The 72089-nt window shown below is 34.0% G+C and overlaps 1 protein-coding gene and 4 long non-coding RNA genes across 6 annotated transcripts; 3 read left to right on the top strand and 2 right to left on the bottom strand.

Annotated features, from left to right (window-relative positions):
• The first annotated feature begins 27286 nt into the window (after positions 1-27286).
• On the top strand, positions 27287-28364 carry LOC138126004 (uncharacterized). The gene is made up of 2 exons (XR_011157564.1): positions 27287-27894; positions 27960-28364. It is a non-coding gene; the product is annotated as an uncharacterized lncRNA (long non-coding RNA).
• On the bottom strand, positions 27928-30503 carry LOC138126005 (uncharacterized). The gene is made up of 2 exons (XR_011157565.1): positions 28598-30503; positions 27928-28540 (listed from the first exon to the last, which is right to left on the bottom strand). It is a non-coding gene; the product is annotated as an uncharacterized lncRNA (long non-coding RNA).
• A 5806-nt stretch (positions 30504-36309) lies between these two features.
• On the top strand, positions 36310-36805 carry LOC138126463 (uncharacterized). Its single transcript, XR_011157834.1, has 2 exons — positions 36310-36438; positions 36622-36805. It is a non-coding gene; the product is annotated as an uncharacterized lncRNA (long non-coding RNA).
• A 7114-nt stretch (positions 36806-43919) lies between these two features.
• On the bottom strand, positions 43920-47446 carry LOC138126753 (uncharacterized). Of its 2 annotated transcripts, none has more exons than XR_011157944.1 (2): positions 44433-47446; positions 43920-44234 (listed from the first exon to the last, which is right to left on the bottom strand). It is a non-coding gene; the product is annotated as an uncharacterized lncRNA (long non-coding RNA). The 2 variants fall into 2 exon arrangements; XR_011157945.1 differs by having other exon boundaries at positions 45119-47446.
• Positions 47447-48167: 721 nt separating this feature from the next.
• Positions 48168-48698, top strand: LOC138125879 (uncharacterized). The gene has a single exon (XM_069041438.1). It carries the CDS (start codon positions 48168-48170, stop codon positions 48696-48698), a length of 531 nt encoding a protein of 176 aa, XP_068897539.1.
• Positions 48699-72089: the final 23391 nt, after the last annotated feature.

The following is a 72089-nucleotide window of genomic DNA, read 5'->3' as shown; positions in this document are numbered from 1 at the left end:
ATAAAAAAATCTTTTTTTTTTTTTGTCGAGAGAAAAGATTTATATTAATAACATAATTACATAACATTTTTGTTTTATAATAAAAAAAAATCCGATAATGCGGAATCTGGAAAAATGCCCCGAATTCTTGCAGCGTTTCCACGTTGAATGGCAAGGGAAGTCCTCTCGAAAAGGAATTTCTTTGATTTTGAATCGCCTGATTCCGCGATAAGGGTGGCTTCTTTGCACCAAGGGCCTAAGGTTTCAAATGCTAAACCTTTAAACACGTAGTTTGACGAAATGATTGAACTATATTTGCTATGTTTGCGTTTGCAAGCCATTTCAGCGACAAAACCTGAGACTTCAGATGATTTCAATACGTAACTGTCTGCAAGTGTATCTACAACAGTAACGTCCCAAACTAAAGGTTGACCTTTAATCCACAATACTAAAGTCATTCCATCTGGGCGTTTTCCGTCATCCCGTTTGGTTTTAAAGTTGAATTCACATGAATAGAAGTTAAAGACCGGTTGATAATGGAATTAATTTCAATGTGTCTTGAAAATCTACCACTGCTTTTGAAACAACTTAGACCGTGGGTGCCAATTTCGTCAACTTTCGCATTGCATTTCGCATTTGCAAATATGAGGTGTACAAAGATTACAACCCAATCTTAAACCAATACAAACTTGGAAGGAAGTGTTATCTAAAAGAGTACCAATATTAGGAGAAGGTATTGCATGTAACCAAGATCCTGATTCTCTGCATTGCAAAGCCTTAAAACGAGCCAAGCCTCAATTCTTCTGAAATTGTGGGATTGTTGGTTTTTCGTTCTCATTTTCTACATCCCAGACTGCTAAAGCTTCATCATAATGGTGAATAATAAGCTCATTATCCTTTGAATGTATTAATAAAGAAACAAGCTTTTTAACCCCATTAATTTAAGATAGGAAAGCAGGGAGGCAAATATCGGAAATGCGACGAATTCCCAGACCACCAAATATAATCGGAAAACTGGACTGACGCCATTGTAAATCAGTTAAACGTAAATTAAGTATTCTCTCTAAACAAGACTTTAAAGAAGAATCAATTGAATTAACATAATTAGAAAATTTCCAAAATGGAGTTGTTCTTAATAAAAAATTAAATTTTGGTATTAAAAGACAGTTTTTGATTAAAGTATAAGCCACGTGACTGTTAACGAGTTCAGCTTTGTTTAAAAGATTTTCAACTGTAATTATAGTTTTTTCGACAGTGTTTTTGAAACCTTGGTCTAAGATTGGAGAGCCTTCTCGGTCACAGATTTTAATGCCTGGTGCTAATTTTGAAATTCCTTTATGACTTTTAAATCTGTGTCTCCAGAATGCATTTGTTAAAGTTTAATTCCAGGCCAATTTCCTGAGATAAATTGATAACTTTCTTAAAGTCGGATAAAACTGCTTCTGGGTAATCAGCTAAGGTTCCATCATCTAAATACCATATATTCAGTTGAGAATCCAAAGATGAAACAATTGCTTGAATGGCAAGACTAAAAATCATGGGACCGCAGGGATCTCCTTGCTGGGCTCCAACAAAAAAAGAAATTAAATGATTACCGAAAAATAAAGTTGAAGGATTTCTATAGCATTGATAAAGATAAAGGTACAAAAGTGGGGTATGACATTGGACTTCTTTTAGAATACAATCTCGTTCGACTGAGTTAAAGGCGTTTTTGAAATCTAATTTAAGGAGAACTTTGCCACGGTTTTGATCGTTATTAACAAAGGTTCGTGTGGTATGAATTGCTGCTTCGCATCCTAGTTTAGTTGCCACTCCAAGTTGGTGTGGAGATAAATACGAATTTACAATATTACGACTTTGAAAACAGGCTAGCTTTGAGGTCAATCTTCGCAAACAGTTTCCGATAGCGATCGGTCTAATTCCTCTATCTTTCTTGTGAAAGGCATATAAAGACGCACCATACAATAAATGGCAGATTTCTGAAGGAAGTTGCCCAGATAATAAAAAATTGCACAGTTTTGTTAAAGCTCTTAGTGCCTTCTGACCTGCTTCACTCGCTGACAAAGATATAATATCTTTCAAGTATTGTGGTCTCATGCCATCTAAACCTGGTGCTTCTCGAACGTTTTGCTCATTGACTATTAAACTCATGTCTCCTGGTTTGTAAGAGTCTGGGAAAAAAAGTTCGCGAGATGGTGAAGGATGTTTTTTTTTAAGTTTTTCAGCAACATCTTCGTTGAATGAAGCTAATGAGTCATCCGAGGACAATAATTTAACAGCTCCTCTTTCGCTTCCACTTTCTTCGCTAATGATAAATTTGTACGTTTCTTAGAACCAGTTCGTATTTGAGGTACTTACTTCAAGATTAGAAAGATTTTCTTTTATATGCTTATTCAACGACTTATCAGATTTCTGTGCTACATTGAAAGCTTTATAGGAAAAAAGCAAAAGATTCTCAAAGGAAGATATTGATTTGGTCGAAAGACAATTATTAATAATGGAACTTAATTTATCTGAAGCTAAATGTCTACAAGCTTTTGGTAATCTTCTAATAGTTGGTAACTGAAATTTCAAATTAATTAGCAATTTTGTTATTGAATCAGTTGAAGAAGAAGTAGTAGAAGTTGATAGATTATTATCGACATGATACTTATCTACGTAAATTTTCAATCTGTTATTATCCTTAAATGATTTTCCAGGACGTAATCGTTGAGATCCATCAGGCTGACTATCTTCTGATCCGAATTGTTTCTCATAATCCATGGAAGTAGATTGAGTTTGATTTATTGTTTCATTTTTCTTTCTTTTTATTAACGGCAATACAATGTAAACAAAGATATATTCGTACATCATTACCTTGCAATGTTACCGTAGTGGACTTAAAATATTTTTTTCGATTTCCAAAGCTTCTAAATTCTCTATTATGCAAGATTAGATATTGGTAGTGAGTGATCTTGTACTTTGTGATAATATGAATATAATTTTATGTCAATAATAGTTATTTATGTATTAAGGGCATAATTAGGAGATTATGGCACGAGGGAATGTTTAAAGCCCGAGGAACGAGGGCTTTTAAATTCCCGAGGGCCATAATCGACAATTATGCCCGTGGTACATACAACGTTTTATTCTATTTTATAATTTCTAGAAGATTCAAACAAATATTTAGTATTCCTTAAAGGAAATCAACTAAAAGTTGTGTCCATGCAAATTTAGTTAGCTATTTTGATGTTGTTAGGGTTACTGTGTACATAATCTATGATTTTCTTTAATCAAATAATGTTTGATACTATTATTTGAATAATTAAACCGACCGTTACTTGGCAGATTTTTGACAAATCCGGGCCATAAAGGCCAATTTATGCCCTCATTTGGGGGCGTATAAAGACGATTATTGAAAAAAATAAGATAAAAAATAGAACGTGGAAAAAATAGTAGATTATACAGGGTTATTCTAAATGATTGTAGTCGAAGTAGACGTGAAAACTGAATGTAAAATTTATGGTTGCCACTCCACATAAAAAACATCATAATGATGTGAATAAGTGAGTACACTCCGTTCACACACGGGAGTTAAATTGGGTGCAAAACAACTCAATGTTTCTGGATTCAATCGTTAATTTAACAAAAATAAATAAAATTCTCATCACCGCACTTTTAACCTAAAAAAGAACAGTGACAGCGACAAAAATTGACAGTTCACATGAAGGCGGCAAAAATGTAATAACAAGGGCATTGCCTACTTCGACTACAATCATTTAGAATCACCCTGTATTTTGTTTAATTCGAAAAAAGTTAGCAATCCAAGTAGTTTGATGAATTAGATTAATCATTACACTTTCTCTTTATTGAGGTTATGAGCAAAAGTTTTTACAACATGCTATTTCGGACACGGAATCTTGGCCATCATTTTTTAGACATTTCTAAACCAATCATTAGTGTCATGAATAAATGACAATTATTAAAAATCACTTTGAAGTCTTTCTTGTGACATCAAAAAAGCAGGGAAATGATATTATCGAGTCAAAAGTTGGGTTATATTCAATAAAGGCCAGTTCACACATAGTCAGTTAATTGTCAGTTGTGGCCAAGATTCCGTGTCCGGAATCGTACATGTATGTTGCCTATTTGGAAATCGCCGTCTGTAAATAAGTGCAGTTTGCGCACCATTTTTCCAAATTTCTGTCAGTTTTGAAAAATTCGATGTAGTTCAAGCTTTATTGTCATTTTTTTTTACACTATTCGAGCTGACAGTTTAAAAATTTATTTCATACTCCTATTTTCCTTTTCCAAATGCTCTCTTATTTTGATAAAGGTAGATTTTGATTGGAACTTTGCATTAAATAAATGTTCACTACGTACTTACTTACAAACATTCCCTACAACCTACAATACTTAATGACAACGCCAATCAATTCAAAGTTGACGTTGATGTCCCACTTTTTTTAAGGTACTATATCTTTAGAAGGTAGCGCCATTCCGTTCCACAATTTTTCGCCTCGAAATTAAAAGTGATCCGTGAGTGTAACAAATTAGAAGTACACAATTTCTGTTTTGACACGATACAAAAATCCCGTAAAATTGTGTACTTCTATCTTTGTCACACTCATGGGATTTATCGATAATGTCCTCTCTTTTAATTTTGAGGCGAAAAATTGTGGAGCGGAATGGCGCTACCTTCTAAAGATATAGTACCTTAACTTTTTTTGCCCGTAATAGTACAGCCGCCCGCAAAAGAATCGAGCCTACCCGGCTGCAAGGGAATAATCACCTCTCATAAACTCGTAAATCTAGCCTGCAACTATTTCGGACAGTTTGGTATACGAGGGTTGTTTCATTAATTTTTGGTCACGACTTAGACGCTTCTGAATTAAAAATGTTTCTTTTCTTAGATATCCCTAGAGTTTGTCTGTCTCTATATTTAAAAATTATTAATATAATTCGATTGCAATAAATGTGATTTGTAACGGCCGACGTTTAGTAAAACTATAAAAATATGTGTATTAGCCCTGCTAAAATTTAAAAACTACCACCTGTTGAATTAAGTTGGTAAAATTAAAATTACACTAAGGCCCAGTTTATTCACCTTCAAGTAACTTTATTTGATAATTACCGTGGATCTACCAATAGCAGATTCTAAATCATAGCAACTACTGGCCAGATAAATTTACTTGAAGGTGAATAAACCGGGCCTAAATGTCCAAATGATAACTTTTATATTACTAGGATGCCAGCTAGACCTTTTGATCGATCTCTTTATTATATAGTTTTCATAAAGTATCATTGACATCACCGTAACCAAACATTTCCATTTCCCTTATGTCAAAAATCAACTATAGGTAAGCATACAACGTTGTCGGTTGTATTTTCTAGGTAGAATCCAGTGTTGGTGGTTTTTTTTAAGTTTTGTAACGGATAATAGAAACCATGTCTCCAAAAAAATTGAATTATAGAGCTAATAAAATAAAATAATTATCAGTAAGTAGTAATACCTAGATATAACAATTGACTTGAACATCGCATTGATTTGCAAAGGTGATGCCATTCCCAATCCCGATTTATGCATTTTTACAACAAACTGACACAATTTGCATGATTTTAAAAAATGTGAAACGTATTTATTAGTTACTATAAAGAGTTTGCTTTCAAAAATAATCACCAATTTATTTTAGAGAAAGAGTTACAGTGATGGATAGACGTTAACGAAATTTTTGATTTTAATATGATGAGTTGAATCTTCAATAAAATGATACACAATCGAAATAACCGGTGTGCTTAATAGAAAAAATAAATATGTAACTAAAATCAAAATGATTGTAATAATGAACGTAATAAAATAGATCGTTACAATAGGTAAGAAAATTCTGGGTAAATTTGCAGAGGTAAAGTATCTTTATTAAACAAAACTAAAACAACACTGGGGCGGGGAGGTTAAAATGGCCAAACATATTTTAAATAAAATTTTCAGCCGTAAATAAGAATCTCAATAATCGTGAAATAATCGTCAGGTATAATAAATTAATCAGGGCTTATGTTTCTTTTACTGTTTGAACAAGTTCTAGCTGTTAGGTGCCGTAAACGGAGAGTCTTGCTTTCATACCATCGAGGGTTTTATGACAGAGTTGTAAATTTTGGTATACCGATTACAAAATAGTGAATGTCTGCTTTTATCTAAGTCTTATTTATTTTTTAACTACGAGTATTTTATCCCATGTAATGATAATTCATGTGTAACGATCGAAAATTGATTAAGATCAATATTAAAGAAACGCAACAGAAATAGTGAACAATTGTGCCATTTAATTTTTAATGAAACTTATTTGTATCTTACACTACTTGTGTTCTTATTAGCGAAAATAAAAGCACCAAAAGCGGATTTTAAAACATAATTTTATTCAACAAAGCAAACCACACTGAACTGAGCTAAAATTACTACAAGAAACAATTTGTAAATATCTAGGTAACTAAACCCTTCCCCGAACTACCTGTGACAAGTTGTTTTATAATGGAATTCCCAGGCAGAAAAATTTTCCTTACCGAAAATCATCGATTTGCCCTTTAGGGCGGGCCTGGACTCTAGGTATTTTTTTATAAATTACTAGCACCGGGCAATGCTTCGCTATTGCTAAATTTGGTTATGTATGAATGAAATAAATATAAAGGCAGTTAGATAACAAATCATTTATTCAATTGAAATCACATGGATTTAATTGTGTGATGATTCTTTTTTTTTTGTTTTTGATATTGTTTGTTTTCTTGTTCTTCAGCTGAAAGGTGTGGTTGTTAAGTTGTTCGAATAAAATAAATAGAAATCAATTAGTCCTCTCGGTTTCTATTCTCTATGTTACATCCCATCGTTTATTTTAAATATTAAAAAAGATTCCGACTATTTGTTTTTTACTAGCAAGTGGCATAACAATTCTGAACGACTGTAATCAGGTTTACAATTATTTTCTTTATTGTTTCCAGCATTTACAAGTATGTAGTAATTTTTTGTTCGTTTTACCTCAAATAACGTATGGAAACATGGCTTTCATTTTTCTCTCTCATAGCCATGGATACAACATAAATGAAATATTTGCAGACTATTGGGATACATAGAATTTTTTTGTTTGTTTGAGAATTATTTTCTCCTGTGTGAACGGATTTTGATAAATGTCACAACTTTTCAATTGTGGGCCCACTCATACCAAAAAAAGCCCAATTTACACACGAACTCGTTAAATAAACTACATACTACATATTAAAAAATATTGCCACATTTACTGTAACGAATAGGTCCATTTCTTCTTGGAAAAAGAAGATTGTTTTTTTTTTAACATTTCTACCTGATATGTATTTTAATGACTACTTAACAACGTACTGCTAAGCTGTTCCGTGAATTTTGGGGCACCCGGTATAATGTAAAATAGTATATAGTTTAATACAACGTTTTTTTGTTCGACGAGCCCCTTAAAGGCTCAAAATCGCTTAAAATCTTTAAAATTAGCATGACATTTCGTTTTGACAAGTTGTGACCTTTATCAAAATCCGCTCGCACAAGAGAAATTTCTCAAATTCTGACAATATCGAACAAAAAATTTAAATTTTTGAAAATCGAGATTTTTAGAATACAGAATACAGGTAATTTTAACAAGACAACCATTATTTGTCCCTAACGGGAATCCCCGGTTCAGCCAGGCAAGATTTTACAGTCTTGGGTAAAATGGATATTTGTATTAGATTTCACCAGGAAGAATGTTTAGTTTGCTATTAATATCTACTATGTATTACTGTTTATTTTGGTGGTAATCTAATTTAATTTTTACTTTTTTGTACATAGGTTTATTTATAGCAAATTTCTCTATTACTTTAAAAAAAAACTCAAATTTAATGTCATAGTTTGCAATCTAACTAAAGTTTCTTTATTTTAAAATTTCAATAGAAAATCGCACGGCACTCAAAATCAGCCAATGAATGAATTAGAACTTTTAATAACTGCCTAGCAACTCAAAAATTTTCTGATATTTTGCATGTTACATACTCAAGCAAAATTAATAAGCGCTAATTTTTTGATAATTTTTCTTTTAACAGTTTCGGTGTGGATTTCCACATTAGTTTTATAACAGCTTCTTCATAATTGTCCCCATTTTTGCGTTTCATGTTTCCAGTCCACCCCTTCAACAGCATAGTAGAATCAAGGAACTATCCAACTTGACGTTGCGCTCTTTTAAGAACTGTTGAAAGTTGAAACTGGCACCACACATTGGCCTTGCTTCGTTTTGTATTTTTTGTTTGAATTTCATCTATCTTCATTTAAATTTCCTGTCAAATTTGTCGTAGAAGAGTCGATTGTGAACGCACTACGGAGTACGGATCACAAATCAGTTGTTTAAATCTTACCGTTATTTGTGTTTTTATACCAATGGTGCGTTCACAATCAATTCTTCACGCCAACTTTGATCGGAAATTTAAATGAACACCCGATAATTTTTAAACACTGTATTTCTCCAAAACCTGAATGACACATTTTATAATTTATTATTTATGCGGTTGACAGAACACATTCCAAAGACGACTATAGAAAATTTGGGATTTTGATATAAGGAAAATTATATGGTTTTTGTTTAAATTTTTCTTTGTGTCGTGCAATTTTTTTATCGAATCAACCCTTGTGAGTAGATTAATAACTGGATTTTTTTTTCGATAATAAATCTACTCACTTGGGAGATTATAAGTGAAAATCTTTTTAGCGTATTAATTTTTGTTTATTTGTTATTCGTAATCATACGATTTTTTAACCAATAAACGTCATTGTATAACAATTTTAAAAAAATGCAACCGAATTATATTCGTCATTAAACGTTGAAATGCACAATAAAAACTCTACAGTTTTTCATTTGTCAGTCAACACCGTTTAAATAAAGGACAAAAACTAATGGTACTGTCCTCGTATATCGAAATGCCTGAAAATGTTGCAGATTAGATTTATGAGTTTACGACAGTGGTCAGGTCCCTTTGTCGAAATATGGATTGGTGATTATTTCCTTGCAGAGGGTCGGCTCGATTCTTTTGCGGGCGGCTGTACAGTGGCCAGCAAAAAAAGTGAGCCATCATTTAAATGTCAGTGTCATTAAAGCATTAATTACACATTTGGATTTTGAAAGAAAAGCGATGGCTAGTTTTTATTGCCGGCCATTGTACTATGGCGGACAATAAATTTAGGCCGGCCTGTTATTGCCTTGACATCAAAATGTGAAGCTGGCATTATGTTCAACTAACCCCATTTTCGATTTTTGTCATTCTTGTCATCGTGACAGCGATAATCAAAATTAAAATTGGGAAAAGAAGCGTATACCAGAGAGAAGTGCTACTACAAATCAGTTATGCTAGTGCGTCATGATCTTGTAAGTTTCGAAAAGGGCGAAGGAAACGCCAAACAGCTTGAAAACTTTAAGTTTGACAAACTGACACATCAGTCATAATGACAATAAATGATCGCTTCCATTGACTTTTTTTAAATGTCAGTTTGCCGGCCTAAATTTATTGTCCGCCATAGTACTATCGAATTGTTGAAAAACTAGTACAGCAAAATTTTGTTGGAGTAAATTGGGCGGCCACAGGTAAATTGCGCACAGCGGTCAGGGATTAAGCAGGTATATTCCAAAGTGACCTTTTACACCGGTAAATTGGGCACAAATCCTCTTGGGTTGGTTCGACAGGGTTGAGGATTTAAATTCAGGTAGGTATACGTATATAAAGAAATATTTAGGCCTGTCATCACATTTAAACTTTTTACCTTTTATTTCCCTATGAATGAGTTTGGTTGGTCTAACAGCTATATCCTCTTCAGCCTTTCTTTTAACACTGTTGCTTATCTTTTGCCGATATATATCAGATGGATCATGATTATGATTGAGATTGCTCTCAATGATGTCATTCCGGCTCGTTATATAGAAGTTTGCTTTGCAATTTTTGTTACTACAACGCCAATACGTTTTTCCCGACGAGAGTGTTCTACCTTTTCTAAACTTTGCACCGTCTATAACCATTAGGCTTTTACCCCGTTCACTCAACATTGTTTCCAAGTTATAAATTGAAACAGCCACTTCTCACTTGCACTGGAATCTATTAACTGGCTATTTCTCAAATTTAAGGTAATTAGTGGATTCGAGAGGTGCTACCTGTACTTGTACTCTGGAGGGTGTCGATAATCCCTCCGCCCCAAGTACCTGGTATACTTTTCTGGATTTTTGACCGCTGTGCGCAATTTACCGTTGCCGAATTGGGCTACATGAAAATGTCAAATATCAACATCTGTCATTATGACAGTTCGAATTTAGCAATGCTCAATCCAACGTCAAACGTATTTAGGTTATCTACTTGACATGTTGGACATTAGTAACATAGAAACCAGTTAAAATAAAGTATAATACATTCATTTTTGTTTTAGACCAGGGTAGGCTTTTTTAAAAAAAAATTAAATGTTGGTATCGAGGTTATGTCAAAATAACAAAATCAAAATTGTTCGAGCTGCCAGTGTCAAATTTGACATTTTTTTTCCGTGTTTTGTGTTCCAAATGCCGAAACTTCAAATTTATAGATGTTTCAAACACTTTAAATCTGCCATGCCATGCCTAACGCCCCCCAGCATGAACTGATAGCAAGGATTAGAGATACAGGTGTCTCAAAAATGGCGCCCAATCTCCTAAGGGTCTTAAAGAATAGAAGTCTGGGAAGGTAAATCTCAATACAAACTTTGATCGGACCAACAGATTTTGTATAACTTGCTCTTAAATATGGTAATTTCAAAGAGATGTATCTCCTTTATTATCAAATTTTACAGCTGAATTATAAATTACTTTACAATGTTACTTTTTCCAAGACCCCTTTAGGTAGTGGAACAACACCGAAGTAAAGTAACGCTTAAGGTATAAGATTATATGGCCCTTTAAAAGTATTTGGCCGGAGATAAACGTTCCTTTTGTCGCAATTGCAGTAGGCGGTCAGCCCAACCATAAATCATGCTTCAAGCAATTCTGTGTTGTGAATTCCAGAGCCGGTCTCAAAACAAATGCGTACCCACGAAATTATATTTATTTATTAAATATACAATACTATTACAAATCATCTTTACTGTTTTTAAGACACAAAGTGCTAAAGGGAATTTCGTTTCAATAACAAAATTTACAATAAACATCAAAATCATGTTCTTTCACAAATTTTTAATCCCTGCCCTGAACGAAGGAAAAGGGATGCAGCTGCACGACCCCAGACAACCATCTTAACGCCAATATTGGTTTCCATTATTGGGATAATTTTAGTGCTGCCATATAATCTTATACCTTAAGTGTTACTTTAATTCTTTTTAGAGTAATGACCTACCAAAATACGCTAAAATAACAGTGGCAACATTGACCTCAAAGGAGAAGTGGTTTAGTTGATTGTGCATACCAACCGATGTTGCCAAATTTGCTTATTTTAAAATGTGTACAACTTAGAAAATAGTCAAAGGAAAAAAAATTCACAACGAAATTGAACTCAACTATTCAAATAGTTTAACCCCTCAAGAGATTGGGCGCCATTTTTGAGACACCCTGTATATTTGAAGTAAGTGCCTCACCTGTTTTATAATGATTATGTCCCAATTAATTCTTGATATACAGGGTGTTTTCGAAGTTGAGGTGTTCCTTTTAACATGTGATGGTATGCGTTGTTCTAAAGAGTTTTAGCCAAAATCACCTTAGTAAAATGTGTACGGCAATGAAGATACAATAAGTTAATTTTTTTGAAATTTTTAAAACCGGTCCTGCTCAAATTTGCGCTGATTTGTTAGAAATTAGAATTGACAAAAAAAATCAAATTAGCATGGACGTTAATCAAACATTCTGTCAGAGTTGTCACCTAATTAGTCGGAATTGCTTTATCATTACGAAAATAATGAGCCCACGGATATATTGTTAATGTATATGGGCAATGTTATCACGTTATCAAAATGCAGCTGCGGCGTCCAGAGAGTACGCAGAGCGATTTCCAGAAAGATACCATCCTGGGCCGCGTCAGTTATTAATCTAGTACCTACAGCGGAGAAATAGACAGGACCGGACTCAAAATTTTAGAAAACCATAAAAATATACAATAAATTATCTCCGTTAATAAAAACATTTTACTAAGAAGATTTAGGCTAAAATTCTTAAGAATAATGTATAGTACCTAGCGTTACAAGGAACTCCTCAACTTCGAAAACACCCTGTAGATAGACAAACCGCGTTGACTATAATATCCAAAGAATACCCCGAACTGGAAACGTCAAACTGCTGCAACCACGACAAGACAATCAGCAGGTTATTGAAGCGACAATTATACCGAGTGGAACAAAAGTATCAAATAATTGCTGTAACTTTTCAATTTGAAAAATTATGAAAAAATATTTAATATAAAAATTGTTTGGTTTATTTTATCATGCATGACGTTCAACAAAAATTGTCAACATTCTTGATGTTGCATTTTATTACTTAGTAAGTTAATTTTATGACCTTTGTTTTTTTTTAAATTTTTTTTTTAAATTTTTTTCCCCATAATGGCAAAACTGTATGTATGAATACAGAAAGATACGCTTGTTTGAAAATCACACAAAAAATGTATGGGTGCTATTTAAAAAACCAAAGTTGGTTGCCATAGCAGCGAAACAAAAGAAGATAGGAACAAACTAGAAAGACCAGATGATGCAGGATAATACACCAATCAACTTTTACATTAAACATTTTTTCATGAATTGTCAAATTAAAAAGTTACAGCCAATATTTAATACTTTTGTTCCATCCTGTATATTAATCAATTACAATAAACTTTTGAATGATTCACAAATCAGATAAGTTCCTTTTCAGTTAAAATAAATTGCCGTATTAAGGTAGGTAATTTATTTTTAAATTTGTGCAATATTTACATTTATCAATAAATACATTATTGAATCCTGGAAACTATGAAAGGGTAATCATACGGCCCTATGTAATTAATTGGAAAATTATAATTCTTGGCTACATGCTCATGAATTTTGACAAGAAAGCCTACCTCTAATATTTTACATGATGTATATTGTCATTCAGCCCCAGTCTTACCATGCAACTCGCCAAATTTCCAAAGCCTACTCTGGTCTAAAAGAAAAGTGAATGCACTGTATGTACAGTCGATGGATAAATAAAACTGGGACAAAAATGACAATCACATAAGTCAAAATTTACAAATTTGCTTCGTTTAATTACGGCTTTATCACAAATAGGTTAACTTTGGTATGACATATTATATAGACACTGACAGATATATTGACAATTCAATGGTCTGATTTACATAGATTACATTTTAAGTGTCCCAGTTTTATTTGTCCAGCGACCGTACGTAGAAACGTTACACTACAACATTTTTGAAAAGTTTACAAAACTATGACGTTTTGCTGTCTTAGTTTTTCATGAATTCGATAGTACATTATGAAAAAAGTCTTGAAAAATTATGATTAGTTAAAAATGCGAAAACTGACATGACAGACAATAAAAGCCAGCAATCGTTGATTTATGTTTTGCTTTTTATAAATCTAGGAAGTGAGAAACTGTCGGAAATTGTAGTTTCGGTTGTATACAGAAGGATCTAACATGTTCAAAAAACCCCTTTTCGTTAGGTCCAAAATAATGGGGATAAATTAACCCCTATCCACACCCATTCGACGCTGCTGACCACAAAAATACGTACCTACGCAGGGGGAGATTCACGAAACTTTGCAAATTTGCAAATCGTTAACGAAACGGCAAATACAATGCTTCAACAATGTGGGTTGTCATGGTTTTGAATTTGCAACGCCTTATCGAGCCTTACCGAGTTTCGTGAATGACCCCCTCAGGAATTAATTATTGTTGGTGTTTGTAAGGATGACAGTATCTAAGCCACATAGGTACCTGAATCGTTTATGACAAATCTCAAATCTGACAAACTAAATCAAATTAATGACATTTATTGAAAACGCTGTACACTGTGTGCGTTAATTCACCAGCTTATTTAGGTACAAAAGCTGATTTTGTAGACAGATGAGAGGTAGTGTGTGCAAAATTGTGGAAGAACTGTGTAATAAGAGTATCGTCCTAATTGTGGTTAAATAGCCGAAATAATGAATTTAATAAATTTATTTACACTTTACATATTCGTACTTTCAAGTCTAACTGAGAATATCTACTAACTAATGAAAGGTAAACTTTACTAGAAAAATTATGTTAAAATAAATGTTCTGTATGCCTTCCGTTGGCATTTAAGCACATTTGAGTACGCCGGTATCAATTTTCATAAACAGAATTCAGCATTTCTGGGATTTTACGAATGTAGTTCGCGGCGTCTGTTACGCGTTTCTAGAGTTGGCCTTTTGTATTTATTTCAACTTCGTATACCAAATCTTTCGTGTGGCCTCAAAAATTAAAATCCAGAGGGGTGGAGGATCGGTGACGCCATCCTATTGGAATCAGTCAGAACCAACCTCACATAAATGCAGATGTAGCTCCACAAAAACTTTACACAAAAGTACAACGGGACGGAAGGACTCCTTTAGGAAAACGCTCGCCGTATGATCACCTTGCCGGTCTTGAATTACCACGTGTTTCGCCAAAGAGTAAATGCAAATCGGCGTATTCTTGTTTTGTGAATTTCATAACTTTTTGAAGGATTCGCAAATTTAAAATTAAACTTGACAAATGTCATAGGTGTTACAGGTATCGTTGCTACAGAAATTGCAGCCAAGTAACCAGAATTACCTTTTTAAAACCGATTAACTCATTAGCGTACAGCAAATTTTGACCAAATTTTCAATTATTTTTATCTCGAAAACGAAAAGACTTTTATTAGAAACATTTTTTGTGTATGAGTTCTACTCATCGTCACCTATTACTGGATTTCTTCTGGCAGGTTATATCGGGACCAGCCTGTATAACGAAATTTTCATCGCAAGTCTCTCGTGAATAATCCTGTATAATAGGTATTAAACAAATAACAATTACAAAAACTAATGTCAATTATAATTTGAGCTACCTACTAATAATAATAAAGCGCTTTGAAGGTCCCGCGGAAGTCTTTTAACAATAGTTTTTAAATGACTCAATCGTGGAGGGAGAAAAGACTGGAGATGGCATTTCCTATGCTTCCCATGTTAAAAATCCGTACCCTCTAAAAGCACGTGCAACAACCTTTTATAACCCAGTCCACAATGCGCTAGATAAAGAAGCACAATGCGCCTGGAAGGAAGGCGAAGGAAGCCATTGGCCTAGCGTCTATATTCAGAAACCTTTTATGACTCTGTAGTTTTCGCGGGCCGGTACACTTATTTGAATTAGTGCCATCTCCAGTCTTTTCTCCCTCCACGGACTCAATGCACTTGTGATCTGACATCCTTGAACACGCCCATAAGGGGCGACTCGTCTTACACCACAGTGGAACCAGGTAAATATTTGGTAATAATTTCGTTATTTCCCTTTTTTAGAGACTTTTTTAAATGGGATAATTTAATTATTAAATACTTATTTCATTAAGGGCCGGTTGCACCAACGTGAGTTAAATTTAACTACCGATTAAAATTTACGAAAATATTGTTATAAGTTATAACAATAGGTAACTAAAGTAACGAAACATTTTAACCTACAGTTAACTTTAACTAACGTTGGTGAAACCGGCCCTTAATTGGTAATTGTAATTGATAAATAAATCGTAACAAATGCTTCAAATGACCTTACATTTGAGTCGGTCGAGTCGCCTGTGGACATTCTACTCCTAGGATTTGAAGTATTTCTACTGCGCTGAGAAAAAATTGCCGCTTTAACAGTTTCTATGGAGATACACAAAGACGTGATTTTCGACCACTTGAAGATAAACGTACCGTGCGATCAAATTAAAAAAAAAAATAGAGTAGGCGAATAACACAATCCAGGTAACTCGATTTTTTTTTTAATTGATCGCACGTTATTTTTTTCCTTTGATCGTCTCATAATCACATTGAGAGATGAATACTGTTTTAAATTTTGTTGGATCACAAGAAACGTTTAGGTCTATAATTTTTTACTAACAATATGTACATATGTACAATTGCGGCTACGGAATTTTGGCCGTCACTTTCATGTCAATTAAAAAAAAATTGATGTAGTCCATGCTTTATTGTCATTATGACTGACTTTAGGAATTGACATCCAAAAATTTGTCAATGTCATACTTCATTCATAGTTGCGAACATGCTACCAATACCCTATTTCAATAAAGTGCGGATAGTATCCCTGTTCCAAAATTGCACGAAATGAGGAAGCGCGTTTTCTTGCAAGTCAGTCAGCATCAAAATGACAAGTCTTGTAATAGTAGAAAGTGAGGTTACGAATAAGTAAGGGCCGCTTTACATCTCATGTCAATGAAATGACAAGTGACGGCCAAAATTGCATGGCCGTAGTTGTATTTGAATTTAAACTTTGACATTTCGGCTTTTTCAACGTATATCAAACATAAAATAAAGAAATAAATCAATAATTCTGATAATTTGTTGATAGTTAAAACAAAGATAAATAACTTTCATAAGTGCGTACATGCCTACAGCCATGTTATCAGATTTCCGGTTGGTAAAAGCATTACATGAGGGAAACAAATACATAAAATGCCAATTCAAAATCAACAGAAATTTAATTAGCCAAAGTGGCTGTTTTGTTTTTGTTGCTTATAGGAGTTGGATTTAAATTATGTAAAAATAACGTTAAAACGTTTTAAATGTCAAAAGACTTTTGATCCCACGAGTTGTTTAGAATCGATAAAGGCTTTTTCAACGTCTGCATCTGAGTTTTCATACAGAACATTTTTAAAAAACTTAATGTATCTCATTAGTCATTAAAAAGTACATAATGTAAGCTTAAATTTTTTATGTCATTTTGTAAAAGTTTAAAGTTCAAGCCACCCTAGTAATTGTAAAAATTATAAAACGAAACAAACACCAAGATACAAAATTTATCAAATATTAATTTTGGATTATTGTTTGTTGTCTTTGATTGACCTGATCCGCCCAGTTTTTGATATACAACACTATTCTTTATCTTGGTGACTGGTTTTTGGGAAATTTTCAGCTGTCAAGTTGAATTTACGGATTTGTGAAATTTCCCATGGAAAAGTGTGTTGGTAGTTAAAAAATATTCAAATATTACAATAATGTACTTACAGAGACGCTGCAAAGTCTTTCTATTTATTATTTTCTAGGTAAAATTGCTCATGATTCACATGCACCGAGACACCGAGAAAAAGTAAAACTTACAAAGCTAACCATGGCTTGCTTGATCGCATCGACCACTCACCAAGATAATGAATAGTGTATATGTGTGATGATAAAACACGTCCGTTTAAAGTAATTAGTTGATATTACAGATAAATTGCTGGTTTTCTGTTTTTTTTTTTTTTGGATGTATGTAAAATGTCTGTCTACCTACCAGTTCTTTATAGTAAACACCTTTCACGTTATTTAGGCATAATGGAAGGCCATGATTTATTTTTTTAACTTTGGACACTCTGTTTGATTTCCGTCAATAAAGTACCTGACATATGGACCTATCAAAATGAATATAATAACATGCTGCTGAATTTCCCGTTATAATCGATTCACGATGAATGTGTATAAGGGGTGGTTGTGATTTATTTTTGTCATATTGGATAAACTGATTCAATTCTATATCTTTTCCTGTCAGAAATATGACATGATTGTTCCGACACTCAAATTTGAATAATGTTTAATTTAATTTGATAAAAAAATTATGAATAGGAAACGGATGTATACAGTTTTCCACTAGTACCTATGTTATACATCTAGCATCAATAAACCTTGCATAGTTGTTTTTTATAATCATTCAAGTTCGAATTTCAGAGGCATTCATACTCAAATTATGATTCAACTCGAAATACGTTCAAGCTGGCAACAGCGTTACCGTTTCCGTCATATAATTTAACCTTAATTGAAATCAACCTAACCTAACACGAAAGCTATCAATTTCTATTAGGGAATTTTATTTGTTCTGTAGCTACTACCAACAATGTTACCAGATGCCATACCCACTCCTTATCCACATCCATCGTGAATCGATTATATGTCTGTATAGTAAAACTGACAACAATGCAATAGACATTGACGCTATTTATAACCTCAAAGAAAAACATAACCTAATTCAACAGACAGCATTACTAATAAATTAAATGCAAAATTTCCATGGCCTCCCATTATCCCAGAACAACGTGAATGCATTTTACCTACTTTTTTTCTTATCCCACCTCCACCCGGCGGCACGGCAATTTTGCCGGAGTACATACACAATTACGGATAATACTATCAAGTAATAGTGCAGTGCTTATCAACATAATTACCGGCGTCTAGCCTCCGCATTTTGACTTTTTTGTGTTTTATGTTCTGTGTAAATGTTAAGGAATTTCCTCACGATATGACATGAGTATAATAATATACCTTTTTGAATTTCAACCACCAATGTGTTCTCTAGTCCAAAATTTTTAAATTTTTAAAAAGAGATTGCGGTACTATTCCTGTTGCTGAAATTATAAATGGTAAAATCGAAATTCTTTCTAAACACCAAAGATTTCTCATAGCAACGGAGAGCTCTAAATATTTATTAATTTTTGTGTTATATGTCTGTGTTATATTATGTGAATTTGGAACAGCTATATCTAAAAGATATGCTTGCTTTTGTTGTTTATTTAAAATAATAATGTCTGTCTGGTCTGTTATGCTGAATGTGAATGTCAGTTAAAACTGTGCGATCAAAATATAATTTGTAATTGTCATTTTCTAAACAACTTTCTGGTTTATAAATGTAATGTGGTTGTGTATCCTTTAATAAATTGAATTTAACTGCTAAATTCATGTGTATAATTTTTGCGAATATATCATGACGTTTTTTATATTCGCTTTGAGCCAAAACGGTGCAAGAAGAAATTAAGTGTTCAATGGTTTCCCCTTCAGTTCCGCAAATCCTACATTTATCAATGATCGATTGTAAACCGCATATGTGTTTTTTATAATTTCTTGTATTTATAACACGATTTTGTATCGCAAATATAAAACCCTCAGTCTCAGGATGAATATTTGATTTTTTAAGCCATGCATGAGAAGCTTGAATATTAATTTCTGGCTGTTCTAGCTCTTTAAAATATCTCCCATGTAAAGACTTTTGTTTTATATTTGCTATAGTGTCAGGTATATTTGGCTCAACAATATCCGAAATTATATTATTACCTACTATAAATAATGATATAGATAACTGCAAATAATATCATTATTTGCTATTATCTGTGATTATATTTATTATGAATTTGCGGGATTATATCTATAGTAAGTACAGTTGTGTTCAAAAAGGTGTTGTACAGAATTTGTAGCGTGTGAACGTGTGTTCAAAAGGGTGTTGTACAAGCTTTGTTGTGTGTACGCTTCCTAGCAACACCTAATACTGCTTATTGAACACAAAAATAGAAAAAACAAGTTCCACATAAAGAGAAAGACACATCCATGGTGATTTTCTGATATTTTTTTTAAATCCGATATACACAACCCTAAAGTAGCTTTACAACATTTTAATGAACACAACTGTACAAGCTTATAATTCGAACATAATTGCCAACTTTACCTAAAAATATATGGGTATTTAATCATCAGCTTAAAAAAAATACCGTAAATTTCTGGTCAAGTAAGCTACGAAAAATAAAAGCATTAAAAACGTATGTCATAACTTGAATAATTCAAGCGTAAATGTGATTATCACTATAATTGTTTTGAACGTACTGTCATAAAAGATTGACAATGGTTCTTTTCCTACCATTCTATGAGAATTGGCGTTGGCGTCAACATCTAATACTGCCGGCGCGGCGTTCTATCCCGCTCGAGCAGGAACGGTGTTCGTCGTATACATAACAGGTTAAAGTTAGGTTATGTACCCAGATCAACAAGAACAAATAAATCCGCGCAATATGTGTAAAAAGTAATGTAATAACAATAAATAAATAAACAACAATTAACAATCACGTGTTTTAAGTTATTCTAAATCTAGAGAAAGGTTGATGTTCATGTTCTCAAAAACACGCACCAATGTCTAAGATGCATTCTTCCTTAATTCTGCTTTTCAAATCATCAATTGTGTGGACAGGTTGCTTGAAAATTGTGTTTTTTAAATGAGGAAACAAGTAATAATCAAGCGGCGTAAGTGCAGGCCATACATCTCGATTGATCAAGCTATCGTCAAAAAATTGCCTCAAATAACGAAGAGTCTCCCCTGATGTACCCCCGTCTTGTTGAAAACACCCCTGAGCCAATTCATCATCGTGGAGTTGATTGATGAAAACGTCAAGAATGTTGTTCCCGTATCTTTCAGCTGTTACTGAATCATCAAGATCCTTTCGAACAATTCTTTGACAAGTTGACACTGATAGCTCAGTCCGGTGCACACGAATTCCCGTCAGCATAATATTTTATATCTAGGCTTGGACGTAAGCCTGCACACGAATTCCCTTGAAGGTAAAAATGTACCCCAAATTTTAGACTAAAATTCCCGTCAAAAAAAAAATCTCTGTTACTGAAAGTATTATTACGAAAGTAAAATTCAATGATGAATCTTTTATAATCTGCGGTAAAAACCATTTTTGCGTTAAAATTTGATTCTTTATGACAGTTGTTTGACGTTTATTAGCTGAGTGAGCAAAGATACGAAAAATCTGACACTGTTAAAGTCATAGCCGCCCTTTATCTAAGTCATTGCTGATTACAGCATAACTTTCTAAAATTTTAAACATTTCTTTTGGTCCACGTAATGGTAAACAACAATGGTACCTGGCGACGGCTAGACGCATGGGTAGTAAGGGATTAAGCGCCCTTTTCCCTTGACGGGAACTTGAGTTATGGATTATATCAGTTGATAACGGAAATTCTTGTCTTACCTTATGACAAGAAATAAGTCAGACTGGAATTCGAGTGCGCCCGCTCAGTCTGCTGCGACAGTTGCCTGAGAGATAATTGAGGTTCGTCTTCCATTTGACGTTGGACAGTCTCAATATTTTCCTCAGTACGAACCTTAGGTCGACCACTTCCAGGCTTCCGCTGAATTGTGTGACCATTGCGAAAATAACATTGGATTATGAATATCTTTTGTTCAGGAGTGAAAACCATTTTCATAGCTAAAATTTTGCGAACAAAATTATTATGGCGATTAACGACGTTTTTATTGTTCAATTATTATTTGACAAGCTGAGCCATATTTAATTTTTAATGCTTTTGTTTTTCATGAGTTCATGACCTACTTGACCAGATTTTTTTTTAAACATACGGTATATCTATACAGGGTAATTCACGTAGCCCGTTCGTTAGAAACTTTCTGATTTCCCAAAATCGTATTAATACGAAAATTGGTAGCCGACTATAGTCGACCGCTCTAAGTTCAAATAAAATATTTTTCTACAACCGTCAAAAAACGTGACATTTATGCATCGTTATCAAGTCGCAAAGTATGTCATTTTTGACAAACATTTTAGCATCCAAGGAAAATTTTACAAAAATTAAAAAGTTCAATAGTTATTTATTTAACGAGTTTGTGTGTAATTTTGGCTTTTTTTGGCATGAGTGGACCAGTTTAAAACTCGAGTGAAACGAGAGTTTTAAAGGTCCACGAGTGCCAAAAAAAGCCCAAATTACACAAGAACGAGTTGAATACAACGTTTTTTTGTTCGACGAGCCCGTTAAAGGCTCCAAATCGCTAAAAATCTTTAAAATTAGCTTGACGTTTCGTTTTGACAAGTTGTCAAATTTATAAAAATCCGTTCAACACAGGAGAAAATTCTCAAATTCTGACAGTGTCGAACAAAAAAAATTTTAAAATGCGATTGTAGAAAAAATAGTGTTTGTATTTCGTGGGAAAGATGATTGTTTTGTTGGCGCATTCGAATGAGTTTGAAGTCTCGACCTGACGGTCTCGACATGCCCCAACAAAAAGCAATCATTTTGCGCACTTAATACAAAAATAACTATTTCAAAATGGAGACACTTCCGGAAATACCCCATTTGACTTCATATTTCGATTCAACGTTAAATTTTGAGTTTAGAACGTCCTTTTGTAAACACCTATCTGTCATCGTTTTTGACCTATGTCATCTTTTTCGCAAAAAAGTGGTATTGCAGGGCTTCATTAAAAAATTTATAACTCCTGAACCACTGGAAATAAGTAATTGATTTTTTTAAATTGAATTCGTAAAGGCTTGGCCCATCTGTTGAATGATTTTTTTTTATGTTTCATACGCCTACTGCTACTATGTGCCTGTATTGCTTAGGCCTTTCGATTAGAGCTTTTGTCTTTCTTTAAATAGAGAACAAACCATTTTGTGATATGTTCCTTCTTTCAACAAGATAGGTACTTCATAAAATGTGACCGTTTTAAAATAATTTAGTGATATAGTTAGTGGAAACTTTTAAAAACCAATAATGAATGGTATTAAAATGATTTTTTTTGCATATCGTAATGAAACTGGCACATTTTTTACACGAAAAATCGTAGTGAAGGTAGTACAGAGTGATCAACAAGGACTGAAGCTGTTGGCAACAATGACAACATGATAAAAATTTCAGTGAAGTTGGTAGCATTACATTTTCAGTTGTCAATTTTGACGGGCAAATTCAAACTTCAAAATCAAGTGTCAGTTTTGTATCAATTTATTAATTAAAATGGTTTTTACACTAGAGCAAGACATTTTTATTGGTATGGCGTACTTTCGGACTGGAAATTTTGATGCTGCTAACGGTTGGCAGTATTCCACGGAGCACGGACGATGCATTTTACCAATTTCAACAAATGTTCCCCGAGCCAGTTGCGTTTAGACAGCATTGCACGAGGTTGGTGCAACGTTACTTGCAAACAGGTGATGTGAAAAAGGCAAAACCTACAAGTAGAACATCTACATTCACAGAAGATGTCGTCGAGAACGTTCGAGGTAGAATGGAACAAAGCCCTCGAAATGCGAAAACTTTCACTCCAAAAGGGTGTGATTCTTATTTAAAACACACGCATCCAAAGTTCTTTGTTGGGCACGTTTAATGCAGGGCCTAATAATTTTTACCATTAAAAATCCCGTCAATCCTTTTCCTTACTTTACAGGCTTGTCATATGGAAGTTGCCTAACCATTTTAAAGAAGAAATTAAAGTTCCACCCTTACAAATTTTCCGGATCCAATCCCTGCATCCCGCAGACTTTCAGCTTGAAAATAATAATGCGGGCACGGCCTGTCGCTTTTATGAATATCGAAACAGTGGGCCATTTAATTAAGTATGGCAAATTACTTTTTATACTGTTTTTGGTCGTTTTGTACGTATCGTGTTTTAAAACTACCAACCCAAGGCACTACCAACCCGTAACACCTAAATTTTTTGACATTCACAACTTGCAGCGGGTGCCAACACTGACGCACAAAAAATTTTCATACTTTGGGAATATTTTGCTGTCATTTGCTGCCAACAGCTTCAGTCCTTGTTGATCACGCTGTACTTTTTTGCATCATTTTATTCCATCTCATATTTTTTTTTGTAATTTTTCATAAATCCTTTTAAACCAAATTTCTTAACTTACATCGATATGTAAGTTTCTTTTTTTCACTTTTCCACATTTGTCCAAAAGAACTACAAGAAAAAATGAAATGGAATTGCTGGCAACATTGTTTTTTTTACGTTAACTAAGTAACTATGCTTTAAAAAAATGTAGCTAAATATTGGTTCTAGCCGATTTTATGCTAATGATCCTGCACTCTTGTACAGCTGCTGTTCTCCCAGAGCGACCTTCTCTAGCAGGACAATACCATTTTATGATTCGCTGGTCAATATTGAAATTCATATGTAAATTTAAACTGACAGTGACATTGACAATTGTTAAAAATAGTAACAATTGTACGAAATATTGAATGCGATGTTGCCATTTATTTAATTAAAATATATTTTTGCGATAATTTTTTTTTGTTAAAACAGCGACATCTCTTGGCAATATGAAGAAAAGTGACTCCAATTTCCGTAGCCACTTTGTAATAAATAAATATTATCTACATTTTGTTTTTGTTTTTTGGTAAATACATATCATTTATTACCCGTGCTGCCTCTTCTCAATGTTCTTCAAAACTCTTCGTGTTTTTTTTTTACATTCAACAATGGGTTCAAATTTCCAAATTTAGAAGAATATCTTCCTAAAACAGATTTTGTTTCTTTATTTTTTTGTTAAGAGACATTTAAAAAACTAACTCTGTTTCCTTAGGTTTATACTATGTTCTACAAAAAGTGATTTAGCGGCATCATATACCGGGTGCCCCAAAATTCGCGGAACAACTCAGTGGGGCAATTGCATGTTAGGAAATGATGAGAAAAATAATAAAAAAATAAACGGACTGTCTCGGGATGATGGGAAACGCCCAGATAAGATGACTTCAGTACCATGGATTAAAGGTCAACCTTTAGTTTGGGACGTTACTATTGTAGATACACTTGCAGACAGTTACGTTTTGAAAACTTCTGAAGTTTCAGGTTTTGCCGCTGAAATGAGTTGTATCGATATTTTAAAACGACCTTTTGCTTCCTTCAGTGGTTTACAGCCCGCTAACAAAGATTGTCGTAAAAGTGGTGAGTAACCGATCCTCAATAATCCGCAGGTACCATCGAGAGTTTTTGTTACAGGGTAGGTAAATAATCCCCTAGTAATGAGACCCTCATAAACGACCCAAAATGTTAACTAGTGTTTAAAAAGTCGTTTCAAAATATCGATAGACGCACTTTAATTATTTCGTCAAATTACGTATTTAAAGGTTTAGCCTTTGAAACCTTAAGCTTGTTTGACACGATACTAAATTTTTGAGAAAATTTCCTAGTAAATGAGAGAGGACCAATGAACGATCAGGATCTGACAAAGACAGACTATGATCCTGATCGTTCATTGGTCCTGTCGAGGGTCTCTCTCATTTTCTAACAAATTTACTACGAAATTTAGCATCGTGTCAAACAAGCTTTAGGCTCTCGATGCAAAGAAGCCATCGATTTCATTAATGTCATCGGAAACCGACTTATTGCGGAATCAGGCGATTCAAAATCAAAGAAGCTCCTTTGTGTGCAACCGTACGCGAAATGAGCACTTCGCATATCGAGAACAGGCTGCGAAATTCAATTTGGTCTTGACAACGGCCGTAAAAGTAAGATGTGGAGTCAATATAATCGGTGTTTATTTCTAGCAAACTAACTAACTAAACACAAGTCACAAAAAGTAAGTAGTGTATCTAGGAGAGAGGTTAAAGGAGCTGAGTCCCTGCGAAAGCAAAATTTCTTGTAAATGCTGGCGACCTTTTGTAGGCGTCGGTTGGCGGTCTCTCGATGGTGTGGTGTCCGCGGGAACGGTTGACCAATGGGGGCTGTGAGAGAGGGCAGATAATGCAACTTATCATAACATAACTAACTTAACATTTACCTTCCACAGTAAATAAATTCCAGTAAGTAAGCCAATACAATGCGACACTGCACAATTTATAATATTCTTTAAATCTGGATGAGTAGGTACATGGAACTGAAACATCGTAATTTTCTTCCGAAATTTCTACAATTTTTTTCAAAATGAATTGTTTTATTTATGCCGTTTCTATAGAGACGTGGCGACATGTAAGCCGACTTTATTTTTATTGACAGCGAAGGAAATTTGTCGTGTTCATTTTATAATTACAAATTTTCGGTTGTACACAAAATGCTGTGTACACCGTGGCTGCGAAATCCTTTGACGACCTTGAGATTGTCTTGTCTCGGCCTAAACTGCCTCGGCGACAATTTTTCTCTCGGTACGTCAAAGAACGATTTCGCATCTTTGATACAAATGAGTACAAATAACTATTTTGAAAGGATTTCCCTTGCCATTCAACGTGGAAACGCTGCAAGCATTGTTATGTACAGTTAATTTCAAAATTATCGAGTACACCTCAAAAATCAAGAAGTCGATTTATTACAGATTTTTCCACGTGTAAAGATGCCTTTTTGAAATTTGAGCGTCATATTTTTTATAGGTTAGGTAAGTTTGACAACATAAAATGTCGCTGATATTTTAGAACACCATAATATTGTCTGTTTTATCCTCTGCACGGTGCTCTTCGCAATGTTTATAATACTGGGCTACCCCCCGGATCTTTTTCTAATTTGGAAAGAATGAGCACTTTCGCGTTTTCGGTTAGATTCGGAATTTGTTTGTCAAAATTGACCATTGATTATTGACAAAAAATGTAAGTGCATTTCACACTGTAGAATATTAGGTGTACTCTATAATTTTGAAATTAACTGTACTTAAGTTGATTAATTATATCTTTTTATAGATTAAAAAATTCTATATCTTTCAGATTTGAAGATATGGGAGCACAAAAGGTACAATCGCGGCCATCCAAAAGTGAACGATAGCTTGCGAAAATTTCCGTATTTTTCGTTTGATTAAATCAGGTTGTATTCATTGGCGTTCGTGCAGCAGGCGTTACTATTTTAATAATAAAAAGTTGTAATAAAAAAAATGAGACTGAGAAGTACCTAATTAATACATTATTAAAGTGAAAGTAAACTTTAGTAAAGAAACCTTTCCAACACCTATTCGCATTGGCCTCTCAAGCCTGTTTTCTTGCCAACCCCTCTTTATATTGAAGATGCAAGTCTTACTGCAATGTAATTCTCTCGCCACAGCCGCCAACGACCAATTTTCTTCTAGCTTTGCAATAGCCCTAGCTGTCTGCATCGGAGAGAGATGTGGCATTTAAAAAAAATAGTTTCAATAAATTTTTTATCGCTAGTGTCAAACTTTGACATTTTAGGACGTCTATGATTTAAAGTAAATATCAAACTATAAAAAAAAAACGTTCACTTTTGGATGGCCGCGATAGTACAGCTTTGATATTGTTTATTTTATATTAAAACAGATTTTGACTATATATTTGTTTTTCTATAATTGATTCAAAAAATTGAAATTCACGCATAGTTATCTGTGCCTGAAGTGGGTCATTTTCTGACGTGTATTTTTTTTTGCATTGTTAGTAAGATCGAAACCATAGCAACCATACAAAACAGTGTGTGAAATGCAATTTCACGCATACGACTATTTCTGTTTTTCATTTCACGCACTGTTTTTTATTAGTTACCTAGCAACATGGTCACTGCATTGAAACTTCAGAGTTCCTTCAAAAATTTGAATTTTTAATTTCAATTTTTTGAATCAATTATAGAAAAAATATTGTTTATATTTCGTGCGCGAAGATGTTTTTCTGCATTCAAAGGATTATACTGCCTCGACCTTCGTCTCGGCGTAAAAGACCTTTTCGGCCTCCCAGTCTGGGAAATATAGCGTTACCTTACACTTTAGGTCAAGGGAGGTGCGATTTCCCGTACAATGTCAAAAATTTCTAGTGGAATGTGGGAAAATCTAGTGGAGTACGGGAAAAATGTGCGGACACCGTTGATTTATTCTTTTCACAGTTAATTTAAAATTAAAGTGTCCATACGTTACTTTAATTTGGTGTAAAAAAACACATTTCCCTGTATACTTTTTCCGATAAATGTGTTTGTTTAATTTATATCGACCAATAAATAATAATCATAATCGTAACAGGGAAAATACAACCTATTGGGTTGGCAGCTATATATGTCAAAAAGTTTGACAATTGTCGGGTATTTCATAAGTATCTGCAAAATTGCACAATAAAACTAAATCACAGAAGTTGATATATGGTTTTGTGTACCTACTTTATCCAGTACTAGCTGTTAGTGCTAAAGTGCAACTGGAAAATAAAAATAAACAAACTTCTAACCCCAAAATCTTGTATTCACCTGAAGAAAGATGATTCGTTTTCACCAGGAAGTAGTGGTTAAGTACAAGACATTTTAATAATTTGCAACATTATTAACATAATTTATTTTGTAAAATTACAGTTGTAAACATTATTGTTACAATTCTCCACTTTAGAGAACAATGCAGAAACAATTTGGTAACTGTCAGCTTTATTACTTCTGGGTTGAATGTCAATATGTTGTACTGGTGCTTCTCTTACGGTACTGATGATGGAATTCTCAATGTTGGATGGTTACATTGGAAGCAACTGCTAAAAATTCAAGTAGATTAAAGCACTGTATCGAAGTTTGTGACACAACTCACCATTGTTTGAGCTGTAGCTGTAACACAGTACATTTTGTTTTTGATGTTGAAGGAAGGCCACCATGAGTCATCACGAATCATTTTAGGAACTTCAATCTTGTGTCCATGGGGCAATCAAGGTTCAAATATTTGTCAATTTTATTTGAAATTGTTTTAATTGTATTAATACCAATTTAACCTGACTTCCATATATTTCTTCACAGTTTCAACCCAGTTTGGATTGGTAATGGCAAACGATCTACAAATATTGGTTTTTGTGTCAGTTATCAATATAATTTCTTCTCTTGACATTTTCCATTTTCAGAGTATATAACTCCTTTCGGAGACAGGCACCACAAACACCTATTAATAAAACTGTCTGTAATAAAATATGGTTTATTAAAAATTTGTGAATTAAAGAATGGTTATTACATACTTTCGTGAGAAAAAATTGTCCTATGTAACGTTGTTTCGATTTTTGTGGTAATAATTCAGAATTTAGTCCTGCCACTAGTTGTACTGCCTCTGGTGTCACATTTAACTCACTCTATATTATATACTAGACATTTTTTTCACTCGATTAATACACCAAAATCAAATTTTGAAGCACGACCGTGAAAATTTAGCCGGCAAATAATTTGTTAGGAAAAAAAACAAATGAGCGGTCACGGTCGTCAAGGAATTGATTCCACAGCATTCGATTCTTTATTGACGATGTCAAATTCTACAATAAAATTAGTCTTGATTTTTAAAAGATTTAATATTTTGGTCAGCCGAAAAGTCTAATACAAATGTCGTACGGGACGTATTTTCCGGCCCTCCAACTAATCAGGCACTCGGCTGCGCCATCGTGCCCGAAACCAGTTGTCGTGCCGGAAAATTCACATCCCGTACTCTAATGTAAATAACTACAGCGTGATCAACAATGACTGAGTCTGTTGGCAATGAAACAATTGAAAAATATTGGTGTTTTTCTGTTTCGTAATTGGCACTGACCGGATGTTTTAACTTGACACGACATTTAAAAAAAAATTTGGTTATGTCGGGTATGTTTATGCTATTACAAAAATGACCCTTTGATGGTAAACGTCAAATTCTCCTGTCAACTCTGCTAAAGCTGACAACCGGAAATGCGTTTAGATTACAGTGGTACCAAAATCATTCAAATTTTCATTGCTACCAACAGACTCAGTCATTCTTGATCACGTTGTATTTCATGCACAAAAAACACTCTCTTCGCGCACTTAATATAAAAATAACTATTTTTACTAGCCAATGCTATAATAATTCAGAATGATTGTGATCTGATTTGCAAGAATTTACTTCATTATTTCCAACATTTCCAAGAAGTGACGTGATGTCTTTTTTACCTCAAATAACGTATGACAACAAAAATGAAATATTTGCAGACTATTGGGATAAATAGAATGTTTTAAATGTGGCCAAATTTAGTGTAAGAAATAGATCCGTTCTTCTACAAAAAAGAAGATTGCTTTTTTTAAACATTTTTATCTGATATTTTAATTACTACTGCTACTGCTAAGCTCTTCCACGAATTTTGGGGCACCCGGTATACAGGGTGTATCTAAAATGCATGTGTTAATTTTCACACGTAGCAGAGCTCGTTAAATGAAACGTTTTTTCTATTTGAATTTTTTACGAAAAAGCATTACTAAGCGTGATGGGTAAGGACGAAAATTTTCTGTCTTGTCAAAAAAGTTACATTGTTATAGAAAAAAATAAATAATTAAAATTAAAATTCTGAATGTTACAAAAAAAAAGAGACTAGTTAATCACACAAAACAACTCGTTTGGTAAAAATTAGGGGACAAACCTGTATTATTTTTGTTTACTAAGTAACCTTGTGTTAATTTAAAAATTACATAGATCTTCGTTTGCTTCAGACTTTGTCTACATGGTCGATGTCGGTGCGCGAAGTACACTTGATTTCAAAAAAATAGCGTACAAGTGCTGACAGCGATTTTTGTAATATTTTCCTAATGTAAATGGGCCGCTATAAACTGTTTCTAGGCAACATGAATTTCATACGCTACCTTCCTTCTAGTTTAGTGATGATTCGGGTTTTTGTCACTTTAATGTAACCATGGAAACAAAGCTAACATTACATGGGGAAATATTAGGTGTACGCTGTTTTTTTTTAAATCAAGTGTACTCGTAGTTAGCTTAATCCAGATTTATATTTTATTATCAATTCTTGCTCTAATTACTCCCAAATTCGGTTTTTAACTATTAATTACAATATTTTTTTAAATTAGAATGTTGTTCATGAGTGAATGAAATTGTTTGATGTAGGATTGCTGTTTTTTGCTGAATGGGGATTGAGGCCATCTTTAACCAGAGAAGGGAAAGCCGTTATCCAATCAAAAATAATTGCTTAGGGTCGTCTTTTGAGTTAAACACGCTGTAAAATTTATCGTCCTCATTGACTACGTTTAATATCCGATGATTGCATTGGAAAAATTCCACCGACGATAAATTAATTTCACCAAAATCCCCATAAACATTTATACAGTGTGTCCGATAAATCAGTTTTTGTTCTACGCCCCTCGTAAATGTTACGCAACAATATTTTCAAACAGGTGTGAAGTCTATTCATAAACGTATCAATATGGCAGTACTTGGTCGAGTAGCGTCATTACGATGCTACATGGACGCCGAGGACGCTCAGTCGTCGTCGAACTCTTCCGCAGTACGGACGCCGTGCAAATCCAGAAGGTCCTCGCGTCTTCCGATCTCATTGTCAGCCGCGCGTCGCTCCGACAATGAACAAAGTTTGAAAAAGTGTCAAAAATATTTTTTTGAGTTGTGGAATATGTGAAGATGTATAGGTCGTTCCAGATTTATTAATACCAAGTGTGAGTCACTTTTCAATTTTATTATTTGAGAGTATACACCGGGGTTGGAGTAGTTTACCGAACCGAAAAGAAAACATTTGTCTATAGAACATGAGACACGAAAAACAAATACAGAGAATTCATTAAATATACAGCTCGATTCATCCATCGACCGCTTCCTTCGAAATTATTAATAGATAAAAATGCGATAATATTTGCTTTGCGGCAAGGCTGGAAACATAAATCTCCACCTACCATAAGACTTATTGATGATTTTTATTGTCAAAGCGTCTTACTCTATTCCTTTTATGACCACTGTTTTATTTATATAGTAAATTATCTAAATCAATACTATTAATTCGGAAGGATTTAAATGATTTATCGAGTAATTCTACTCGGAATAAGAATATTGCAGGTATAATGTTAATGTGTTAACAGCGGTATCATTATTTTATTAATAATTCATTGTGGGCTACACGTATAACGTATCGACTATTTTGAGGTGTACGAATAAGTAATTACCAGTTTTAATTTTGTTAATAGTGCAAGTGGGAAGTTAATTAATCCTCTAATCCGTACAGCACGTTCTATTTTTGGAATGTGTAACTATAAAAATCAATTTTTCTTGTAAAAATGAAATTCAAATTTCGCAGAGATCCGCCGCCGGTTTGTTCGAGAAATGTTTATTTAAATAATAAATCTAAAATTTGATATTCTCTTCCAAACCTGAAGAAGGCTACATTTCTTAATGCATAATTAGAATTACATTTATAATCAAATTATACACATTTTTGTGGAGCTAGGATCTCTAGCCATTTAAAAATTGCAGTTAAATAGAAAATATGATTTCCATGAAAACTGAAGTTTTTTTAATTTGAACATTTTTATGGGCACCTTTTATTAAAAAAAAACCTCTTATGTAACTTTAAAAATTATCAACTCTCATATTTTCAAGAGAGATTTTTTTAATATAGTATTGATAAAACTGGTGTTTTCTATTTGATTGCTATTTTTGTGGGTTTTGTAATGGATTAACAAAAATTGATTGAACCCACTACATTTAATTTTTTTAAAACTACAAACTCAATAATATAAATGGAAAATCAAAAACTTAGTGATTTTCATTGAAAAAGGAAGAATTTTTTTAGAACGTACTAAGCAACAGCATCGGCAGCGACTAACGTATTGGTTCATATAATCGCAAGAAAGGGCTTCAGTAAATATCAAAGAATTTGCTTTCAATTGGTTTAGAGTTTTGTAATGAAATAAACTCTAATAAACGATTAAATCACATTACATTGCAAATCAAATTATATTGTTAATGGGACAATAAGACAAATTCTCAAGCGTTTAAACTAATCAAATTAAATAACCCCCTACTATGAAAGTAATGATTATCTTTATTGACATTTATGACTTTATTGTCTTTTAGATTAATATAATTCATTTTAATCTTAAATATAGTATATGTATTTTAATTCGTTTGTTGCTGGATTAAGCAGGTTTCTTGAAAAACGAATCATGGAGCTTATGATTAATGTTTTCTTATTACCCATATATTAAAACCGAAATGTTCTCATGTGCTAAAAATTACTTGAAGTTTCTAAGTAAATTAAGTTTTAATAACGGATTTTTAGTTTTAAAGAAAATTTTTGAAACACACTGATCTCAATTCCTAAGTAAAACTTCTTTGAAAGAACAATGAACTTAACGTTTCGTTTAATTTCTTTAACGACAGCAGACACGGTGTTATCAATGGGATAAAATTAGTGACACATTTCATCTCGTTTTCATTGAGATCTAACAGTAAGATAAAATGATCGCATTGTTTTCAGTTGGCCTGAATCTGAAAAAACTCATTTGTCAAAAAACAGTTTTTGTCTTGACAGCCAAATTATTACTGCACCAGCTTATTTTTGGCCGTATTGATCAATTAACAATCACTTAGGATTCAGTGTTCGTAATTTTTGCAAGTGGTGGATTAACGTTGATTTAAAATTGTTTCGAGTGTACGAAGGGTCAGTTAATGGAGTGTCATTGAAGTTGTACTCTTCTCGCCGTTTCGTAATGGTTCGATGTTCAGATTCGTACGGGTTGTCCGTAAAAGAACGTCGAAAGCTTCTTTGACTGGGACAAGTGGAGCGGTCGCACGATCGCACAAAGCTTCACGTTTGATGTTCAATGTACACATACAGAAAACTGCCGTAAATCACAAAAGGAAAAACAATTCAAACAAACAGTGTTGACATTTACGGGGCACTTTATGAAATATGTATCGACTTCTGGTTTGAATTTTTACGATTATCAAAGCAAATCCTAGAAAATTTCTCCACAAAGTTCATACAAGTACAACGCAGGAATGTACAATACCTGTGCAAAATCATTTAATTTCCTTCGTTATTTTCTCATATCGTTAAGAAAATGTATTATAAAACTCTGCTCATAACTATTCGTATAAAAATAACTGAAAAAATTAATGTTTTGCCAATTAATTATTCTTTGCTTATAAAACTTAACGTCTTGGCTTAACGTCTAATAAAGTTATAATTAGTGCATCATCTATGAGGACACATTACACTTACTGGCATGAAAAACCGATCACTTTTATAATCAAATTTTCAGCGTTCATATTTGTTCATAAAACTGGTGGAGAACCATTTTTTTACCTTAAATATAAACTTTTCAATAATGTAACAGGATTTAAATAAAAATTTATTTTAAAAATAATGGCTAAGTGTCGCTGTCAATATCTACTGTTACCACCACGAGCTTGAATTTGGGGTATATTTTCCCAATCTTTCGAAAGAGTTTCATTGAGTTCTTCTAAATTGGATGGAACGGGTACACGGTTTCGAATATTTCTTCCGGTTGTATGCCTCAAATGTTCAATTGGATTAAGATGCGGACTGCGTGGAGGCCACTTCATGGATGACATGCAACTATGTGCGTGTGTCCCTAGAAATACCAGCCGGCACCAAGACTGACACTTTCTACTGTCCACCTAGACTACTCAAACAAAATCCGTATTCGTCAGAAAACAATGAATTCTCTCAGTAGTGGTGTTCTATAGCAAATTCCAGTCGAGTTACTTGATGCTATGGGAGGCGTTTCGGTCCTGGAGCTGCTTGTCGTGCCTTAAGTCCAGCATTTTTTACTCTCCTTCGAACAGTCCTTTCGCTAACATTAGTATTAGGAATTTCCAGCAAATGCCTTCTTCAGCTGCCTGGTAACGATTTCGCAGTGCTGTTGGCACAATAAGCGATCGTCTCAAACAGATGTGCGTCTCTTCGGACTAGTTTCAGATCGCACACTCTAGGAACATGTATCTTGAAACCTTCAATATAATCTGTAGACAGTACAATGAAAGTCCAAACCTATGAGCCACATAATTTTGGTTTCTGCTATCTTCAATCAGTGCTACCATAACCATAGCCACTATTTCTTGGCTTAACGCCACTTAAATGATGTCTGATATTTTAAATGCAATAAACAACTAACAAACACACCATATAAAATGCCAAATTAATTTTTTTTATGCCATTCCCGTTTTTTTGCCATACGGCTTTTTACGGTACCTTTTCGGTCGGCCGATTTTCACTTCCAATTCCTTTGCCTATCCTATCCTTCCTTCAGGTGGTGCGACGGGGCTCCGGGGCACTTTCCCCGGCCACCCACGCCCATTCCACCTCACATTCACAGACATACACAACACTTATACACCCATGGGCGCCTTTTCCCGACGGGACTCGAACCCGTGCTGACCTCGCGGTGGTGGCTGAAAGAGTGTTGATTCTTCCTTCTACCACCCTACCGTCAGCCCCGAGGAGACATACACACATCCATGGCCCGGCGGAGGTTTCTCCCTTGGAAAAAATCCTCCCCCTTTGGTGAGATTCGAACTCACTAGCATCGGGACCGCGGAGTACTTTCTTCGACGGCCATGCGGCCACCGAGCCAAATTAATAAACAAATGAAAATGAAAAAAACACCAGACAACTATTGTCTTTATTCATGAAAGCAAAAATGCAATAATGTTGCTTTTTATTTAAATTATTATTTTTATGTAATGATAAAAATGATTTAAATTAAGAAAATGCTAGTTTACAAAATGTTTTTAGCAAAATGAAAGTGCAAAAGAGCCTTATACAAGGTTATATTTAACATTTTTTTCGACATAGTTTCATTGGATTTCCAATAATTTCCAAAATTACAAATAATCCGCTTTTCTTACCGGTGTGTCTAGTTCAATGTCGTGGAAAATTTGAATCATAACGTGGTATTTTATTAAGTCCTATATTTATAGCATGATACTTTTAATAATTATTATTATTATTATTGCAGAAATCTCAAATTCCCCCAATCAGTTCGTATTAAAAATGTGTAATACTAAATTCAGTCATGTGATTATCACTGATAAGTGATAATACTCAATTCTCCCAAACTTAATTGGGCAGCGTAGGCAAAGACACTGACTTAGGTATTTGATTTTGTTTAGTTGAAAGCAAAGCTGCGACATCTGACAAGGGGTTGCATCTAAAACAATTTATATGTAGCCGCCTATCTCAAAGCTCAAGAGCAAATGTGTCAAGGGTCAAACTTTTTCCAGTTTTCAGTAATTAAACCGTCCTATTAGTAGGGGTTTAACAAATCATTCTCTCACTGCACAGTTTGCTCCTACTGGCTTAAGCCAGGAGTTAACTCGTCGTTACCTGTAAATGTATTTTCTGTATCGTGCAAGTGGAATGCACATCACTCTCAAAGGTCATCGTTTCATGTACACTTCTATTCAGAAAAAAAGCGTACAAGTAGTGAGCACAATTTTGGCTAGATTGCCATATCGTAAACCTATCTTTTAATTGTTGTTACTTAGAAACCTGTAACAAAACCCGTGACGATAGCTGGATTTGATCGATGTATTCTTCAGAGATTTTAATGTGTATAAATGTTTTGCTTTATTTATTAGGCATGTATTATCAATTACTACAAACACAATTCAAGCTTTTATTCACAAATTTATGGAAAAAGGCAACTCTCAACAATCTAACAACAATTTAAAAATGTATAAAAAACAGTGTTCACACATTTGACATACATACAAAATGTCAGTAATACGTTTTCTTGGAAACGATTAATTAATTTTATCCCCATTTACAGTAGCTCTCAATACGTGTACGCTTTTTTTTTTGAATAGAAGTGTACATACGTATCTTCAGAATAGTTTCATTCGGAGTAATTTGTCGAGAATAGTTACTGTTTCTCTATACAGCTCTATTCGCGATTTCGATTACTGCGAGGGCGCTGCTGTTCTGACAATCAGCTGATCGAAAATCCCCCTTTTGAGATTTTCCATTTGTTTACGTGTCAAGTTTTGTGTCCAAAACTCTTTTATTTGTTAATTGTGTGCAGTGTGTTTTTCAGTAAGGTAAGTGTATTCCTTAAAGTAACATTTTTTAATGTAGGCATCAAAGATTATGATGTAATTTCGTAAAACAGACGTAAAATAAATAGAGGCGTAGAGATAGGTTATGGTGCATTAAATATTTTGTTTTCAAAACATTGAAAGCCTTTTAAAAAGTGGAAAACATACTATATGCTGATATTTCAGTTACAGGAAGGCTTTTCTTCGGTTAGCTATAATTTTTAAATACTTGGAGGCTTCTGCTGACAGTGGACGTGTGGTACAGTGTGATGGGATACAGTACAGGTAATTTTAGACTTTTTTCGTTAAATTTCAATTAAATTTTACTTACAGCAACAAGTTTTCAATAAAAATACATCAATAAACTAAATGTCTTTTTATTTAATACAATTACCTTCTCACTTAGGGGCCGTTCAAAAATTACGTAACGCATTTTTTCACCGTTTTGAACCCCCTCTCCCCCCTTCGTAACTTTCTGTAACACTTTACGTAGTCCCCCTTTAAAATTACGTAACACTTGAGCCATATGAACCCCCACCACCACCCAAAAAAACGCAATTTAATTTAAAATATAAAAATGAATAATGAAAACTAAGAAAAACCCATGACTAAAACCAACTCATTTTTTCCTGGGTTGTAAAATTGCGTCAGGTTTATGCGTTATGTAACGTAGGAACCACCACCCCCCTCCCCTATGTAACAAAAAATAACGCTTTAAGGAGACCCCTCCCCCCCTTTCTAGCGTTACGTAATTTTTGAACGGCCCCTTATTATGTCAAGTGCACTACAGTCTACTTTGCCTGTAATTTTTGATGCAAACTTTCTCTGTGTCGTGTGTCCTTTTGGATAACTTTTGAGAAGGAACAGCAAATTCCTTCAATCGCAATTTTTGGGAAATGCTGCGTGGAGTTGAAAAAAGTAGAATAAACTACAAACTTTTAACCTCAAATTCGTGGAACTTACGATTTATAAAATCTTCACGTAAAAAATGTTTTCCACATACTCGCATATGCCGTCTTGCAGGTTTTCTCAATAACAAAACCTTTTCCCAAGCTTTTCTTCTGTCTATACTTTCCTTGCCGCCAAAAATGTTTATGATTTGCACTTTACAACTATTTTAGCGTGGAAGGTAATGAAAGCTGGTATCTCTGTCTTCGCTCTGCGTGTGTGACAACCATGGACACAACACTTGGTTTTATCTACTTTCTTTTTGCCCATTGTAACATCACTTTTTGTCACCAACCCCCGTACCTGTGGTCCGTACACCTTTCATCATGTTATTTTTGCCATTAGCTACGTGTTAAGCGATAATTTTCGGTGATTCGACTTTCCACCGCTAGAGGTCATGTTGCTTATCCGAAATGGCGAATACAGTAAAATAAACACAAAACCTTCCACGATTTCTGCAACCTGTTATTCTTCAAATAGTCATTTTCCGCCTAAATGACCAAAATTCTCTAAAAGCATAATCAAAACATGGATTCATTGAGTAATGTGTATTGATGGCGTGTTAAATTCACATTAGTTCTATGTAGGTTGTTGGTTAATGAATTTTGACAAGAACTTTGATACTTTGATGTTCTTTACTAAATATGCTTAATAGTTTAGGGGCCAGTTTACAGAAGCGAAATTAAGTTAATCGTAATCAAATGCGAGATTAACTGAACACGTGACCAGATTGAACCAATCCAAGTTGCTGTTTCACGGGTTAATCGCGCATTAAAATTTAATTCGAATTAAATATTTAATTCTCTTTCTATAAACTGGCCCTAGGAGAACTAATTAGATTGTCTAATAATTTATATTCAAAATAACTTTGTGAATGTGTCGAATAACTACCGTGTGAGCAAGAAGTACTGATTGAGTTGGCAATAAATTCTGGTGATTTTTGGTGACTTTTATGTCATGTTCCAACGAGAAAACCATTTTATTAATAAAAGATTACAAAAACCAAGACGTTTAAATTTGATATGTATACCAGTCAGTAATGTCAATAAAACAAACCGAAATAGATACAATTCACAGTCTTGAAAATTTTATGTAAAATTTTTTTTGCCAACTGAAACAGTTATTGTTGCTCACCCTGTATAATAAAATGCTCATACATTTTCAGTTTAGTTGCTATGCAGCAATATTCCGATAGTAGCAAGGCACCTAAACTATATAGGTATGCTTGACTTCCACATCGCAGCACTTGGGGAAAGGGAGAGCGCGGTGGCTGCGGCGATTGCTTACGTCACTGGTGGAAGCTCAGAGCTCACTCAGTACGGAAAGCATAGGAAAGCATTACTTTATAACTGAGAGAAATGTTGTTTTTAGTACTTTGGTACTAAATCTACTACTTTTCAGTGTCATTTAGTACCCCAAACGAATTTAGTACCCAAAAAAAAAATAGTTATTTTTGTATTAAGTGCGCAAAATTATTGTTTTTTGTTGGCGCATGAGAATGAGTTCTTGGTCGAGACCGGTCACTCGGTCAGGTTGAGACTTCAAACTCATTCGAATGCGCCGGCAAAATAATCATCTTTCGCATGAAATACAAACACTGAAACATTATTTTTTCTACAACATTAAAAAAAGAATTTGATTTTTGAAGGCAAATTAGATGAAGAAAATCAAAGTATCAAGTATTGTGACACGTCATTGTAACTTAGGAAACGGGCAAATGAAGACTACATTCCCATCCAGAACTAGGTCACTATACGTATGTGGAGGAGAATAAGAATGGACATTCTTACTGTCGGAATCATTTTACAGGAATTTGACAAATAAACGTGAAATTATTGCAGAAACTTTCTAAAAAATGTACGTACACTTGATGACGTTATCATAAAGACATTTGTTAGACAACGTATTTTTATCAAAATAATTTTTTTAAACGTAGAGCTGCAGCAACAAAAAATCAATTATGGTAAAAAAAAACGCGCTGACCGTCAAGCAAGTAATAAATTTAAAAAAATAACAATGTAACGTATTGTAAACTTTAACATTCGTGAATAATAAATTTTTGCAACGTTGCTTATGAAAATGATACTTTCATCACTCAATTTAGTGAGGAAAATAGACGTTTGCATCACTAGTGAGGAAAATGGAGAATGTAAACTCACTAGTGAGAAAAATTTATTTAACAATCTACTACCTACTTATTAATATAAAAATTTAAAACACTGTTATTTGCATTAATTGAAACTCCAGTTCCGGAAGATTAAAAAAATAGGTGAGTAAAATAATTACATATAAAGAAATTTAAAATTGACGACGTTGTAAAAAATAGCATAGGCCATAGGTACACAATTCGTGGTCAAAGTGCGATTTTTCATCACTTATAGTGTAATATACAATGTTTCAGATGATTTTATTATGGCATTATTTAATTCCTTAACATTATTTGTTGTAATTTGCCGAAATTACATTTGAACCATACGCACAGAGGACGAATCTGGGGCTTTGCTTTCCACCAGTGAGGTAACAAACTGCCAGCCCTGGACATGCGCAGTGTCACTGTGCGAGTCTAGCATACCTATACTGTTTATGTACTTTGGATAATAGTATATACAGGTGTCCCCAAAAAAGAAGACGAGTCCATAACTCCGTTATTTATCGGAAGATTTTAATTATCTGTACACCAAATTAAATGATTGTTAATAGGCTACAAAATGGCGTAATAAATTCAAGTATAGCCCCATGGACTTCAAGGGTAAACTGTCAAAAAAAAAAAATTTCAAATGGGATTACATATTTTTTTTTAGTAATTCTGATAGAGATTTTTATTTTGAAAATAACAGTGTATCACAAGTATACACTTAAATACCAAAAATTCACAAAAAAAAATGTAAAAAAACGCTACTATCGTCTGTGTTCCATTTTGCGCTAAACATTGGGGGCATATCTGCGCAATCCCACATATTATTATTTGTGATTTGTTTTTCTAGCTACCTTAATTTGGTTATTACATTGTAACGCAATGCATTTTGATAGCTTTTCGCTTGGTGCTCGTCATTTGTTTCAAAAGTTAGTGTTATTTTTTTTATGTCAAGTTATACTTGTGATACATTGTTGTTTTTAGAATTAAAATCTCTATCAGAATGACTAAAAAAAAGTATGTAATCCCATTTGAAAAAAAAAATATTGACAGTTTAGTCTTGAAGCCCTTGGAACTATACGTCAATTTATTAAGCCGTTTTGTAGCCTATTAAAAACCATTTAATTTGGTGTATATATAATTAAAATCCTCCGATAAATAAGGGAGTTATGGACTCGTCTTTTTTTTTGGGGACACTGTATGAGGAGCAAAAATGGAGTTTTATGTGCTGCGGCTGGCAGTTTGGCTGCCGAACGCAGTGAGGAAATTTTTGAGAAAAAAAATAAAAAATTTGGAAAATAGTTATTTATGATGTAAATGTTAAAAGTGAGATTTTATTTTGTAAGTGGGGTAGATTGGGAAACGAGCGCAGCGAGTTGACCAACCCCACGAACAAAATAAAATCACTTTTAACACGTCCATCATACATCTATTTTTTATACAACTGGTTTGCATTGCATTAAAAAACGCAGTCGTATTTTTGATGTTTATTTTAATTTCTGCGGCAAAAATCAGGTAGCTAGTTTTTACGTTTTGTAAAACACTTTCAATTCCACATTATTGCATTCGTAAACATGGAATGTCAAGAAAACGACGTTAACGATGCCGATATTAACGACAGATTTCCCGCAGATATTGACGAAGAGGCAAATAGAGCCACTTTAACATTTATAAATAAATAAAAAATAACTAGTGTTAAATTTTTTTTTTACTAGTGTTAAAAATACTTTTAGTTATAAAGAGCAATTTTTAATCAAATTAGCTTCCACTAAAAACGTCACTTTTAATGTCAGTTGTATAAAAAATAAATTTTATAACGAACAAAAACAAGTAGGTAAATCAAACAGTCAAATGGTACTGTCAATTTCATTCGTATGTGTTATTTGTTTTACAAAACGTGTTCGAAAATGACTCATTTAACAGAAACACAACGTATAGAAATTTTTATTTTGAATTGGTTGCGGGGATAAAACTAAAACAAGGGGAATTTCTTCAAAAACTTGCTTATTGTCAACAAGCTGGGGATGGCAATTCGAACATTTAATTCCATAATTTTAAGTAGTTAGTAACACAGTTTTGTTTTTGTTAGTTATAAAATTAATTTTTTCCAACTTTTTTATTTTCTTTCTCAAAAATTTCCTTATGTAAGATAACAAAATTTTTATACTGTCGTTTAGACAATTAAAAGGGTTGTCAGAATCAAGAAAAAAGATAAGGGGTTGTCATTTAAAAAAAATATTGATGACGTCATCACTCGAAAATAAATGACTGCTTGGAATTTTGTTTCGTACTAAAACATGTATTTTTATAAACTAACCTTGAACCGTCCAAAGATGTTTTTGAAAAAAAAATTGCTTAATTTTTAATGAATTTATTCTATACTTTTCCTGCTCACTCTATATTCGCAACCCTGTATGTACATGCATCGGGGATATGGAGCACTTTCCATGACGTATTATTTCATTTAACTGAGAGATACGAAGGTGACTGCGCAGATTACAATTCAGTGTTCCAATTAGATGAGAAATAAACTTAAAATTAATTGCAACTAGTAAATTTGCACGTTCTGATTTGATATTAATGCACTGCTCTGCTTTTTATAAAGTAATTAAGCAAACAGGGCCAACAAAAGTTAATAATACAGTATAATTTTGATTAACCGTAAGGGTGCGGGCCGGAGACTATGACGGATAATAATCGAATAAACGGCCAACAAGATCTGTAACAAGTACCATAATAATAATAACTTAGAAATTATAAAAAACACATATGCGGTTTGCAATCGATCATTGATAAATGTAGGATTTGCGGAACTGAAGGGGAAACAATTGAACACATCATTTCTTCTTGCACCGTTTTGGCTCAAAGAGAATATAAGAAACGTCATGATATATTTGCTAAAATTATACACATGAATTTAGTTGTTAAATTCAATTTATTAAAGAATACACAACCACATTATAGTTATACACCAGAAAGTTGTTTGGAAAATGACAATTACAAATTTCACATCTACACATAGATCTATCTATTTTATAATAATTTATATATTTTTGTTCTATTATCTAGTAATACTCAGAAAAAAGGAAAGGAGAGAATACCGCAACCATACAACATTGTTTTAAGATCAATAGATAAATGTAATAGCGATGTTAAATACCTAATTAAATTTTCACGTGAAGTGAGGGTTGATAGAAACCCGTGACGGTAAATGCCTGAATAGAGTGGGGGATAATCGAAGTTATACTGTAGTCTAAAAAAAGTAACTTCTTTAATGAAAAACTAAATTTTATGATAAGTATCGCTGAAAATAATTTCCGATCGGATTCGTTTTATTGTGGAAGTTTATTAAGTGAAGAGAAATGTGAAAGGATAATGTTATTGACTGTTTAAGTTGTGGTAGGGCAGGTTGCAGCAACGTGAGTTAAATTTAACTACAGATTAAAATATACGAAAACATTGTTATAACAATAGGTAACTAAAGTAACGAAGCATTTTAACCTACAATTAATTAATTAACTGGTGTTGGTGCAACCGGCCCTTAATCGTTTAATGATTTAAAATTTTTTGTACAACTCAATTGAATATCTCGAAAACAATTGATCACCATCGAATTTAATTAAATAAATGCCAGATGATATGGGCAAAAACCAATAGCCCGTACTGTATGCAATTTTGAGTTCAAACGTAAATCCGATTGATGGACGTTAAATGCAATTTCACGAAATCGTACCTATCAACGGATACTTGACTCAAATTTATGAATTGGAAATTAGGTCATTGAAATAAAATTACCCCTCGTTTTAATTAAGTAAATTTATATCACAAACTTGCGTGTATTTCATTATTGATCAATTAGTTACCGGCGGGGAAGGTTTATACTTAGAAATTTATTTATTTTGTAATTGTAATAGGAACCTGCTGTGCAGCGTGGGTCGAAAAAACGTATTATTGTGAAATTGCCAAGAAATCTATTGTTGATATCGGAATCCTATGAAAAATGGTTTCATTTCGATGATGCTGATCATGACGGCACCTATAAGTCGTTTTCTATAAATTTTACTAATGGAGGAATTTACAGATGATTAAACAAAACTGGATGTATTTATAAAGTATATTTAGGTGATTCTTACACAAAACGAATTCTTTGACTGGTAGAATCGATAAAGCATTTTTAAATGAAGGAAGTTTTTGTTTTGGTTTGTGCGCAGATCAGAAGTTACTGGCATTTAAAAATAACACCAATAATTCTTATTTTATTTATTAAATGTTATAATTCAAATTCACTTCAGTGAAATAATTGATTTCTTCTTAAAAATAAATTTTATTACATTGTTGTTTTATCTACATTTATTATTATTTTATTCTTCTGTAAGACTCATTTAAAATACCAGTTGTAATATTTATTATAATGCCATCAAAAGATGAAAACAAATACAGCATAAATGAGACGTGCTCTCTTAACGACATATAACACAAAGACTGAAGCTAGACTCCTTTACACCCTCGACGGGGTGCGTTAACATAAACAAAACTACACACAAAAAGGCGAGGTACGGGGTGAAGCGGGTGGGTCAGGCATCTCGCTCGTATTGGGTCTCCACTTTGAACTCCAAGAAGCACGGCGCCAACCAATTCCAAAAAATGCCTTATATACGACCATTCTGATGGCGGGATGTCCTCAGACCGCACCGACGAATGAAGTTACTTCATTTACCTAGAACCAACCAAACATTAGTTTGGGCCACACCGAGGAGAGGTCACTCCGAATTGAAGAACTCTCGTAGATAAGCCAATCACGTTATCGGTGATTAGTCATCTTTTTGTGTAACAACCAAACTCGTATTACATTTTGGACACTTAGGTCCACCTCATACTTTGATATTTCGGACACCTCAGGTCTAACTCATTATACCTTGACATTTCGGACAGCTTAGGTCCAACTCACACTTCAACATTTAGGACAGCTTGGGTCCAACTCATACTTCGACATTTAGGACAGTTTAGGTCCAACTTATACTTTAACATTTCTGACAGCTTAGGTCTAACACCTCACACCTTAACATTTCGGACGGATTAGGTCCAACTCATACTTTGACATTTAAGACAGCTAAGGTCCAACGCATACTTTTGACATTTTGGATAGCTCAGGTCCAACACCTCATACCTTAACATTTCGGACGGCTTAGGTCTAACTCATTTTACTTTTACTCAGCACATAGCTTCATACAACAGTTTTGATAACAAACACTTTCTACGGGCAGTGTCGGCCCCGGGCAACTCGGCCCTCCACTTTCTACGGGCAGTGTCGGCCCCGCGCAACTCGGCCCCCCACTTTCTACGGGCAGTGTTGGCCCCGGGCAACTCGGCCCTACTCTACGTCATACGTCTCCACTGACCAAGACCGCGTCGGCCCATTCTTCATTCAGTCTTCTCATTCTGTTGGACGGCCGACTTGGTCTCGGGTGCTACCTTCATTGTTTTGACGTCTTATGATCAACCTTAATTCGTCATACGCATCAACTCAACTAACTTAGTATCAGCGTCTGATGACCTACACTAACGATATCGACGAGCGATCTACTAAGTGTATTGACTTACATTTGCAGAGTTGTCCCAACCTTTTGTTTTATCGGCGGCGACAACCGTGTTTTGATTGAGCCCTTTCTCTCGCAGATCTTTAACTTCGTACTCGACCCTGTGGCTACCTTGCTCGTAATCAACATCAACACAAGACGGTCCACTTGGTAATTGTGAGCCTCTCGTCTCTTTCTGCCGTACTCGTACCTTCTTAGCTCCTTCCGCGTTCGGCTCTTCCTGATATCCAGAATGCTAGAACAGGAGTAATTAGTACCTTTATCGAATGCTGTCTTCAGCCTCAGCGCACTCTGTAACTCTTCCACGAGAGCCCTAAAGCTTGCTCTCAGCTGACAGTCGTCGTGGCTAACATCGTAACAACAATCTTATTATGGCGTTCACACTGCCCGATCATTACACAATCTAACTATTTGACGTCGGGTCGCCCCATACTGGTCTTTCTACCGGAAATCTCTGACAACTTTATTGCCTCTCGACACGCATTTTCAAAAACTGCATTGTTGCTCAACTGCTAACATCAGACTCTAAAATTTTACAAACCGTAGTTAACTTCTATTTTGCTATCGAGTCGACAGTAACATCATCCTTGTTGATCTCAACAGTGACAGGGTAACGACTGAGCGCGTCTACCTGGCCATGCGTGACGCTGGTCTATACCTAGTTAATTTTGAAATGAACTCCTGTGCTTGAAGCCACCCTCTATCAACTCGCGGTAATAAATCCTCTTTAGAAAATGTTGTTCTCAGGGCGCCGCAGCAAGTTACCACGGCAAATTGCAAACCCAACAAATATATTCGAAAATGCTGCAGAGCACTAACGACAGTCACAGTTTCTATTTCATACGAATGATACCTACTGCCGTTTGACAACTGTGATTTATTTACTAATGTAAGCCACAACTCTGAGTAAACACAAACATGTCAACATTACTTGTGTTTCCCTTTTTTTTTTTTTCGAACACGGATTCTCATTCAACCTCCCGATGTCATTGAAAATCTCTAAACTCTCGTTAGCAGTTTCAATACTATACTTCTATAATTTCCTACAAATTTTCAAAAATAACCGGACAGTTCCACAAATTGTCACACCTGTTTAACAACAGTCCTCGGTTCGAGAGACCGTTTCGATTTTCGTTTACTTTCATTTACTTAATTTTGACGGAAAATTATGCTGACGTAGTACCTCTGAAACTGATCGTAACCGTTGCAAACCCTACTTGAGTACTTGACAGTCGTCAACGGAATGATCATATCATCCACATACGGGAACACTACTGTACCCCTCAATGGTCCGGGTACATTGTTCATCAAATGTTCGAAAACGTAAAAATTCATAATGAGAACCAGATGTAACAAATACGGTTCTCGTCTATCGACACCTGATAAAAACTCGAAACATCTCAAGGGCTGTAACATACTTATACTCACCACCCGCCCTATTACCACCTAGAGTACCTAGACGATCGAGCCGTTCATCCATCAAAGGAAGCGGACGCCTGTCCTTGACGGTTACAACATAGAACCATCGACGGTCCACACATGTTCGCTGGTCGCCACTCGCCAGTCTTTCTTTTCGCACGAAGAATGGGACTCGGTAAAGTTTCCTTTCTCAGTATCGATGCGGGCTCACGGGCTGCAAGCGATGAGTTCTCGAGTATTCAACCCCATCTCTATTACTGTAGCGTCCGTCTTCTCTATGGTGGCCATAGCGTGCGAAACTCAACCTTCGAACCCCGTCAACAAGGCCTCACCCTCGACTCCATCGTCGTAACCAACATTTATCACCGAATGCCAAGTTCTTCGTAATTTTTTTTAAATCACGACCGATAATCCAGTCGTACGTCGTTTTATCATCAACGACAACTACCACCTTGATAACGGCACTCGATTGTCCGACACGTACATTATGTCGACCACATTTTCGACACAACACTTTTAACATTTTCACTTTACACAAACATTACGTGAATTTTGTCAGGGGTAATCCCACTTCTGATTTGTAAGACTCATTTAAAATACCAGTTGTAATATTTATTATAATGCCATCAAAAGATGAAAACAAATACAGCATAAATGAGACGTGCTCTCTTATCGACATATAACACAAAGACTGAAGCTAGACTCCTTTACACCCTCGACGGGGTGCGTTAACATAAACAAAACTACACACAAAAAGGCGAGGTACGGGGTGAAGCTGGTGGGTCAGCCATCTCGCTCGTATTGGGTCTCCACTTTGAACTCCAAGAAGCACGGCGCCAACCAATTCCAAAAAATGCCTTACACTTCAATAAAATAATCAAATTATACAGGGTGTTATGGAAGTCCACGTAATAAATTTAATCACCAATAGAACCCTTTAAAATAAACATTTTTTACCGGTTTCAGTATAGTAAGCCTTGGTTTACATTCACAAAAGTTGGATGGTAGGTGAGTCATAAGCAGTGTCCGGACGAAATAGTACCGCACAAGTCCACCAGTACAACTTTGCGTAATACCCCACTCACATATAAACACGATTCAGCTGGTTCGCTTTCAATAACAGGGAACCAGCGAAATCGTGTTTATGTGCGAGCGAGGGATTACGCAAAGTTGTACTGGTCGACTTGTCCGGTACTATTTCGTCCGGACACTGGTCATAAGTCATAACTGTACTAGTACAGTTATGCTGTAGGGTAATATTGACATAGTGACATGTCAACAACAATCAACAAATGAAGACAATATCTAACTTTATTCGTTATTAATTCAAACAGGTGGAATTAAAAACAAAAATAATTACTTAAATAGACGGAACTCTGCCATAGTAAAAATGAACTGCACTTCGTAGCATCGGACATCGGGTAGTACGTTCATAATGATAAGAGGCTATATTTCTTCGACTCTATAAACAAAAAGATAAATACGTTACGGAACTAACACGATGAACACGTACCAGTTCATGAAAATTCGCCAACATCTCTTTCATTTACAGTTGTAACCTTATTTAGATCCTGCCGTTGTTTGAATGTCTCTATGATTTCAGATAAGTACCTGCACTGTTTACATATGAAGAAATGCTAACAGTATTGGTACAAATCGAAGCGTGTATAAACTCCAGACCTATAACCCCATTATCCAGTGACCCAAACGACTTTTCCCCGTTAACCCCTGGACACTTCCTAATAGGACGCAGACTCACATCAAACAGTGAACCAGATTTAACATTAATTAAGGAAAATCTCCTCTCACGATGCCAAAGAGTTCAACAGGTGACCCAACATTTTTGGAAACGGTGGAGCAAGGAACATCTGAACACACTCCAACAACGAAACAAGTGGCGTCAACGATCACAAGAAGTTCTACAAGCAGGAACTCCCGTCCTCCTAAAGGAAGAAAATCTTCATCCCCTGTGCTGGCGTATGGGTGTCATTCTCGAGGTACACCCTGGACAAGATGGACTGATACGAACAGCAACCATCAAAACATCCACAGGAATTGTGACGAGAGCCACGAACAGGATATGTCCCTTTCCGACCGAAGATTTTGAACAGGACCTTTCAAAGGGGGGCAGGAATGTACAGGACCGACCTGTACCGTTAGTTTAGGTACCTGACCAGGGAGGACCGCACCCCACCACCCTCTCTTAAAAAGCGAGACGCATCCCACAGGACAACGCAGATACATCAGATCAGTCAAACAAATTCAAACAGACATAACCATTTTTTGTACAATCATTTACTTATACTTTGTTAATGTTATTGTTTTGAAGTTATTAAATATTTAAAAATCAACAATTCTTTTCCTGCGGTACAACGCCGCAACAGTACCTGACTTTTGATTTTTACGCTTCATTTAAGATGTTTTCCGGTAAAACGCTATCATTCAAACTCATTTTACGAAATGTCTGTTTGTATAAACAACCAAATGCAACTATTACACCTGAACATATCATCCAAACACGATCAACTCAATCTATATTAAACCGCGTTTTTGGATTTAATTGTTTTAAATTCTTGCTAATTATTCTGAAACCGGTAAACTATTGAACAAACCTACGAGCTCGGATTTCAAACCGACATCTGCGGTAGTTATGATAGTTATAACCTTATAACATTGCTAGGTATGTTAACAGCTATTACATATTGATCTTTTTTTAATCGACTATTTTTTTTGCATTTTTCTAGCCCTTATTTGACACTTCGATCATGAAAAATGAGTGAAAATATTTTTGTGCCGTAAAAACTTTACAGTTTTTTGAAGAACGAACGATCGCTGTTCTAATACTGCGAGTGGCAGTTTTTACTGTTTTTCATTGGAATATTTTAATCGAATAATAATTGTTTCGTGGTTCGTTGTCAATAGATGTCTCTAAACACATGAGCGGGTATGAATTTTAGGGTTCAAATTATATTTTATTTTAACTCTGTTTAGAAGAATATGCGGAAAAAATGATAAATAAAAAAATGCTTATTTTAACGAGTCCTATTGGTGCTTAAATTTATGATGTGGACTTCCATAACACCCGGTATTGCATTGCAAACGCTACCTTGAACGAGTAAACGAATAAATAAATTATTTTCATAAAGAAAACAAGCTTTGTTGTTCTTATGTTCTTCTCCGCACGCTAACGAGACGAGGTGAAGTAAATATACATAGATGTGTGCAGACATGAATGTCTGAATTAACGTTGCAATATCAGTTGCGACCACAGACAATTAAACTATAGTTTAATTGTCTGTGGTTGCGACCTTGTTTTTTATATTAATCTTTGTTGGAATATCTTGAATACCCATACCACAAGGAGACAGAGAAATTGTGAGAACACCCATCGTGAATAGTATTAGAAAAATTGAAAAGACAGAGGTTAAAAGGAATAAAACAAAAAGTTAATGACAGCTATATAGATTACTTAGTGAAAAATGTAATTATGTGTAGACGGTTTTGTTATAGGAGAAGCCAGTTTAAAATTTGAAGGCATGTAGTATCATTTGAATATAACAATTAGTGACAAGATTTTATAATACGAATAGCAAATTTGAAAATAACATTAAAAAATATCATTAGTTAGTTTTACTTATTTACAAAATGTGTAATTAAATTAAGTTTTTTCTTTCAAATCAAAAAGTCAAGTAGCATTTTAACCGCAAGGGTAGATAAAGTGTTTCTTTAACAGCAAGGGTAGATAAAGTAATTTATTTATTTTTTTTATTGCCCTAACAATACTCATACGAACGAGATTTTAAAACCTGACACAATTAGTAATGATTTAAAAAAAAAACGTTTTAATAATAAAATACAAATGCTATAGAAAAAAATAGAATATTATACAAGACGATAAAATTTAATTATCTTCTCGAGCGTAGTTAATGCTCTCGAAGATAAAATACAATTTTATCATCTTGTATAATAAATAACTATTTGTGAACACTCCTGATTAGTATCATATAAACATTCTGTAATGCAATGCGTGCAAAGCTTAAGAGAATTTGTGGAATTTGTGGAATATTCATGTTTATTAATTATGCATTATCCCTTAATTAGCGGAAGTTTGAACACTGTATCGATCCTGTGATCCGAGTAAGCGCACATACATTTCAGTTTTTGATAACAATTTGCCAAGATGCATATTCTGCATAACAAATGAAAATACTAAAGTTGGGGTAAACGTTAAAGTACTACCGTCAAGATAATCAGAACGTCCCTGAACAATCTCTCAAACTTTTCCAATAAAGTTTAAGAATATCGTGTAGAATGATAGTAATTATGAAAAGTTTAGGAAAAAATAACTGAAAGGAGAAAATTTAATATAACGACGGGAGAAGAAATTTTGATAAATTAAATGTACAAGGGGCTAACACTTGATTTAGGAACTATTGACAAATGTTCCATTGTTGGAGACGTACATATACGAGCTTTTACGGAAAGCTTTAGAAATGATTGGTCGGAATGGAGTTTTCTTGAATTTTTTAAATCTAATAAAAATTCTAATAAAAATACTTTAAAATTCATAACGTTAAGAAGTTGTTACATGAATAATGCAGCAGTCAATTGAACTAATGCCTTGCATGCTGTTTACCAGTAAACTTTGTTCAATTTCTCGTAACTTTTGATTTTCCAGTAGCCGTTGCTCTCCTTTTAATTAAATTTATTCGTTAGGCGATTCTTCGTTTTGTTCTAAAACTGCCATTGAAAAGCACTAATCCAATCGCAACGTGCATTAATGAGATTAAATTTATCGGGTCTAGCGAATTAAGGAATTTATTCGATATCTTGTTCCGGGGTGCTGGTACGCCACATAATTCACTACCGCCAACAATGCAAGTGCATTGTGAGCATCTTGGTAGAATTGAACGTTTACATCGTAAGCACGTAAATATTCAATGTGCAAATATTGCCACCCTAATTAATCTATGTATTAAAGAATAATAGTTATAATAATACAGTGAGCAGCAAAAGTATGGAATAAATTCTTAAAAAATTATACAAAACAAGTCAAAAACTGTGTTACTAAGTACTTAAAATTATGGAATTAAATGTTCGAATTATCATCCAGCTTGTTGACAATAAGCAACTTTATGAACAAATTCCCCGTTTTAGTTTTATCCCCGCCCCCAATCAAAATTAAAATTTCTATAGGTACGTTGTGTTTCTGTTAAATGAGTCATTTTCGAAAACGTTTTATAACAAATGACTGCTTGAAATTTTATTTGGTACCAGAACATGTATTTTTATAAACTAAAAATGACCTGTCCAAAGATTTTTTTGAAAAAAAAAAGTTTCATTTTTAAGGAATTTATTCTATACTTTTGCCGCTCACTATTATACATACAGACTGATCACAAAAAAACGCCTCAGCTAATATCTTTCTTATTTGAAATCCGATTTCAACGAGCGATATATCAAATTAAAGGGTTCGAAAAGTACTATGAACTGGATATAAAATGTTGCCCTTAGCAACCCTACCTTGCAAGGGTCAAGGGTCAACTTTGTTTTTTTAAATGGCAACATATAGTTCAATTTTTACCCTTTTGCGATGATGTCATTATCTAGTAACTTCACATATGTTTGAGCTAGGATCAGAAACAAATTTGAATTGATCATAAATAACTATAATGTTTCAAATTTGGTGACAATTGCTTCGAAAGGTTATGTTTGTAATCAATGTAATAAGTGAAAGAAATTAAAAAATGTCAAATTGACGGGAGCATAAAATAACCTCAAAGTGACCTTCAATAAATAAACGTGCCCTTTTTTTTGTTTTTTTTTTTCTGTTTCTGTCGTTTCAATAAAGAGAAAGCGAGGAAGGAAATCGTAACGTCATCGTCACCTTAAAAGGGTAAAAATTGGACTATATGATTTTTTTGGTACAGTTAGATTCATTATGTTTTTCTGACTTCAAAAATATAGCACATCCTGTATATTTACTTGTAAATGTTATTCTAACATAACAAATAAATAAAAGTCAATCACAAATTATTAAAAGAAGAACTTTATTCGTAGCAGGCAATGAATTACTTATAAAGACATTCTTGTAGCCATGGAAACACTAACAAATAAAAATTTATTTTGAAAATAAAAATTATTTCTCTTAATTTTTGTTTAATTTTTTCTCCGATTTCGTGTTGTGAAATAAAATGAATAATAACGAACTTATGGATATGTTACAATCATATTTTGAAAATAATAGAAATTACTGCATGCAAAAAAACGCCACCTGAAATCCTTCTGAATGCCACGCGAAGTGTGATACTTACCTAGATGTTAACAACGTCTCGAACAAAATGGTGCTCAATTTGAACAGTTCTGTTGAAAAAAAATTATTGTTATGTTTATTGTTTGTATTAATTAATAAATATTGTTTCAATGGCTACAAGAATGTCTTGATAAGTAATTCATGGCCTGTTACGATAAATAAATAATACAGTTTTACTTATTCCTAATAATTTCTAATTGACTTTTATTTATTTCTTACGTTTGAATAACATTTAAATATACAGGTGTGCTATATTTTTGAACTCAGAAAAACATAATGAATCTAACTGTACCAAAAAATTATATGTTGCTATTTCAAAAAAATTAAAGTGACCCTTGACCCTTGCAAGGTAGGGTTGCTAAGGGCAACATTTATTATCCAGTTTATAGTACTTTTGAACCCTTTAATTTGATGTATCGCTCGTTGAAATCGGATTTCAAATAAAAAATATACAGGCTGATTCACGTAGCCCGTTCATTAGAAACTTTTTGATTTCCCAAAATCATATTAATATGAAAATTGGTAGTTGACTATAACCGACTACTCCAAGTTCAAATGAAATATTTTCAAAATGGCGGCATTTCCGGAAATACCGGAAATCGATGCCATCTTTGTTTTTTTAAATAGAAAGGCCCCATTTTGACTTCACATTTCGATTCTACGTTAACTTTTGAGTTTAGTACGTCTTTTTGTCAATACTTATCTGTCATCGTTTTTGAACTATATCATCTTTTTTGCAAAAAAGTGAGGTTGCAGGGCTTCATTAAAAAATTTATAATTCCTGAACCATCAGAAATGAATAATTTATTTTTATTTTACTGACTTGCCAAATATTTGGCGGCTTTTTTGCGCTATCAACGACGTTTTTTTAATGTTCCATACGCCTACTGCAATTTTTTAAAATTGATAATCAAAAAATGTCGAAAACTTTATTTTTTTAAATAGCAACTACCATTTCTGATACTAGATATAAATGTAAAATTTATTTCAAGATTTATTAAAATTTAACATAAAATAACATTTTTAATTTACAATGCGAAAATTTCCGATAATAATGCGGAATCTGGAAAAGTGCCCCGAATGCTTGCAGCGTTTCCACGTTGAATGGCAAGGGAAATCCTCTCAAAAAGGAATTTCTTAGATTTTGAATCCCCTGATTCCGCGATAAGTCGGTCTCCGATGACATTAATAAAATCTATTGTTTCTTTGCACCAAGGGCCTAAGGTTTCAAAGGCTAAACCTTTAAATATGTAGTTTGACGAAATAATTGAACGATATTTGTTATGTTTGCGTTTGCAAGCCATTTCAGCGGCAAAACCTGAGACTTCAGATGTTTTCAATACGTAACTGTCTGCAAGTGTATCTACGACAGTAACGTCCCAAACCAAAGGTTGACCTTTATTCCACGGTATTAAAGTCATCCCATCAGGGCGTTTTCCGTCATCACGAGATAGTCCGTTTGGTTCTAAAGTTGAATTAACATGAATAGAAGTCAAAGACCGGTTGATAATAGAATTAATTTCAGTGTGTCTTGAAAATCTACCACTGCTTTTGGAACAACTTAGACCGTGAATACCAATTTCATCAACTTTCGCATTGCATTTGCAAATATGAGGTGTACAAAGATTACAACCCAATCTTAAACCAATACAAACTTGGAAGGAAGTGTTATCTAAAAGAGTACCAATATTAGGAGAAGGTATTGCATGTAACCAAGATCCTGATTCTCTGCATTGCAAAGCCTTAAAACGAGCCAAGTCCCTAGATGAATTAAAGATTAAGTCATTGTAAATTATTCTTTTGATATTGATATTATCCCAATTCTTCTGAAATTGTGGAATTGTTGGTCTTTCGTTCTCATTTTCTACATCCCAGACTGCTAAAGCTTCATCATAATGGTGAATAATAAGCTCATTATCCTTTGAATTTAGTAATTGAGAAACAAGCTTTTTAACACCATGAACTGAAGATAGGAAAGCAGGGAGGCAAATATCGGAAATGCGGCGAATTCCCAGTCCACCAAATCTAATCGGTAAAGTGGACTGACACCATTGTAAATCAGTTAAACGTAAATTAAGTATTTTTTCTAAAGAAGACTTTAAAGAAGAATCAATGGAATTAACGTAATTAGAAAATTTTAAGGCCACTTTTATTAACATTATGTATGCCTATTTGTAGCCGTTTAGGCGTAATTTCAATTTTTTGAATAAAATATTATTTTTTATTATCAATTGTTTTATTTGAATTTTTATTCAAAAATAGCATTGCAATAAATATTAGATAACAACAAAACAATAAAAAATAAGCAAATTAAAAAAAATATTTTAATGTAAATGAATTCATTGGAAATATTTTTTTGTTAATTTGCTTATTTTTTATTATTTCGTTGTTATTTACTGTTTATTGCATGTGATTTTTAAATAAAAATTCAAATAAAACAATTGTTTGATTAAAAAAAAACAATATTTTACTCAAAAAATCGAAATTGCGCCAAAACGGCTGGGAATAGGCATACACAATGTTAATAAAAGTAGGCTTAGAATTAAATTTTACATTTATATCTAGTGTCACAAATGGTGGTTGCCATTTAAAAAAATGAAGTTTTTGACATTTTTTGATTAGCAACTTTGAAAAATTTCAGTAGGCGTATGAAACGTATAAATTTGTTAATGAAGCCCTGCAACCTCGCTTTTTTTGCAAAAAAGATGACATAGGTCAAAAACGATGACAGATAAGTATTGACAAAATGACGCCCTAAACTCAAAATTTAACGTAGAATCGAAATGTGAAGTCAAAATGAGGCCTTTCCATTTAAAAAAATAAGGATGGCATCGATTTCCGGTATTTCCGGAAGTGCCACCATTTTGAAAATATTTCATTTGAACTTGGAGTAATCGATTATAGTCAACTACCAATTTTCATATTAATATGATTTGGGGAAATCCGAAAGTTTCTAAAGAACGGGCTACGTGAATCAGCCTCTATAAGCTGCGGCGTTTTTTTGTGATCACTCTGTATATACAGGTGTCTCAAAATTCGCGATTTCCAAATTCAGAGCGTTGTAGGGGCACACTTAAGTAGTCCAAATATGGAATTAAAAAAAAAAAATCAGGATTCATTCCACAAAGATACATTGGTCTGAAGGTGCACTATTTGAACTGGGTTTTCTTCAAATACAGGCTGAAAAGTTCAGTCTTTATTGTTATTTATGATGTATTACTGATTTTAAGAGGGCAAGAACAGAGATCATAGATGCACACCTTGTTGCACGACCCAATTCTGTGTCGTTGCTGTGCTTGACATGACTTTTGGGGATCAATAAATTAGATAAAATGTACAGCGGACATTGAACACTTCGTATGAGCGTAGATCTATTTTATATCGTGATTTGGATATGAGAGAATTTTTGCCGAATGGAGCCCAAAAATGCCTAAACAATGACTGAAAACAACCAAAAGTGGCAACTTTTTGAATCCTATTATAAATAGGGACGAGGGACGAAAGGAGAATCCATCATTACAATTCAGAAACAAAACAAAACAAAAATCAACAAAATGGAAACGCTTTGGGAAATTTTTTAGAAAACATAATATGAAATTTTATTGATATCGTTTTCTATTTAGACAATCCTGTAGAGCAAAGAAAAACCAAAAAAAAAAAATGCCATTGCAACTTTTTAGCTATCTGAGAAAATAAACACGGATCGATATCTACACGCCGACTCCCACCATCATCCACAGCAAAAGAGATTCCTAATTAAAACATCACTCCATAGAGTAGAGACACTGCGAAAAAACCAATAAAAACGAAGAAATTAGGCATACCATCGCAGCGCTAAAAATTAATGAATACACAACAAAAGACATTTCTGTAGCAATGAATAGAAAAAATTCGTTATTTACTCTGGCATCTCCTGAATAGCCGGAGTTTCCGACATAATTAAGAAGATTCTCGAAAAGAGAATCGGGACAAGATTAGGAACGGTTCAAAAAATTGCAGAACTGCTACCATCAAACTGCCTACACTCCACTTAGAAGGCGTATGTACAAGATCCTGTCAATGTGGTAAGTGTTACATTCAAAGGACATGACGCTCCATCGAGGGCCGCATCAAAGATGTAAGATAACGCGGTATGGAGATATCGGTAAGTGGTGGAACACCAAATGGAGTCGTCACAACACAAGATGGTCTTAGACAACATAAGGGTTCTTGTCAGAATAAACAAATATCGACAACGTCTCATTCGTGAAAACTGCATCAACAGAGACAACGAGATTGAACTTTCGAAGATATAGAAACAAGTGCTACCACTATGTCCCGACCATCAACACATTTTACCATCGCACACAAATACATCTACATACGAGTATATGCCCAAATCCGGAATCGACAATCCACCGAACATTGTAGCCAAGTGCTTAGCGTACTGATGTGCATTCGAGAGGTCCAGGGTTCCAGTTCCAGGACAGCTTGTTTTTCCCCACAGTATTTATTACATGTGGCGCATATCACAGATCTCAACCCCCCTCAATACCAACCACACTACCACCATATTCTCGCAGCCGTCTTTACCATACCCATCCCTATTTGTCCCATCGTTGTAGCTGAAAAGACGGAGAACCTCTCAGTAGTTTCAACCATCCACGGAACACTTTAGTCAAGTGGATTGCGCGTTCACTTTGCATTCGCCAGGTCCGAAGTTCGAATTCCAGGTACCTAGTGCAATTGCTAGAAGAATTTCTTCGGGCAAAACTTCGTTTAAAAACTGAAGATAATCCATTCAAACAGGGAAGTAAGATATAGGGACCTACGAAGTGATTTTTAACAATTCCAAACGTTTATTGAAAATAATTGCTGGAAGTGACGCTCTTAGATTTGGCGAGGAATTTCTTCTTGTTGACGGCCAAGATTAGACTTATTCATTTCGAAACGTCCAAAATCGCGAAGATGCTGTACAACGTAAACAAAGGTTCGTGCATTGGGGCCTTTGAGGAAACCTTTCATCACAGATTTGCCGTGCTAGCTCGGACTGTCCACTGGCTTCGCAATAGATCAAAACCATTTCTCCAGATTGGTGAAAGCCATTTGTGATCTAAATTGAGGTCAAGATTGAGGTTCTACTCAAAGTGAAATAATTTTGAATTAAGTGACAACCATAAAAGACTACTATGATTTTTTTGACCCATTTTTACATAAAATTCAGTGGCCCTCAAACTTTTTTTGAAAAATTTGTAGCTCCTTTTTTTCGAAAAATATCAACATTTATACAGGGTGTCTCAGCTAAGACTTTCGATCCTAATATCTCGGTTATTTGCCAACGGATTTTTATGAAATTTAAATTTCATAACGGATATAAATTTCAACGCGGATATTTTAGACGGTGAAGGTTCAATTAGTAGTAATAAAATTACTTCAAGTTAAAAAATGTTATCTTTACACATGTTTTCTTTATTGAAAATTAAAAATTAGGCGCAATTACTATTAGATTGTTAAACATTAAAAAATAGGGGTCTACACAAACAATTAACTAAATCACTCGTCGGATTCAACGAAAAGATTAAATTTTGCTGTTAAAAATTTAATCTAAATTTTGAAGGTATTTGAGCAGTTACCTTTTGAAACAATTGATGAAAAATTGCCAAGCAACATTTTGTACACCCTTTAAAATCTGTCAAAATTGGTCGCGATTTATTAGAAAAGTCAAATTCTGTAAATTTATTGAAAATACTCTAAAAATAGACTACAATGGCTGAAATTTTAACATTCTTGAAGAAAGAAACAATTTTTCCATATGGAGAGTATCGTAAGAACTTCAATGACACAGTTCGTTTCTTGTGGAACACTATCCAAATGTAGCCTTTACAAAATTTAAGGTTCAGGGGGTCGTTAATTTATATGAAAACACAGGAAGCGTACGTGAACCAAATTACCTTGCTAAAATATCCCGATCGTGTTTTAGTCCTTTATGGAAGAATTAAAGCATCCAGTATAATAAATTACGTCCAAATGTTGACTTTAACTTTGTAAGTGTTGGTAAGGTTAGCAAGATAAACGTCAAATATGTCACCTGCGTTTGTGCGAAAAGGGGTGAGCAAAATTCGGCAAAAGTGCGTGTTTCATAGGCGTCTACGTTTTTGCATCTGCAGCCACGTTTAACACAGTTTTTTTATTTTTTCTTGCAAACCAGACGTCTTTCAAGGACGAGTAAATCTTAAGAGATTCAATATTTTAAAAAGGCATGTAAAAATTACGTTTTTAAGACTTGGGTGATTGGATTATTGGGATTTTATTCTTCACCGTCTAAAATACATACAACTTCGACAATTCGGACACAATCTAGATCGGACACTCCAATAGTTCGGACGCTGTCACGTTTCGGACACTTCTGATTTTTTACCTCTACAGTTCGGACAAAATATGGAGCAATCGTTTTTTAGGTGTTTGCTATTTATTTTATTTTGTAATTTGGAGACTCTCTTGAAAGCTTGATACCGTTTTATATTTAATTCTCCAAGAATTCTCTCATAATGCCTTCTGGAAATCTAAACGAGTGTTGATTTCCGCATGCACTCAGTATTTTCTTGCCTACATTGATACATACATCTTATATCATGGCTCCAACAAAACGATACATACCATAAAACAATTACAATACTGATAAGTGTAAATTACTAAAGCCTCTGACAAAGGGTTAAGCATTCGACGAGTGAGTGAAAAGTTTAGTGTTTCTACATCTACTATACTTCTACTACATTTCGTATAGCTGTTGAAAAAAATCAAGAAGAAGACGAACATGATGATGAGAGTAAAAATGGGGAAGTTTTTAGGATAAAACACTGTGACGCGATTAAAGCATTTTGGCTACGTATAAAATGGGCCGGAGAAAATCAATTACCCTTACAAGATATACTGTTGATGAAAAAGGTCGAAGAAAACGCCCAGAAGAAATATTTGCAAGAAGCTACTCAGAAAAAAATTGATGAATTTTTTAAGAGAACATAAAATATACTCTTATCATCCTATTTTCTGTATAAATTTATCTACCCTAATAAAAATATTAGTTTTTTCGTTATAAATTAGATTTTAAAAAACACTTCGCTAATCCGGAAAACCCTTCAATCCGGACGGCCGGTGGCCGATATCTGTCCGGACTAGAGAAGTTGTACTCTGCATTTTAAATTTCACAAAAATCAGTGGGAAAATAACTGAGTTATTAGGCTCGAAAATCTTAGCTGAGACACCTGTATAAGACATTATCGGCTCAATCGTTACCTTTTGTGGGATTCTATCACAGATTAATACATAGATATTTTAAGATGCACAACTTTCAAAATTACCTGTATTTGTAAACGCGAAGTTATAATACTGGGCTACGATCTGGATCGACCACCCTTCTTCTAATTTGGAAAGAATGAACACTTTCACGTTTTCGGTTAGATTAGGCATTTTGTTTGTCAAAATTGACATTGATCTTTGACAAAAAATGTAAGTGCAATTCACACTGTAGAAAATTAGGTGTACTCTATAATTTTAAAATTAACTGTATTACTGCGCATTTAAACTTCGTCAGGTTGGCAAATTATGTGAATCAGTCTGTATATAGTTTGTCTCAATTCTAAATTTCCACCACTTGTTGAATTATGTTGGCAAAATAAAAATATTTCTAAATTGGAGATTCTTATAACCAAAGTTGGAATATAATTATTTCATAAATATGATTCGAAAACATTAAAATTAGTTCATAAGTTTATTTTGTTTTTAGAATTTGATTTTCTACCTACTCACTTGCTGCATTCTAAAATAGTATATTATGGATACAAGTTTATAAGGTTGCCTTTAAGCAGGCGCGACGAGTTTAAGAGCACGACGCGTAGGGGCGTTTTAAATTGCAACTTATATTTTAATATAATTATGTTTTTAATATACTATTTTGTTCTTTTCCTTTATTCTAAAATTTTGCGTTCTAAAAGCCCAAATTGATAGATAACCTAACAAATACAATCTGACGCCATTTTTCATCAAATATAGTGTAGCCGGTTGTATTTTCAACGTAGAATGCAGTGTTGGTGGAAATTTAGATTTGAGACAGACTATAGATCACTGGTGTATTAGCTAATTAAAAATATTAATCTAGCATTGATTAATTATGTTGGCAGAAGAAATAGTTTGTATTTGTCAAAGGTAAAAAGCTTTGAAAAATGAATTTGTGTGTATAACAACCAATGTAACAATTGCGTAGTTTTTTCTGTGGTTTGTTGAATGGCCATAGAATCACAAAAATCCTAATGGAAGAGGTTGTCACTTTAAAAAATGATTGTATTTATAACGTGAGTTATACCGTGGCGCCATTGTGAAATTCTCCTCTGAAACACCCTGGAAATAGCAAGGGAATTTATTGTCCAGGACTATCTGTCACCGCCAGAGGGAAACTGTGTCAATGAATGGTAAATAATTATTTACAAGGGCACGTTCAGGAAGGCTTTATTAAAATTTTAGGAAGTAACTTGCCAACGTTCAACTAAAAGGTCTCATGCCATTAATACCAATGAAATTCTAAAGAAACATTCCGCAGAGAAGGATTGTCCACTGAATTGCAAATAAATTGGAATACTGGCAATTATTGAGTGTTTTGTTCGGCCCCTGTCGTTGTTAAACAAGGCATGAAATAAGATACAGTTTAGGCGAAAACTCGTCTGTTTTCCCAAGGGAGAAAAAAAAATAAAAGAAATGTTGCCACTGGTCCATCAACTGGATCAAGCGAGACTCCAATAATTAAATTGTCGGCTTGAGGTGATCTTTGGCGGCAGAATCTTCCGCTTTCCCAAAAGGACAACTTAGGTAATAAATGTTCTCATGTATGATTAATAATCTTGGGGAAAACTCTCCATATTGATTTCGCTGCGTACGAATGCAAACATTTTTGCCCAATCATGCCTTTAATAATAATTTTCATTCATCAAAATTAATTTAATTATAAACACGAACGTAAATTTAAATTACCCCTCAAGCTCTCTAATTATTATGATTTTTTACCGAACGTGATGAATTTTAAATTGGATGCGTTCCTTTTTTAAATTTGAATTCCGGAAGAACCGATTTGTATTTGATCGGGGAAACGTGCATTGTACTCTATGTACAACAGCGAATTGAAACCACAACCATTTGTCTGTTTCAAGCCACCCAAATGCTCTTCACAATGGAACCTTGTATTAGATACAAAGGCAATTGATTGCTTTTCAGTAAATCTTTTTTTAGCAAGTTTAATAACAGACCGCAGTCGATTCGTTGTAAAACGGTGCAGTCACGCGAAGAAACACAAAACTTGAGGTTTTTAAAAAGAAAACAAAAATAGTGCCTAGGCCAGAAATTATTGTTCAGCGTTAAACTAGTTCGAGATTGATGTGGAGAATGGCAATTCACTTCATGGCATTACTTCAAATATCAGGTCTTATTCTACGACGATTTTTTCATTTTATTTCATTTCGCATTTTCATATTACATATTTTACATAAATGTCTATCAGAACTGGCGGACCAAAATAATAGGGAGAATTTATCATCTTCTGGGAATAATAGGAAAAATGTTTAAAAAAAATCTGTCTTAAATAGTGATTAGGAAAGAAGCAATTTAAACTGACCAATCCTGTTGTTGATGTTAAGTTACCTATAAATTAGTTTACCTGCTTTATTTGTAACTATGGATGCATTTCAAATTCTGCATATCCATTGTAGGGTATCCGCATTGTTTGTGCAATGACGGACGTTTTTAGGTTATAGTATTTTTCAGGTTATAGTATGTCTGCTAGGATGTTCCCTATTGGGAAAACGAACTGCGTACTCCTGAGCAGCAACTGTGGCACTCTCATCACACTGTCCATATAAGACAAGCATATCAAAATATTCTGAAGAAGTAAACATTAAGCGTTTTTAATGACTTTTGTAATTGTCAGAAATAATTTATTATGACATAATATTCAATTATTATGTCTTTGCAACAATCAAATTTGTTTCGATAGTTACTAATATAATTTTTTAAGGTAATTTGGTATCTACGCGATTGGTCAATTAACAACGTTCTTATTTTAAAATCCAATGAGGATGGATTTTTTTAAATATTTTTCCTATTATTCCCAGAAGATGATGATTTCACCGTATTATTTTGGTCCGTTAGTTCTGATAGACCTTGTATATTGATTTTTAAATTTTTCCATGCCTAATTTTTATACTAGTTTTTCCCCCTCGCTTTGTCTCCTAGCCATCATTTATTAAATTAAGGCGTCATTTTTTATTTTGTTACCATCTTCTATTACATTTATCTTCTTCTAAGTATTCTTAACAGGCTTCATAATTACATATTGTTGTCACAGTTTCCCAAGATTCTCATGAGACGTTATTCCAATAAACTTCCCACCGACCTCCTGAATTCTTATTTTCTTTTGTAAGCGTTTTAAGTTGAATAGAATGTTGATGACTTTTTTTATAGCTTTTTTAGATTCTGTCTGTGTAAATTGCCCATGAAGGCTTTTTGCGCTTTTCATGTTCTACGTTTCTAATTAAAATATAATTTTAATTTTTAACTTCAAACAAACTTCGTCGTTTTTTTTCAGTAAATTATTTATATTTATACAGTGTGGAATAAAATGATTTATATCCCTCTACGTTTACATCTAGTTACCTTTGGAATTTTTGCACATGTAAATTTTCCTGTACCGTTCTACTTTTTTTTTTGAAGTGCCGAACTATTAGTTCTGTCAATAAATGTCATCAATCGAATTGACAATTGTTACAATTTACTAAATTGAATTAACAAACGTTGGTGGCCACTTTCAACACTAGCTGTGACTTGCTTTTGTTAGCTCCTTTTTAATTTCAATCTCTAATTTACATTCATATCATCCCTTCGCAATAAATCACATTTGGAATTTTGGAATATTTTGAGGTTAGGCTTTTTTTTTTGTAGAGCGGCATTTCGTATTTTTACAAGGGTAATGCAAAGGTAACTAGATGTAAATCATTTTATTCCACACTGTATTATGCAAGTACGTGTAAACGACTATAACGACATGGAAACAAAATAATTACTAAATAGCTTCTACACAGAAAATGATTTAATTTTTCTAGTAATATTTCATATTATAATCAAAATAATTTTGGACTCTAACCCTCCACCACCCGGCGGCACGGCAATTACTACTATATTACTATCAAGTAATAGTGCAGTGCTAATCAACATAATTACCGGCGTCTCGCCTCCACATTTTGACTTTGTTGTGTTTTATTATGTTCTGTGTCAATGTTAAGGAACTGACATGAGTATAATAATATACCTTTTTGAATTTCAACTACCAATGTGTTACCTAAATCCAGAATTTTTAAATTTTTAAAAAGAGATTGCGGTACTATTCCCGTTGCTGAAATTATAAGTGGTAAAATCGAAATTCTTTCTAAACACCAAAGATTTCTTATAGCAACGGAGAGCTCTAAATATTTAATAATTTTTGTGTTATATGTCTGTGTTATATTATGTGAATTTGGAACAGCTATATCTAAAAGATATGCTTGGTTTTGTGGTTTATTTAAAATAATAATGTCTGGTCTGTTATGCTTAATATGAATGTCAGTTAAAACTGTTCGATCAACATATAATTTGTAATTGTCATTTTCCAAACAACTTTCTGGTGTACAACTATAATGTGGTTGTGTATTCTTTAATAAATTGAATTTAACAGCTGAATTCATGTGTATAATTTTAGCGAATATATCATGACGTTTCTTATATTCGCTTTGAGCCAAAACGGTGCAAGAAGAAATGATGCGTTCAATTCTTTCCCCTTCAGTTCCGCAAATCGTACATTTATTAATGATCTATTGCAAACCGCATTATGTGTTTTTTATAATTTCTTGTATTTATAATACAATCTTGTATTGCAAATATAAAACCCTCCGTCTCAGGGTGAATATTTGATTTCATGCCATGCATGAGAAGCCTGAATATTAATTTCTGGTTGTTCCAGTTCTTTAAAGTATCTAGAATGTAAAGACTTCTTTATTACTTTCAATTAATTATTGTGTGGTTTTTAATAATGTGAAAATTTAAATTCTTCTTGATAGTTGTTCTTTCTCGAAGCTTTATTTAGAGTTTTTCAAATCCTGTTTTAGAAAATACCAGCATTATTTATTACTTTCTGCTGGAGCAAATTTTGCCATATCTGTATACATCTAGTCATCCACAGGATAAATAGTTATTACTAGTTAAAATACGTACAAATTAAATAGGAAATGTGATTTGCGTTGTTTGAAAGCGCGAAATTCATTTCATTCTCCTTTGACAAACAACAAATTATCAACAAACAACACAAACAACAATTATCTTACTCACAATCACAAGGATGAAGTTTATTTAACAGTAAACACATATGTACTGAATATATTGCGTCATAGGAGTAGAAAATAGAACATTGTATAGTAAATGCGGAAAAGTGTCACAATCGCACGAGTAAGAAATAGGCGTGCTGCACACTATGTAAATGAGTAATAAAGGAAAGAGAATTGACTTGATAAATATAATCAATGGAAATAACAATTTAGATTAACTTGTCACTTGACACATACGAGACGCGCAGAGTGAGAAATTATTGGCCACGGACATTTTTACATGCTGTGAACAATTGTCAATTTTGTCGTCATGTAAACTGCGATACTCGTATGCATCTTTCTACAGTGATCATAGAAAACAGTGCGTTGTGTAACAAGTGCCAAGTGAAAAATACCAATTTCTCATCAATGTGCAGAAGTGTGGCACGAAATAAAGTCAAATGCCACTATCACATGAGTGAGAAATAGTTATTTACATTAGAGTACGGGAGGTGAATTTTCCGGCACGACAACTAATTTCGGGCACGATGGCGAGTGCCGGAAAATACCTCTCGTGCGGCATTAGTATTAGACTTTTCGGCTGACCAAAATATTAAATTTTTGAAAAATCAAGACTAATTTTATTCTAAATTTGGCATCGTCAATAAATCGTATGCTGTGGAATCAACTCCTTGACGACGTGACGTTGATTTGTTTTTTTCCAAACAAATTATTTGCTGCGTTTATTAGGCTAAATTTTTACTGTTAGTGCTTGAAAAATTGATTTTGGTGTGTTAATCGACTGAAAAAAATGTCTAGTTCAGATAGTGAGTTAAATGTGAGACCAGATGCAGTGCGAGTCGTAAAAGAAGGCCTAAACTCTGAATACACATACCACCTCCCAAATACATAATAGAATTTACAGTAACCAAATCATTCCGGGATTGTTCTCTAAAGTGGAGTATTCCGAGCACTGTAACATTAATGTTTATAATAATTGTAATTTTACAAAATAAACTATGTTAATAATGTTGCACATGTACTTAATCACTATTTCCTGGTAAAAACGAATAATCTCTCTGCAGCTGAATACAAGAATACAACCTACAATACTTAATGATAACGTCAATCAATTCAAAGTAGGGTTAGAATCAGATAAGTGTTATTTCAGATTAAAAGTCAAGACAATGACGTTGATGTCCCACTTTTTTTGCCCGCAATAGTACAATGGCCGGCAATAAAAACTAGCCATCACTTTTCTGTTACGTCAAAATCCAAATGTGTAATTAATGCTTTTTTCTAACACTAATATCTTATACTGTTTCCATGGTGCATTTGAGCTCACACCTTATGTTTCCCATAAAATACGCTTGTCTCTATAAGACACGTCGTCAATAGCAACGTATCTTATAGAGTCATAAAATACGCTCACACACATCATTCAAGTAACATTTTATTCATCATTTTTACAGGAATTCTGACAAAAGTGAAAAGTACAATTATTGAATTGGAATTGCCATATTAGCTTCGTGCTCTTGTTCCTAACATCTTCTTCTTTAACTTCTGCTGTTTCATCCAATGCAAGTGCCCGGCCATCGAAAATGGCAATCTTTACATTTTCTTCAAATGATTCTTGCCGTAGTGTGAATTAACTTTTAATGAAGTTCTACACGCTTACCCCATATCAAGAAAAGCCAAAATGACATCTTCCGTTACCTCCCTGATGCTTTTTTTTTATTGTTCCGGCCTTGAAACGAAACATACACCTTTTCGTATGCACTTTTAGACTTCATTGGTAACAAATTGCCCCTTTTTTCTTATTTCTTCTGGAACGTTTTGGCACATTTCAACGATGAAAATTGTTTTTTTCCAAATTTGTTGATATTATTACCATAGTACCCACGGCAACCTCCGCATTTTGTGTATTGTGACGCGCCTCGAATAATTTCTGAATTTATTAAAATTTCTGATAAGATGTTAGTGTTAGAAAAAATCTTGAAGACAACGCGTGTTTTATAATCTCGATCTATTAAATCCTCGCTCCCTACGGTCGCTCTGATTTAAACTACGATCTCGATTTTTAAATCGTCTATAAAACCCTTGTTGTCTTAATAGCTATAATGACACTGATGTTTAAATGATGGCTAACTTTTTTTGCCGGCCACCGTACATAGAACTGAATCAAAAAGTCTTATGGCAGTTTGCTCTCCGGCAAATGGTGAACGGGATAAAAGGGAAAACCCTTACAGAAGAACTGTTGGAACCCACTGATTCTAATTACATACTAACTTACCTAAAACATAAAACATTATAATTACATACTAACTTACATAAGTGCTTATTCACAATGGACATAAGAGGCATAAGAAATTCATGATCATGATACATGCAGTGTATACAGGGTTATTCACGAGAGGGGTACTTCTGAATTTTTATTTTGCCGCAACCAACAATACCAATGGCAGTAACTACTAAATCTAATGTGTTATTTCTTTTAAATTAGAAATCAAAGTAAGTTGGATAGATTTGTGAGAAATGTCAGATTGACAGATAACCTGTATTTAATCAAAATTCAACAAATAAATTAACAAATTAATTTAGTGTAAAAGGTGTTCGAAGTGTCTACCATCGGCATCTAAACAGCAGCGGCGACAGAATTCTTTCCACACTCTCCATAAATGAGGAGCATGTCAGTCTTTTCGTCGTTATTGTAAAAACACATTTTTCGAATTGACAAAGATTTTTTGCTTTAACGTCAAAGAAACAGAACTAAGAGCCATCGTGGATTCAGTTATAATTATTTTCAAAATTTTAAATCAAGATATTGTTGCAATGTGTATAATGGGTTGCCGTAAAAAGAAATTCAGAAATACCCCTCTCGTGAATAACCCTGTATACTATTAATTTTTACGTAAGTTATGAAAAGTGACCTCAGTGAACATTACTGTTGTGTACAAAAAGGCATGGAGAATTATATTCGAGTTATATGAACACATAAATTATTTTCCAATTGCCCAAATTTATAAATTATTCTTAGGTATTTCTTATGTCTTATGTCCATTGTGAACAAGCACTTAAACATAAAACATTATTATACATAAAACGTTATTAGGACCATCGATCAACTTCTGTGGTTTGGTTTTATTGTTAAATTTTGCAGATTTGGTCATTGTTCACTTTAGCTACTTCTGGAATTTTTCCGTTTTTTCTGGCTAGACAGCCTGAGGGCGTCCTGCTACATCGTTTTCCACCACTCAAACCTTGTGTAAATGAATTTTCCTTGCCCTTAATTATACTAAGACATTGACGCGACCTTGAAACACAACAAGAGAGAAAAAAAGGCATTTGCACAAGGTTTGAATGGTGGGAAACGATCTAGGAGGACGCCCTGAGGCTGTCTAGCCAGAAAAAACGCGAAAATTCCAGAAGTAGGTAAAGTGAACAATTACCGCAGATTTTTACGAAATAACAATTGTCATACAGAGCTGCCAACCCAATAGGTTGTATTTTCCCTGTTCTGATTATGATTATTTATTGGTCAATATAAATTTAAGAAACACATTTATCGGAAAAATAATAGAGAGAAATGTGTTTTTTTACAATAATTTAAAGTAACGTATGAACACTATAATTTTAAAGTAACTGTAAAAAGAATACATTAACCTGGAGTCGTGCAACATTGCTCCCGCACTCCACCAGAAATTTCCCGCATTGTTTGGGAAATCACAGCTCCCATGACCTAAAGTTTAAGGTAACGGTGTGGTTCCCAGTTTGGGACGCCGAAAAAGCTCTTTGCGCACGTGTTACACACTATATTTTCTCTGCGGTTATGTAAATGATGAATAAATTACAGGCTCAGCTGCTAAATCAACATAACTACAAAAATGACACTTTAGGTACTCATACGCGTAGAATGGCTATTTCTTAACGAAATAATAATAAAAATGCATCTTTCTTTCCATAATGATCGTAGAAAAATATGTTAGCTACTGTCCTCTTTCTTGGAATTACAATTTTTATTTACACAATTATTTTTTATGCACAAAGACTATAACAGCCACCAGTTGAGAGTACAATGAAATTTCCGCACGTTCGTTCCAACTCGCAAAAGTGAAGAAAATGAAATCCATCGTTTTGATAATTAATCCGCAAAGAAAGTTTTTCCTTTATATTCCGAGCAGACAATTGTTAATTTAAATCTGAAGTCCGTAATTTTAATTCTAAACGCAATCCAAGTGGTTCGATTAATTACGGGAACGTTACAATTGATATATTCGCAGCAGATGCCCCACACTTCAAGTTTCTTACAGTGAAGACAGATTTCAAATAAAACAGAGAATTAGAATTCCGGTCCACCCGGGACGTCCCAGAAGCCGATGAGTTTGTGGATGATCCTCGCTGGAATGTACGCCGGATCGAAAACATCTCCGGGACATTAAATGACAGTCATCTGCGTTTATAGCGTGGGAGACAATTTTGGTTAATATTTTATTATCACAGTGTTTATGTGTGACATAATTGAGTAATTTTATTGCCTGTAAAATATCGGCCGGTCTATAAACAAGTTGATCCGACTATAACCCTCGACGATATTATGTTTGCAGTGTGTTAACCAACAGGACTTTCATATAACCCAAACAGAATGAATGTATCGTGACATAATAAATTACGAAGCGCAAATCTCCAAATTGATTGATTATTGCGGCTTACATAAGGGTCGAAAAACACGTCCAATTTTCTTAAATTAATCATTGAAAATGAGGACGGCGATTAGCAGATGCAAATTCTCGTAATTACTCTTGTGTTGAATTTGCATATTCAATATTTATCGTCGCGCAGTCCAAGTTTCAACTTTGAAATCCCGAAATTCATTTCCTGATTCTGCGTTAATTAAAGAATTCCGTTGGAGAGATTGGGTTGTTTAACATCGAAAACAGAGCGCGGATTTCTCGAAGACCTAACTCAACAATACGAGTACATTTCATCGGACATGTACTAAGAAGCTCCGAACTTGGCTACTAAGAGGGTGGACAAGCAGATGATGTCTGCATGATATTTAGATGTAGCAATTGTTGTCCGTATGGGACTCGTATTGTGGATTTAAGTTTTTATGAACGATTACTCGTGTACACAAGTACACATCAACCGGTCAGTAATGGTGAAAAAAGGAGTCAGTAATGAGTCGTAAGCGGTCAGTAATGAAACCCATAACTGACCTGTGATGGGGCTACTGTCGCACCAATCGCGAAAATCTCTGTACGTTTTTCTGGTATCGTAATTTGCTTTTCTCAGGTGAGAGATTGAGTGTTAATTTGTGTGCAGATTCCCGCAATTTTGGGGAGGGTACACTCTATTTTACTATCGCACATTTTGTTTGTTAAAAAATGTGAGCAAATGTCAATTTGGTTTGACTTTTGTAAACTAAAATTTAATACAATCTCAATCGTGCGCGCCTATTATAATAAGGTTGGTTTTTATTTATTTTTTATTATTATAATGTTGCTTGTTTTATTAAATGATTGATTGTGAATAAAATAGTATACAAACCTCGACGAAAGTCCATTCCTGTGTCTCGAGAACTAGTTCACCTCGAGGGCAAGCCTCTCCGTAAACTATTGATTGTTCTCTCGACAGGAATGGAACACTTTCCTCCTCGGTATGTAATATACTATTAAACAATGTGATTGGCATAATAATTCTAACAGCGTAAGCGTAAAGTGCTTTCCAGGCATCTGATAATTTTGTTTGTACGTCATTCTTTCATGTTAAAACGCATTTTTGAGTCATGTGAATGCAGTGGAGAGAAACTTTGTTAAAATGTAATTAATTACGCAACCGCAAACTTTTCTATAACTCATTTATCTCTTGAAGTTAGTCTTGCATTAATAAAGTTGTTGTGACGCCATTATGTCAGTTAAATCGGAACAGTTAAAAGTAACCTGCATTAATCAAAACTGAATTGATATTGAAAACAAATATGTATGTACAAATCATACAAGTTAATAATATGCGCGTTCAAATGAAATCCTGGGCTGGGAAGGCGTTATTGGAAACCGTCAATTGTTGTGCTTTTTTAAAGCGTAGATTAATTGGAGCATGTTGACAGCTAACCTAAAATTTACAGCCAAAAATTGTTTCTTTTTTTTCTTTCTTTACAATGTTTTACATCAAAAATAGAATAACGTAACGATTCCTATTCTCGAAGCAAATATCTAAGAGCACTCTTTGCTGAAAACAAACATGTTCAATTCTGTCCCGATTAAACATAAACAAATGTCATTCGTGTCAAACGGCGGGAAATTCAAACTTTACACTTCTTAAATGCCTTTTTAAAATGTTCAATCACTTAAAATTTATATCAAAAAATTTATCGTTTGCAAGAAACAAGAAAAAAACTGTGGTAAACGTGGCTGCAGATGCTAAAACGTAGACGCGTATGAAACAAACAGACAAATGCAGGTGACATATTTGACGTTTAGCTTTCTAACCTTATAAATACTTACCCTTTTTCAACAATATTGAAATTTCTGCCATTGTAGTCTGTTTTTAGAGTATTTTCAATAAATTTACACAATTTGACTTTTCTAATAAAGCGCGCCCACTTTTGACAGATTTTGAGGGCTGTACAAAATGTTGCTTGGTAACTTTTCATTAATTGTTTCAAAAGATAACTGCTCAAATGCCTTCAAAATTTAGATTAAATTTTTAACAAGATCTAATCTTTTCGTTGAATCAGACAAGTGATTTAGTTAATTGTTTGTATAGATGCCTATTTTTTTGTTTAACAATCTAATAATAATAGCGCTTAATTTTCAATAAAGCAAATATCTGTTAAAATGACATTTTTTAACTTGAGGTAATTTTATTATCACTCGTTGAACCTTCACCGT

Source organism: Tenebrio molitor, chromosome 3 (assembly GCF_963966145.1).
Source record: "Tenebrio molitor chromosome 3, icTenMoli1.1, whole genome shotgun sequence".
NCBI lineage: Eukaryota > Metazoa > Arthropoda > Insecta > Coleoptera > Tenebrionidae > Tenebrio > Tenebrio molitor.
This window is presented reverse-complemented; position numbering and strand designations above follow the sequence as displayed.

Bases quoted from the DNA above. Each gene is read 5' to 3' on its own strand.
- LOC138125879 (XM_069041438.1), top strand. From the start codon at position 48,168: ATGCTAACAGTATTGGTACAAATCGAAGCGTGTATAAACTCCAGACCT.